Here is a 72,089-nt window from a genome sequence, read left to right as displayed (position 1 = left end):
GTAAGGCCTGATTCGCATCCATTCTACCGTGTCCGTCTAATCCATCAGCAGTCAGGGCAGACCTGCAAGGCAAGGCATTTTTGCCCGATCCCTTGCAACCTGGATCATCAGCTCTCTACGCTTCAGTGTGGCTTTGATGCTGCACAGATGCCATTGTTTCTGAAGAGCGTTGGAGGGCAAATTCTCTTCTGTGTGCGGGTGACTCTGCTTTTGTTAAAACTGTCCATCGGATAAAGAAAAAGAATGGAAGAAAGCAGCTTTGTGCGTCCGTAGATTCTGATCTGCCAAGGGCGAAAGGTCAGGAGCTGGTCAACGAACATGGCTAACGGAGGGGCTTTTTCAAACGGGTGGTCGCGTACGATTTAGCGGCTCGAAGATTGAGTTTCACCTGCTAACGAAAAGCTGCGGCATCTGAAACCAAGCCCAGCCTGTCTGTTGTGGAATTCAGGAAGTGTGCCGTCCCTCGTTTCCTGCCCTTACGCAGCCTGCCTGCCGAGGAGCGGCACTGTGTCTTGCACCAGTCCGAAAGGACACCGCTTGATTCCATTTTTTTGAGAAAACAAAAACTATAATTGGGGAAGAGGGTAAAGAAAAAGTGGTAGAAAAGCCACAGTGGGGAACCAATCTGCTGTCTGCAGGAGTTCACTCAGGTCCGTGGCGGTTGAGGCACTAAGGAGCTGAATCCCCCTTCCTCGTTTTGGCCGTTTTCCTGTCGGTCTCGATTTGCGGTGGTTGTACCATATTCATGCTTCCCGCAGAGTCCCGGATGGTTTTCGTGGGTCGGAAACATTGCAGGTGAAGTTATGGTGTAACTGTTCACGCGTTGTAACTCCAGAAGCATCCCCAGATACAGCCTTTATTCAGCCATTACGCTGGTATTGTACTGCTCATTTGTGTATCTTATAATATTTAATTAAAAAAAAAAATTGGTGTGGGTATTGGGATTTGTCTATCCTGTCTGTGTCTTATGCAAGTTGGGAGTGTGGTGGCCCAGTAGGTTTGACCGGGTCCTGCTTTCCGGTGGGTCTGGGGTTTAAGTCCTGCTTGGGGTGCCTTGTGATGGACTGGTGTCCTGTCCTGGGTGTGTCCCCTCCCCCTCCAGCCTTGCGCCCTATGCTGCCGGGTTAGGCTCCGGCTCCCCGCGACCCCTGCGTGGGGTAAGCGGTTTCAGATGGTGTGTGTGCCTCTGTGTGTCTTATGCACCTACTCGAACGATGAACCTCGGTGCAGCAAGTGATAGGTAACAAATTAGGTTTACTTGAGACTTTCATGTCTGCAGCTATGTCTCCTTCTCTTAATGCATAAATTGTACTTTTGCTGAGATGCACGTCGCTTTGGACAAAAGCATCTGCTAAACGAATAAATGTAAATGTAAATGTAAATGTGCTGGTGTTTGCACAGAGGCGAGAGCAAGGAAGCCAAGACAGTTATTCATGTGTGTGTAAGGTGACTCCGGTGCTGGCCTACTTACACCTGTGCCAATACCATCGACTGCTTTACACATGTAAGGTGTAACGAGTCACCACAGGGAATTGCTCATGAGTTCTGGCATTAAAAAATTTGTTACCATAAACATGTGTATTGTTTCACAGTGCCTGGGTGGTCCGAGAGGACGTGGGTTCGATCTCCGCTCAGTCTGCGTGGGTTTCCTCCGGGTGCTCTGGTTTCCTCCCACAGTCCAAAGACATGCTGTGCAAGTTCCCCATAGTGTGCGAGTGACAGAGAGTGTGTTCCACTGATGTGTGGATGCGTGACCCAGTGTAAGTAGTGTATCTAGCAGTGTAAATTATCATGGTAAATAAGGTGTGTGGGCTGATAACACTACATAGAGTTCATTGGAAGTTGCTTTGGACAAAAGTGTCTGATAAACAAATGTCAATGTCAAATGTCAGTGACATATACGTGTAAGTATTAGCAAACAATGGCCTGTAGCTGTTGTGTTTTCAGCGGCAGGATATTTTGTCCTCATAACTACCCCATAAGTTCTGTTGTGAGACACTTCCCGTGTCGAAATCATCTTAAAGCTGAACTTACAGTGTATGGTGTCATCTGCCACGTGTCCCACCCCGCTTTAGTGTCACATCCGCACAAGTTCAGAGTCAGGACACTCTGGTGCATAGCATGTGCTCTAACAGCATTTCACAGCAACACTTACTTCATCTGGCAATTTAATATTTCGACAGTGCCCTTTAGAGCAAATGGCCCCAAAGCACTTAAAGAATAATGCAAAAAAAAGCAAAGTTTCAGATGGAAACAAATGTGGATTCAAAACCAACCAGCTAGCAATACCTTTCTGGCCACGCTAATGTTACGTAATTTGGGAAAGTGAGTCGTCATCAATTTTCGCACTCTTTGGGTGGTCTTCTGGACTTGGATAGACATTACTAACAGCGAGGGCTCGAGGGGAGTTGGCAGAGATGAAACACAAATCTATAAAACTACTGTAAGTCTCACTTAGCAGAAACAAAGGAGAGAATGAGAATAAATAATGAGGGAGGGAATAAGTAGGAGGGAGAAAATATTCCACAGACTAATAAGAATCAGCTGTTCATGGACATAACAACGTGGGGAAAGAGACCGTTTTCGTTCCTGATTGTTTTGGCTCACAGTGATCTGTAGCACCTGCCGGATGGGAGAAGTTCAAAAAAGCTGAAGGCCCACTCCGTATGTGGGGTAAACACCCGCGAAACATGTCAAACATTAGCTGTTTACACACCTCACCACCCCAAATTCATTTTGCTCATAAATAAAAAAGCCGTTAATTTTCATTAAAAATATTATGTTTCTGTTTAGCCATTATTCTTAAAAAAGATTTGCTTTGCAGCCAAGTAAGTCTACATCCTTCCATCTGTCACATCCAAGCCCACAACTCAATCGACAGCACCTGACTCCGGTCCAGCACCTTACCAACTCCCTACCCTTTAAAAGACATTCCGCAGCTCCCATACCTTTGCGGAATCTCGTCAGGGACAACCGCCCTTTCTCGCGATGCTTCGTTCACAAGCATCGCTAACTCTCAGTTCACGTCCTCCGGTTTTTGACTCTTCGCTTCGTTTCCCGACCACGTCCACGGATCCTCGTTCCTGTCCCGTTCGCCGCTCGACCGACCCTTCGCTAAGTCCCCTGACCTCGTCCGTGGATCTTCGCCCTGACCCTGACCGCCGGTTGACCGACCCTTCATCTGTCCCCAACACCGAGAACTTGCCCCGTCCCTCGACTCCGGACGAACGACGCTGCACTTGGGTCCAGCCGTCCCGGCTCCCTATGTTTCGCGTGACACTATCGAGTTTCCATCTTCTAATCGTGCCTCCCGTTAATATGTTGCTGTGTCCTGTGGCACCACAGGCTCTACAGCCTAAATCCGGCTCTGAATTTTACAAACCGGTTAACAATGATTCCGGTTGAAGGACGGAGAGTCGACTTGCTTTGAACTCATCATATATGAAGGATCAGAATTACTGATGGTGCTTTTCACCTTGACCGGAGCTTCTATATTTTCTTCTCCATTGCTGTCAGACATGTTCCCTACCATACGTCTTGTTTTTTTCCCCTCTTGTGTCACTTTCAAGCGCTCCTGAAAAAGTAGCCGTCACCAGACTGACGATGGACTGCATCTCAGATAGTTCCTCTGATGTTTCCGAACAGTGAAATATGTCAGAAGGGTTTATTAGGCTCCCGGGTGACATTTATTGCAGGCCACGGTGCTTCTGCTTTCCGTGCAGGTGCTGCCTTTCGCCACGGCTACGGGGGACTAATGTCCCCGGCTGGTTTATTCGCGTTTCACGCTTTCCTGATTGGACTATTCATGAGCTTTGCATAATCCTGATGTGTATTTTTCTGCGTACTCAGAGGTTGCCCTGAATCTTTTTCCCCCACATGCGACCGGCTCCTGTCGTACCGTGCCATTTTACAGACATTGAATTTTAAATATCAGCGTTTTCGCACTGTTGTGCAAGTTTCCGTGAGAAACGGCAGTCACTTCAAGCACCCACAAAAATGACTCCTGCTGTGGGAATCCGTGATGGGCGACCTTTAACATTTCGCGACACAATGCAAACACAGCTCCGCTTATAAATCACTCCGGCCTACGCTGTTTTCACTGAAGAAAGCTGTTAAACACACACACATTTTACAGACTTTGCATGCAATACACTAACTGTAGCCGCTCTCCATAACTCTAAATTTTTCAACAGCGCAGACAACAAAATTTGGCCTGTTCCCGGCTGTTGAGGGACTTCAGAAAGAGGCACCTACCACCAGAATGAAACACTTCCAGAAAGTACATGCGGTGCAGATCATACGCAGTGTTTGATACAGCGCTGCTTTGTCGTGGATGCTCAGGGGAGGAATCTTTGGGGAAAGGAGGACAAAATGACACATTGGTTAGGAAGCAAAGAAATCCATCAATTGATGTTGCCGAGGAAAACCCTTCTCAATCCTTTTTACCTCGTTCTTGCTGAACATCGTCTTATATGGCGATGTCTCCAAGATGGCGTGCTTGGCATGGAGCTGTGCTTTCTCAGAAATGGTCCCATGGACACAATGACGGTCCAGCCACCGGTATCCCTGTGGCCCAAAGCGCGACCCGTCTCCGCGCGGTTGATCTCCTCAAAGGCTGATCTCGGTCACCCGTCGGCAAGGGCGCAGTGTGTCTGAGCCCTGAAGCTCCTCTGGGGAACTTGTACTGGTCTCAGAGGATTGTTTGTCTGGACCAAGCAGATTGTTTGCTGTTTTTATAAAAAAAAAAAGGAAGGAACTGTGTTGAAGAGCTGCGAAGGCAGTCAAAACCACGAGAGCCTTGTTGACGAAGTGTAAGTGGTAGAGCGCCGTATTCACCGGTTTGCTCATTTCTTAGTTGGAGCTGCTGCTTTAATTCAAGCCTCCGTTACAAATACGAAAAGAAAAGAAAGAAAAGAAAAGCAGAACCAGACTGAAGCATATCGACTGTGGCACGCAGACAAAACATGATACCTCAATAAATATAGCACACGTACAACGAACAAAGAGTCTCCGAACAGTTCAGCCCCCTATGCAGCGATGCCAAAAATGATGCAAGGCCATCTAAAGCAAAGCTGCATGAGCATGAGCTGCAGAGTGACTACACACCGATGACACAGCAGGGATTTCTGTTGATGTGAAAGGTCTAAAATAAAACGCAGCGATTCTTACTTCTCATTCAGATGCCTCCGGCCTCATGTTTCGCACAATGTTACCCATCCAAGGGATCTTTTACAACAGGCCTGCCCTCATGCTAAGAAAAACTTGCTCTTCACCTTTATTTTTCACCTCAGAGATGCTGGAAAGAAGGTACGAAGAATCGAGGAGCTGCAAACACAGCCTCCGAGGGCCCAGATGTTCTGAAAACGAACGGGCCTGAGATGAGATCATGTGCACAGCTACGCTCTCTAAGTCACTGCAGAGGAGGGGAGTCTATAAACACTTTCAAACATTTCCATCCACTCCTCCGTTAATGGCGGGAAAGACATTCCGCTCGTCACAAGACGTGCGACAGTTCAGGATTTACATTTATTTATTTAGCAGACGCTTTTCTCCAAAGCGACTTCCGATGAACTCTATGTAGTGTTATGAGCCCACACACCTTTTTCACCGCGGTGACTTACACTGCTAGATACACTACTTACACTGGGTCAGTCATCCATACTTCACTGGAACACACACTCTGTCACTCATACACTATGGGTGAACCTGAACAGCATGTCTTTGGAGTGTGAGAGGAAACCAGAGCACCCCAAGGAAACCCACACAGACACAGAGAGAACATGCAAACTCCACACAGACTGAGGGGGGATCAAACCCATGTCCTCTTGCACCACCCAGGCTCTATGAGACAGCAGGGCTACTAGCTGTGCCATTGTGCCGCCCCAGGATGCCACTCACGGTCCCATCTTCTTATCCCTGTCCTTCCTGACAGGCATCTGGCTGACAGTCGCTCTTGGAATCGAGGAGGGGTTTCTGGGTAACCGACACTTTGTCAACGTAACCTCTATGCCGACTTGCTTGTGCGATTCAAACCTTTGTCCTTCCCGCTCAACACCCCCTCTCGGCCGGGTGGGTTTCGGAATAAGCTGCTTCGCATTTGCTGGAAGTAGCGTTCGGCCGCCGGGGCCTCTGGGTAATGCACTCTAGTGCCAGATCCAATTTGTCGGCCTGGTTTTGTGTATAAATTTGGACAGTTCGTAGCTGCTATGGTGCTGCTGATGTTCCGTGGTCTATGCACTGTGAGCTCCAGAAATTGGTCCTTCGGGGACGACGCCTGGATATCTGTTTCACTTCTCCATAGCGCTTGACAGCCGTTGTTAGGGAGCGCTGTTATTTTCGCTCAGCTCCCTCCCGCCAACACCCACCCCCCCATCCCACGCCACCGCCACCCTCCTCCCGTTTTCAGCCAAAATTGTCTGTCAACGCCGTCAGCACGAAAAGCACTAAAGTCAGTGAGTTTGAGCTATTTGTTGCACAGTTTATTTGATGGAGTTTTTGGACCTTTAATAATGCCTCCAAGGGGGACACTTAGAACCCCCCAACCCCCCTCCCCTCACCAGAAACTCAGCATCCCTGGATGCTTTTGTAGCTTCCTCAGTGAGAATGGTTGTGCTAAGAGTCCTTTGGAGGCTGAGCATATGGCAGCCCATGCTCTGGCTATGATGCAACATTCCCACAATCCTAATGTCAGGTTGTTTCTCTCTTCACATCACAGACACAGCATCAGAACTGTAAATTATGTACAAATGATGCAGTATGGGCTGGGTTCAAATCCGATCCCCTGGAGTAACCAGCCAACTCAATCAGTGTCAACTTGTGGGAAAGCAGAAAGAACGGGGCTCCAGGCGTGCCCTTGTGAGATGTTGGGGACCTCAGTGATGTTTCCGCTCCGGTAAGGGGTCCCCACTGATGGAAATCCTCCGCTCCTCATCCCCCAACTCATCTAGCCCAGCCGTCATTCAGCAAACACACTGGTTCCACGGCAAGTTAACGGATGATTCACTGGGTCTGGAGTTTACCCCCGACAGGATTAAAGCCTGAAGGCTTCTTATTAACTTTTGGAGTCTGAGCTCTCTTATGGGAGGCAGAGCGTTGAAGCTTAAGAAAAATGATCCGCGCTGCCTCCGGATGACACCCGATCCAGTCAGAACAACACGGAATGGCGGGTTTGGGCTTCCGCTGGTAAACGAAGACTTCTAAGTAGGGATTTGCTTGCAAGGACTTGCGAAAGTGAGGATGTTGCTGTCTTTAGGCCAAAGGATGCAGATTTACAGCAAGTTGGACTGTTTTCAGCTCTGTGGATTTGACTCCCTCTCTGCTTGCCCTTGTGTCTTGCCTGTGAAGAAGCAAGGTGCTCAGTGTGTAATAATTGTGAGAGACTTTTTTTACTGTTGTGGTTTTTCAGAGTGCTTTTGGGTGCTTTAAATATAATTACTATCCAGCTGTGAAAATCTGTATTGTGTGTGTGTGTGTGTGTGTGTGTGTGTGTGTGTGTGTGTGTGTGTGTGTGTGTGTGTGTGTGTAGTGGGGAAACTGGTAGCATAGTGACTGCTTTCGGACCCAAAGCTCTCAGGTTCGAATCCCACCTCCAGCTGTAGTACCCTTGAGCAAGATACTCATCCTGAATTGCTCCAGCAAAATTACCCAGCTGTATAAACCGGTAAGGAATTGTAAGCAGCTTATAAGTCGCTTTGGAGAAAACCAATCAACCAACCAACCAACCAACGTCTACAACCGCTTGTCCCAAATGGGGTTGTGGCGAGCCGGAGCCGTACCCGGAAACACAGGGCGCAAGGCCAAGGGGGGAGGGGACACACCCAGGACAGGACGCCAGTCTGTCGCAAGGCATCCCAAGCGGGACTCGAACCCCGGACCCGCCGCTTTGGAGAAAAGCATCACATAAATGAATAAGTGTAAATGTGTGGCAGCTTGGAGGAAACCCCTGTACCATGGTGAGATGAAATTTGGAATTTGGGAATACGGTAGACTGTGTCCTTTTCGCAGAACCTGTACAAGCAACTCTGGATTGACGTCGCTTGCAGACGTCTCTCTGAATCCGCTGCCTCTCTGACTGTTGACATTTGACATTATTTCGCTGGGCTGTGGATGGAACGGTTGGTTCCACTCCCTTTCTTTCAGGCATACTGTTGGAAAATATACTCTTGGGGTTGGCGAGTGAATTTCTCATGGCGCTACAGTGTGCGCTTGCTACACGAGACTCTCCTGGGCTATTAGAGTATTAATACTTCTCTGAGCTTCTAACTGAGGAAAGGAAGGAAACCCCTTTTCATGTGAAGTGGGACATTAAAACCTTGCCTCCAAAAAAGGCCATGCTTTTATTTGGTGCATTAAGGTGCTGCGTTAGAGCTAAATCACTCTTCGATTTGAAGTATAAATCTTTCCCCAGTCTTGGAATATCTGTAAATGTCATTAACATCTCCTGCTTGTTGAGTGCTTTAGATGCGCCGCTCTGGGAAGTCACACAGGTGTTAATCAATCGGTGCCGGTGTTGGTAATGTCTGTAATGTAGGATTGCTCATAAAATTATGAGACCATTTCCCCTCAGCATAGAAGGATATATTCACATGCTGAGCCTTTGCAGCAATGCCTGACACTCTGCCTATGAAAGTGCCAAGATCATAGTAATTCATGCCACCGTCGCAAAGAGCAGGCTGGCGAGTTCAGCGGGAGCATGCTGATGCCGACATTACACCTGCTCTTTGTTTTCTTGAGAGGGGATGAAGACAATTACCATGTATGCTGCTTTGGCAAGGGGGATCACGCTTTGATAACTTAAGTATATTTAGGCCTTGGCGTGAAAGGGAGAAAGCCTTTTAAAATAAATAGGCATTTGAAAAAAAGCATGGATACAAGGGCCAAATACCTCGATGACACTGTAATTTAACACTCGGCGTGGGCGAAATCAGTACTCCGCTCAAAGTGCATTCAGCTGCATATCTGTTCGCATTCGGATGAAACATCAGAAACACGGCCGAGTGATTCCGGTTCCCATACGGCTGGAAAATCAAAGGCCACGCTCTTACTGCAAATTTCATACACAAGTAAATGTCTTCCTCTCCTCCCTTTGTTTCCCAGCCAGTCAGTGACCTGGGGTTACTCAACAACTTTTCACCTCTCCAGCCTGCTACAGTGACTTTCTTGTACGATTTTTCCTTATAACCATTTTGATCACAATTAGGGTCCTTTTCAAAGCCTCTCATGACTGCTTGCGTCCAAAGCAGTTCGTGTCGAGTTGGTGGAAGGCACTCAAGATGATAGGAAAGCCTCCAGGGTCTCCGTCCCAGGTGGTTCTGAGTGTGTGATCACTGTTGCCATGTCCAAGCTGGGAGAGAAGAGCAGTGATTCATATTCTGGTGAAAATAACCCTCAGACAGGCCTTTCTCACTCAAGTGAACAATGACATACAGACACCTTGACTTATGCAAATAGACCGTTCTTCAACTCCTTACTTAAGTCAAAAGTTACGTATGTCGGATTCCCCCTCCTCCCCCACCATTCAACATGATCATGTGTTCCTTCATACGCGCGGCATCCTTCGCGATCGTATTTATAGTCGATACAGCTTAACCCGGTTCCCCTGCTATAGATGATAATCTTTGTCCACCTTCATACTTCCTTATTATTTTCAATTTCATCTTCAAATCGACTGCTGTACGTTTGCGAGACGGTTCTCATTTTCCTTCAAGTGCTCGTTTACCACCAGGAATTGGGAATAATGAAAAGGGGAAAAATATGTGAAAAAAGCATGAGAGTAACGAGAGGAGATACGTTCACAAACCGGTGGGAACTGGGAAGATGCAGCTTCCTGCTTTGTTTGGCTGAGTTGACTTGCGCTTAACGTATTTCAGATGTTTTGTGTAAAATAAAAGCGCCATGCGTAAATAATGTGTATTCTGCAAATTTTTTACATAAATCCGGATTTCTGTAAGTCAAAGTTACATAAGTAGAGGGTTGTCTGTATTTAGATGGCAGACCGAACGCTACTTTACAGATGCATCCGTCAATATGTCTTGGAAAAACCATACTGATTTGGTGATATTTTAGCATAAAGTGGTGTCAACTTTGGGGCAAAGGAACACATAAAATGAAATTGGTGGTGATTACATCTTCACATTATGAGAATTGACCTCTCTAAGGATTTTTGAGGAATGCAGTACCTTTGCAAGGTGGGGGAAGACTCTAGCTACATTCATGCTTCACAGTGAACCTCTTTGGTGTGGTCGATGTTCACACTTACCTGGTTGGTTTTATGTACTGTGTTCTGCACATTAAGTGAGATTTTAATCACCCCTCGAAAGCAAGCCTCAGAACCAGTTTGCTCAAGCCAAATTTGTTGCTTGCATAGAGTGCAATGAAGAAAAAGAAATCATTCCAAATTACACTGCTGGGCAGTTGAGCATATAATTTTGCTCAAAGTCACTACTTCTTGGAATTGCTGACAATTCCCCCATTCCCCCGAAACAAGTGTAGTCGTCTACAGGGGCAATCAGACACATACGCCTTGCAATATTCTACCCAGAGAGATTGCTTCTGGAGAACTTTCAAATTATGCTGTTTTTATCTTCTTAATACAAACAGGTTATGTTTTTGCAGAAGAAGACATTTTCATATAGTGCTGGTGAAAAGAAACAATTTAATGCGATTTTGTCTTTCAAGCCGTCAAGATGACAGAATGTACTGAACATAAAAGTGTGCGTATGCTCATTAATAATTAGTAATTCCAAGGAATTGTGTAATATGGACAGGATAAAACAACAAAACCCTCCGAGGAAAACCAGAGAGATAGAAATTCATGAAACTGACAAAAAACCCTGAAGCAGATTTGCTGTCAGAGCAGACAGTGCTACCACTTCACAGCTCCACGACTGTGGCATTGAATTCTACTTCATATATTTCAGTTTCCTCCCACATTTCCAAGAGAAGCCGTGCCTCTGGATTGCCCTCATTGTGCATCTGGGGGAAAAAAAAAACAAGCTAAAGCTTTGTTTGTCTAGCTAAAGTTTTACTTTCACTGTGGCTGGGTTATGAATTTCGGGCATCATGGTGACACAGCGAGTAGCGCTGCTGTCTCACAGTGCCTGGGTGGTGTGAGAGGACGTGGGTTTGATCCCTGCTCAGTCTGTGTGGAGTTTGTGTGTTTTCCCTGTGTCTGTGTGGTTTCCTCTGGGTGCTCTGGTTTCCTCCCAGACTCCAAAGACATGCTGTTCAGGTTCACCCATAGTGTGTGAGTGACAGAGAGTGTGTGTGTTCCACTGATGTATGGATGACTGACCCAGTGTAACTAGTGTGTCTAGCAGTGTAAGTCACCCTGGTGAATAAGGTGTGTGGGCTGATAAATAAATAAATGTAATGTTACCCACTACATTCCCACACGGCCTTGGTAACGAATGTAACTTTCAGACACCTAAATCTAGGGATCTAGGGATCTCCAGAGCTGCAGTCAGGAGCATTATGCTCCTGGTAGGGTCTCCCAAGGCGAACAGGTCTGGAGTGAAGATCCAGACTAACACGATCCAAAAACCTCCATGAAAAATGGAAACAGAAGAATGTTTACCCTGCCCGAAATAGGGTCACCAGGACCTACCCCTGGAGCCAGGCCTGGGGGTAGTGCTCCTAGGCGAGCGCCTGTGGCTGGGCAGCCCACGTAGCCCGGCCAGACTCAGCATGAAAAGCAATGCGACTTAGGGTCGCAGAGAGGAAAACTTTGACTGTTGTGTGTGCTTATGCACCAAACAGCAGTTCAGAGTATTCGACCTTCTTGGAGAAGGTGGGAGGAGTTGTGGACAGGGCCCCATCCACAGACTCCATTGTCCTGCTGGAGGACTTCAACGCTCACGTTGGCAATGACTGGGAAATCTGGCGGAGGGTGATTAGGAAGAACGGCCTGCCGGTTCTGAACCCGAATGGGGAAATGTTATTGGACTTCTGTGCTAGTCATGGTTTGTCCATAACAAACACCATGTTCTAACACAAGGATGCTCATAAGTGTATTTGGAACCAGAGCTCCTTGGGCCAGAGGTCAATGATCGACTTTGTAGTCATTTCTTCTGACTTGAGGCCACATGTTTTGGACACTCGGGTGAAGAGAGGTGCTGAGCTGTCAACTGATCACCATCTGGTGGTGAGTTGGATCAGATGGCGGGGAAAACTGATGGACAGACCCGGTAGGCCCAGATGTTTAATGAGGGTCTGCTGGGAACGACTGCCAGAGGAGCTTGTCCGAAATGATTTTAACTCACACCTCCGGGAGAGCTTCTCCCATGTCCCAGAGGAGGTAGGGGACATGGAGTCTGAATGGACCCTGTTCAAAACCTCCATTGTGGAACCAGCTAGGCACAGTTGTGGCCAAAAGCTTGTTGGTGCCAGCCAGGGCGGCAACCCGAGAACCCGCTGGTGGACACCGGTGGTGAGGGAAGCCGTCAAGCTGAAGAAGGAGGCCTTTAGGGCCTGGTTGGCTCTGGGAACTCCTGACTCGGCAGACAGGCACCGGCAGGCGAAAAAGGCAGCAGCGGCTACGGTTGCAGAAGCAAAATCCCGGGTATAGGAGTAGTTTGGAGAGGCCATGGAAAACGACTATCGGTTGGCTTCAAAGAGGTTCTGGGGAAGCTCAGAAGGGGTCGGATGAGTTTCGCTCAGGCTGTGTTTAGCAGGAGTGGAGAAACTCTGATCTCTGATGAGGACATTGTCGGGAAGTGGAAGGAGCACTTTGAAGAACTCTTAAACCCGAGTGATATGCCTCCCTTACAGGAGTCAGGGCCAGAGGCTTTCGGGCTGTCAGAGTCCATTTCCCTGGTGGAAGTTGGTAAGCTCCACAGTGGCAAAGCACCGGGGGTGGATGATATCTGCCCGGAAATGCTTAAGGCCCTGGATGTTGCAGGGCTGTCATGGTTGACACGCCTCTGCAATGTTGCATGGAACTCGAGGACAGTGCCCTTGGATTGGCAAACTGGGGTGGTGGTCCCTATCTTTAAGAAAGGGGACTGGAGAGTGTGTGCTAACTATCGGGGCATCACACTTCTCAGCCTCCCTGGAAAAGTCTATACCGGGGTGCTGGAGAGGAGGCTCTAGCCGATAGTTGAACCTCAGATTGAAGAGGAACAATACGGATTCCGCCCTGGCCGTGGAACAGTGGACCAGCTTTTTACCGTCTCACAGATCATTGAAGGGGCATGGGAATTTGCTAATCCAGTCTACATGTGTCTTGTGGACTTGGAAAAGGCCTATGACCGTGTTCCCCGGGAAATTCTGTGGGAGGTGCTTCGGGAGTATGGGGTACCAGGGCCACTACTGTGGGCCATTCGGTCCTTGTACATACGGAGCGAAAGCTGTGTCCGCATACTCGGCATTAAGTCAGGCCTGTTCAGTGTGGGTGTTGGACTCCGCCAAGGTTGCGTCTTGTCTCCACTCCTGTTTGTGGTTTTCATGGACAGGATATCAAGGCGCAGTTGAGGTCAGGAGGGCATTCTGTGTGGGAGTCGGAAGGTGACGTCTCTGCTTTTTGCAGATGATGTTGTCCTTTTGGCACTGTCACATGGCTCCCTCCAGAACGCACTGGAACGGTTTGCAGCCGAGTGTGAAGAGGTGGGGATGAGGATCAGCACCTCAAAGTCTGAGTTCATGGTTCTGTCACGGAAAAGGATGGTATGCCCCCTCCAGGTAAGGGGAGAGTTTTTGCCGCAGGTGGAGGAGTTCAAGTATCTTGGTGTCTTATTCACGAGTGAGGGAAGAAGGGAGCGTGAGATCGGCCACAGATTGGGAGCAGTGGCAGCAGTAATGTGGTTGCTGTACCGGACTGTAGTGGTGAAGGGGGGGCTGAGCCATAAGGTGAAGCTCTCCATTTACCGGTCGATCTACATCCCTACCCTCACCTATGGTCATCAACTCTGAGTGATGACCGAAAGAATAAGATCGCGGATACAAGCGGCCGAAATGAGTTTTCTCCGCAGGGTGTTGGGACTCACTCTCCGTGACAGGGTGAGGAGTTCGGACATCCGGGAGGAGCTCAGAGTAGAGCCGCTACTCCTTCACATTGAGAGGAGCCAGTTGAGGTGGTTCAGGCATCTGATAAGGATGCCCCCTGGACGCCTCCCTCTGGAGGTATACCAGGAACTGCCAACTGGGACAAGGCCCTGAGGTCGGCCCAGGACTCGCTGGAGGGATTATATCTCACAGTTGGCCTGGGAACGGCTGAGGATAACCCAGGTTGAGCTGGAGGAAGTTGCGAGGGACAGGGGCGGCTGGGCCTCTCTGCTCTCCCTGCTGCCACCGCGACCCTTTAAGGATAAGCGGGACAGAAGATGGATGGATGGATGGTGTTCTAATAGATAATATTCTGTCATTCAGTGAAAAACTAGTTATTTGGTTCCTTTTATGTTTACATAGACAAATGTTTTTGCAATGGTAAGGTTAACCTTGTCTCCAATCATTCAGATAAAATTCATACGTCATTCACTGAAAACAACTAGAAATGCCTGTTTTCACTTTTTTATTACCAAATATACAAAAATTATGTACACTGAAATACACTTAGCACACCTGAAACCATAGAAATTTCAAGTAGATCCCACCCTTTAAAATACTCAGACTCATTTGACTCTTTCTTAAAAGACAGCTCTTGTTTTTCCAGAGTATTTGGCTTCCTTACATTGAAAGTTAACTACACATTTGGCACTTGAGCAGACGATCGGGGTAACAGTCTCATTCTGAAGGTGTAATCGGTTTCCACAGCCACACTGAAGGAGCTGGTGGACACAGGTTTGACTGGTGGAACGGTGACATGTGGTGGACTGATGTTTCTGAACTCAGGACAGAGAGGGCTACTAGATCACCGGGACGCTGCTCTTTTTTGCCAACAACTGCCCAGCTGTTGCCATGACAGCACAAGACAGCTAAGTCACATTTCCCAACCACGAACCCAAGCAAGAGCGATATATCTGCCATATGACCCAATTCAATGAAAGCAGGGTGACCGAACACTTTAAAACAACATGTCGCAAAGTCACAGAACCAGACTTCTACACATGGCAGCTTGCCTTTGTGTTCCGTCAATAAAGACAACTCACACAGTGAAATTCCTTGTGTTTTTCTCCGAGCTAACTAGCTCAAACGCATAAAAAAAGGATTTAGAAAATTCTATGGAATACATTAAACATATCAACCATAAAATCCACAAGGGATTACCAACTTGAACTCCCCAAATGTCCAAAAATATTAGAATGGCTGGGAATTTATTTAAATACACATAAAAATCGAATACCTATAGAACACCATTACAATAATCACATTACATCATTAGGTCTGAGTGCTGTTTTTCCCCACCTAAAGTTGTGGGTATGCGTCCAGTTTTTGACTTTGCCAATAATTTATATAAAACATAAATACCTCACAGGAATAAATAGATGTAACTGCCAGATGAGACATTTTTGGTCATTCTATTAATGGCAGTCTTCTACCAGCAGGAGACAGATGTTGTGTCACATACCCTTCTCGGGTATGTCCACTAATTCAGAAAGGATTCAGATTCCTCCTCTGTTCACACGTAACGGACAATGCAGACAGAAATTCCAACAAGGTCATTCTGACGGAGAAACAAATACTGATGAGTGAAAAGCCACCAGCGCTTGAGAAAGTGGAATAATTTTCACAGTGTCCTGGGTGGGTCAGACAGAAAGGAATCCCATTCTAGAGGCATTTGCTTGTGTTTCCATTCATGGGAGGCTGATGAAAATTGATGGTCATGGGGGTTGGGGATGAGATTGGACAACACAGAAGACTTCTGAACCCAAGAGGCTCCCTCTTCACTCATCGGCAAGTGTGTCGTAACAGTGCTCTGTTTCGATCTCTGTTTATTCCAAGTTCAAGCCCTGTCTTTTGAACCAAGTCTTCACCGGAGCGAGAGAGGCTCATAGTTGACCGACATCTGTATGTCCAAGAAGACACAGACTTAAGAGCTGGTCAGACGTTAGAAGGAGAAACTTTTCAAGGGGGATCGGACTGGGTTATCACATTGGGTTACGACTACCAGAGAGGGTTGCTGGTCTCCAGTACCCCATACATCTCAGCCAGTTTCCGGAAGCGGGGCCCCCAGTCGCTGAGGTAGTCATAGTCGTGGTCAGCATTGGAGGTGGCCGACTGCAATGAGCTGAGCGACTCTGCCACCGAGCCCTCTCCCTCATAGGCGTACGTCTGGAGGGAGTCGTAGGGTGGCGCGCCAGGGTCGTGGTCAGCCTCCAGCAGCTTGGCCAGAACATAACCATGGACACCACCGGTGCCGCCACCAATCCCTGCCCCAGCCACGGCAGCTTGTGGGACATGTCTCGACAGACTCTCAATCTCTGGTAACATGTCTTGGCGGAACCTTCCTAAGTGAGTTCCCCTGGGATTCCACATGGCAGCAATATCGAAAGCTTCCGTGTCCTCCTCACCACCGCCCTCGTCATCATAGCGCACAATGTTTTCATGGACGTTCTCCTCCTCATCGCACAGATAGGGCTTCTTCCGCTGGTTCCGGAGGGACAGCATCAGAAGGATCATAGCTGGGGTGGGGGATGAGGGAGTTAGGGACAAGTCACTCTGGGAATAACACACTGTTTTCTCACTTACTTCCTCACACTAACTTAGTCTGCTATTACATCACTCAAAAGATTATGGTAAAAAAAAAGTACAAGTGTAATTAATAGTTGAAGTCACCAGCAAGATGTGAAATGCACTGGCAACAACTTGCAGCACAGAAGGCCTTCAGACTTTCCAGATTACAATAAAACATACCAATGACACTAAATATTACATTAGATTTCATGCCATTAACACTATGAAGATAATAAAATATATAATAAAATATAAAATATTAAAACTAAAGTTAATTATACATAATAATGTAGAACAATTAAAAAAGGGGATTTAATGCTGCAGGCTCTGTCGGCGGGTGTTCTATAATTAGCAGCATGGAGAATATAAAAGGTCGGGGCGGCTCTCCCTCCGTGCCGGCTCTCACCGAGGAGGACAAAGATACAGGCCAGGATGGCGATGAGGGCGCCACGACTTAGAGCTGTGGGAAGCGTATAGGCCTCGGCGTCGCAGGACAGCACGCCGCCACTGCCGTCGCAGCTGCACACGCGCACCGTCAACGTTCCCGTGCTGGTCTGCACTGGCTGCTCGCCATCCGAGATGAAGATGGGCAGCCGGTAAATGCTCTGGTCCCGTTGCGAGAAGCCACCGCGCCGTGTCAGCACCCAGGCTGAGTTGTCTGGAAACAGGGAGCGGGAGGGGAATCGGTCAGCACTGCAGGGACACAGTATTGCTTAGCCTCCTAGTACCCAAATGTAGGAAGGTTTGTGGCGTTTGCCCCAATTATCATAAAACAAACAATTTTGTGCATTTCGGACTGAGACATCCAATGGGATTCCAGAGCCAGGCTGAGGTCCACAATCCAAAACCTGTCTTTACAAGTCCCAGGCAGCAAGAGTCAATCTGGGGAATGTGGACAGTACGAGTACAGGTATGGAAACACTGGCATATTCATCTGCACACAGATAGCTGTGGAGACAGCCGGAGATACCTACAACATCCTTTCACCAGTTTAGCTTGCCATGAAGGTCTCAAACTGCCATTATCTTTCTTGCAGTTTTATTTATTGTTGCAAAATGTCCATAGGTATAAAGACCAAAGCCTGAGGTTTCAAAGCACTGGAAAGGCTTAAGGAATTACAGAACACCTCTCCCTTTGATTGTTTGTCCCACTTTAGGCATTTCCAGTTCTGCATCAGACAGGGCTGCTTGAAGCACCTCCCACGCCTGCCTAGATGGCCCAAGGGGAGGCTATGTGCTTCCAGTACACTGCCTGCCAAGCCGACTGTTTCCGCTTGGCACTCGCTGGGATTGTAGGAGGCCCCCAATGCAGCAACCAGTCGAGATAACACAGCCCATATAAGCCCTCATTTTCGCAATGGATTGCAGTAATTACGTTCTCTCGCTGCCAAAGTTTCAGCCCTGATCTGCAGAGGACCTGTATGAGATTCCAATGCATGGGCTGATACACAGTTTGGACCGATACAAAGTCCATGCGAGAGCCTTGTGTTTGTCCAGACAAATCCATCGTGTTTAAATTTCAGGGAAAGTGGAATATCTTCCATCTTCTCTGTATGTGGCTGTTCTGTTCAACATTTTATGTAATTATGCAGCTGCATGTTTGCTGAACTCCTGGAGGACGAGTACGTCAAGGTTACAGAAGTTGTACCGGTCCAGCTAAACTACTTGCTTACTGATTTCCCCAGAGGACGTTAGGCAAATTGAATGCTCTAGTGCTAAATGTATGTGCTGGATGGTATCAGTAAGGTCTTATTTGGAAAATTAACTTTTGATACATCCATTGGACCCACAATGTGGCTGGACCTATGACTGCACTCAATTTGGGAATTTGGGTTGACTTGTCCCCACCCTGGTACCTTGGTTGTCCCGGAGGGTGAAGTTGGGATTGTTGGCTGCCTCGGGGGCCAGGCTGTAGTAGAAGTGTTGACCTCCAAGAGGGTCATCAGGATCTACAGCCGTTACTGTCTGGATCAGCTGATATAGAAGCAGAAGACACATAAACTTAAATGTCTCCCCAAACACCTGGTCTCAAAGTACCATGCATCTGTGTTTTAACAATCACGCAATTCAGTTCCAGCTTTTCAAATCACATATACCATATGTTTGCAACACTGAACAAGTCAGCGTGAAATATGTGTGCAATCTATTTGCGAAGGCCGAAGTTCTTCATTCCCAGTGATGGCACGATGTGCAACCCTTTCAGTATGTTGCATTATTCATTTTCTCAGCAGAGTATTCTGGAGTGCATAACTCATAAACTGCTTTCCATGGTTACTTACACAACTCAGTCTGAGTACTGTAGTGCACATTTTGTATTTTTCTCAGAGATGTATGTCGCTTTGGAGAAGAGCATCTGCTAAATGAATTAATGTAAATGCAAATGTAAGGTACTGTCCACAGCAGGTGAAGCAGTAGTATCTCCCTGAGATTTCAGTTAGCAGCCTCCTCGCTGTACATACAGATCACTGGCTGCTAATACCGTGTGCAATGCAGTTCGAACAAGAAATTTGACAGGCTTTCAATTGCGAGGCCCAGTCTGAAACCTGAGAAGAATTAGAATGTTCACAATCTTGCACTGCCTATGATGGGAAACCAGAGCAGTGTGAAGCCATGTATTTGCTAAGCAAACTAATACACCGTTGCTAGCATTGAGGTGGACCAAATTCCGACTGGTGAAATTTGGAAGTTGTGGACCATGGGCGTGTTGTCCACCTCCAGTGCCAACCTACTATGCACATCTCAGCAATTCAGATAGGATTAAGGTGAAGTCCCTGCAGATGAGAACGATGTGACAGCACCTGCCCAGCCTTTGCATTCTCACAGACGAACGCCTCATAGTACTGGGCCAGCTGAGGGGGATTGTCGTTGACGTCCAGGACCTTCACCGTGACGGACACGCTCCCAATTTGAGAAGGATTATCTGTGGAGTACGAACAGTGCTCAGTACAAATCTGATAGCGAAGACTAGGATGAATTGCTCATTATTCTCTCTGTTTAATCTTGCTGAGGCATGCGGGAGTTGCGTGTCGTGTGTACTACATTTTGGCTTGTACAACGCCACAGCAGTTCAAATGGATTATTCTTCAGTCCCATTATTCTTCTTAACCAGCCACAATGTGCATGCTTTAATCAGCTGTGTAATTTTCAAAAGAGTCACAATAAGTTGCAGCGCTCATCACAAGAATTCTCTATCAATCAATTCATTTGTCCATCAGTTGAATAACTCAGACTGAATAGGGGGAGGCTTTGCCTGCGCTCTCAAACACCTTTACGTTTGCCAATGTTTATCTTGTTCTTTGGGTTGAACAACTGGCAATTTTAAAGTAAGAAAAAGACACAGTAAGCAAAAAATATGACTCTAGTGATATAGTGATATAATGTGCGATAGTGATCCACATTAGCTATTCCCATTCCTATTATCTGTAATCAACCCAAACAGATAACATACTCTAGATGGCAGATTAGTGCAGCTGTTGTACTAATCCAGTACCCTAGAGTTCACTTTGTTTCAGCCTTGATTTAGGCATCATGACACATCCAGGCTACAAATGTCCAGCTGGCTTTAACCATAATTCAGCTCTCAGTTTCAGTGTCCTGTAGATATGCAGTATCATGCCAGCAGGTCCACTGAGGAGCTCGTGCTGCCCAAAGACTTACTCATCTCCATGGCCAGCACGGTAACATTGTGCCAGGGGACTTCCTCCCGATCCAGAGGCCTCACAGTCATCAGTGCCCCCGACGTGATGTCGATGTAGAAGTATTTCCCAGGATCACTGGTCCTCTCGATGGAATACCTGACCGCACAGTAAGGATGAAAAGAAAAGAGAAAAATAGTAACTGAGGTTTGCATCGTCCTTACTGATGTGTCTCGTTTTTTTTACTGCTTCAGATCAAGCTTCAAATGCATGGGGAGAGGACTTCTTTTGCAATTTTCCATGTGAACTACAGGTCACTGAGGGGCAGTGGCTGTCATCTTGGGTGAATAATGTACAGAGTGACCACCACAAAGTCCCTACGAACGAGTCTGTGTCCTTAGTCAATCATTTGTTTCTGTTTTATGTTCATTTCAGTGTAATTTATAGGAGAACATGGAAAAAAACTTACGTTTGTGTAGAGAACAGAGGGGCTCATATGGACAATTTATGATAAAGTTTAATTAGCATGCTTGGGGACTTTGTGGCCCCCATGGAGGCATCTATACACAGATACTGAATCATCCATGGGCTTCGTTTCACCTAAACCCATCTTGTTCCATCTCCCGGCGTGGCCTGTGCTGAGCTTATACATACAGGAGAGAGCCAAGAGATGATGTGTTTTCCAGAAGACAGCAAAAACAAATGCGTGCAACATATTTTCTGTCCATTTTCTGGTCCTGTGGTTCAGACAAAAATTGGACCACGGGCAAAAACTTTTCATTCAAAACCCTGCCCTCTCTCGAGGTTCTGTTTTCTCTCAGACTCTATTTTCCTTTTTTTGCTGTTGTGGTTCAGCAATCACGGGCTCATTGTTTGCTTCCCTGCCAGACAAGCCTTATACAGTGTGGGTGTTCTGTGTTCAAGAGCTACTCCCCTCCCTACCCACCAGGGGCCGGAACCGGTCAAAAGCACGGCTGGCATAAGCCACACCTGGAAAAATGCCCTGAAGGACGTACAGAAACATTGCAGCCCTGCCAGTGAATAAAACAGTGCATGGTGGCATGCCACTGAAACATGAAACAGTGTGTATGCACGAATGTGTGTGTGTGTGTAGAAAAAGCATTCAGGCTGCTAGAAGAAGAGGAGAGGAGGACTCTTAATGACAGGTCCCTCGCTGCCTGTCGCCTTTCTCTTGTCTGTTGTCGCTGCATCTGCTAGAGCCATTGGGTACAGAACACCACAATATCATCCAATATGCTTTTATGTTTCTTGCCAAATCGGTGCTCCGGAACCACTTGCAGCGTAACCATGCCAACAGCTGAGGACTACAGAGATACACTGAAGCATCTGAAGTTCATACGAATGATGGACATCATATGTCATCGTTTCGTTCTTAGCTTCTAAGCCTAAGGCTCAGCAGGAGTGCAACGGTTCATTGTTGAACTGGAATGAAATGAAATTTGATTTTCCTGAAAGCCACTTTATATACATATACATATGTTTCTCGACTAACGATGGGGTTACGTTCCAATAAACGCATCGTAAGTGGAAAAATCGTAAGTGGAAAAAGAATACAGTACCGCACCTACCGAACATCATAGCCCAGCCTAGCTTACCTTAACATTGCTCAGAACACTTACCATAGCCTACAGCTGGGCAAATTTAAGCAGGAGGCAAACATGGGCGTTCAGTAGACATGATGGGATGCGAAAACACAAACTAAAAAACACTTTCGACACACTATCGCTTGTTCACACTTGTTGGCTCCATCGCTACAGAGACTGCGAGCGTGGTTGAGTGGATGCTATGGCTTGCTACCATCGCCCAGCAGCGGGGAGAAAGTATCGCACCGTATATTGCCAGCGCGGCAACAGATTCAAATCCAGAATTTGAAGTATAGATTCTACCGACTGTGTATCGCTATTGTACCATGGTAACTTTGAAAAATCGTAAATCGAACCATCATAAGTAGAGGAGCATGCGTATATATATATATATACACACACACACACACATTTTCAGAACCGCTTGTCCCTTACGGGGTCACGGGGAACCGGAGCCTACCCGGCAACACAGGGCGTAAGGCCGGAGAGGGAAGGGGACACACCCAGGACGGGACGCCAGTCCGCCGCAAGGCACCCCAAGCGGGACTTGAACCCCAGACCCACCAGAGAGCAGGACTGCGGTCCAACCCACTGCGCCACCGCACTCCCCTACATATATATATATATATATATATATATATATATATATATATATATATATATATATATATATATATATATATATATATATATATATATATATATATATATATATATATATATATATATATATATATATATATATATATAAAATGACCCCTATAATGTACACACATCACCTGAAACCGTTTGTCCTATACGGGGTCACGGGGAGCCGGATCCTAACCCAGCAACACTGGGCAAAAGGCTAGAGGGGGAGGGGACACACCCAGGACGGGACGCCAGTCCGTCGCAAAGCACCCCAAGCGGGATTCGAACCCCAGACCCACTGGAGAGCAGGACTGTGGTTCAACCCACTGCGCCACCGCACCCCCCCCAGGGCAGTAATATTGAATTCAAAAAAGTCACACAAACCCCTAATTTTCTCATGGCAATGATATGACTTTTTGGTGGTGTCCAAGCAATGGCCGGGTAGTAGCTGGCGTTGAGACTTGACACGGCCATTTCTCCCACTCCCCATTCGTGTCTGACCCTTCCACAAAGATGATTTTCAACATGAGGAGCTCGTTGTGGTCAGCAGTGCAGATGGTAGCCGGGAGGGGAACAGCTGTCTGACAGATCAACCTTGCCTCTTGGGGACTCTCAGCAAACCCATTGACCCCCACTTTATGCCATCCCACCCTGGTGTCCATGGAGACCCCTGACTGACAAGCTGCAGCTAAGGGCATTGCTTCACAACTCCTGTCACCGGTCATCTCGGAGGGCATCATAGTGCACATTTCCATATTACACCTTCAATACAGCATGAGTGGGTAAACAAGCTTTGCTGAGGCCCACCATGGTGGAACCCAGATGGTTTGTGCTTCTTATCAGTTACTGAAGATCAGTTAAAGTTTGAGGCCTGGCTTTTGGTTAGAGAATTAAAATAAAATAAAATAAAAAAGTAACTGGTGTTTGAGAGAATCTCACAGCATCGGGGACTGATGCAAGGTGAGAGACTGAAGAAAAACCCTTACTGGCTCTTTACTGGAACAGGACCATATACATATTCCGAGCAAAAACAATCACACTCAATAGAGCCAAAGAAAGTCACTTTAATGTGATACTTTCTTTCAAAACAACTGACATCATTCACCTGTTTATACAGCTGGGTAATTTTACTAGAGCAATTTAGAGTAGGTACCTTGCTGAAGGGTACTGTATCTGGAAGTGGGATGTGAACCTGCGATCTTTGGAGGCCAAAGGCAGCAGCGCCAACCTCTACGCTACCCGCTGCCCGGCAACAGCACTGCTAATAATAATGATAATAATAAAAATAACAAATGAAATGCAATAACTCCAGATGTAACTCCAAGAGCTGTCTGTTCCCACCTGCATTCGTTGCAATGTTGTGTCCAGCAGGAGGATGGAATGTGTCTGTTGAGATGTGGTGTGAAGCTGTGAAGCGGAACGATTCCTTAATTAAAGCAGCAATGAAGTTCTGTCACAGAGCCCATGAGGTGCCCACGGTCATCATCAGCATCATCCCATAAGGTCTGGGCAGGCAGCAGAGATTATGGTCATCATCAGCATCATCGTCAAGGCCATGACACATTCGTTGAACTGATGGCTCAGGGAGGAAGATGCACACAGACTGCTGCTGCCCCCTACTGCCTGCGTGCGTGTTCATTTCACACACATGGTTTACGACATTCATTAATTCAGCTGACAACTTTCAATGTTCCATTACTTACAATTATTTACCCATTTATACAGCTGGGTGGGTGAGTGGGGGTCCCGCTCTCTGGCGGGTCTGGGGTTCGAGTCCCACTTGGGGTGCCCTGTGACGGACTGGTATCCTGTCCTGGGTGTGTCCCCTCCCCCTCCAGCCTTACGCCTTGAGTTGCCGGGTTAGACTCTGGTTCCCCGCGACCCCGTGTGGGACAAGCGGTTCAGAAAATGTGTGTGTGTGTGTGTGTGTGTGTGTGTGTATACCTTGTTCAAGGCTACTACAGCTGCTGGTTAGGATTCAGACTGGAGACCTTTGGGTCTGAAGGCAGCAGCTCTAACTACTACACTCCCAGTTTCCAAAGCAAAAATGTGCTTTGTCCTGCTGGTAAACATTTACTCATTTAGCTGATACTGTTTCCAAAGCAACTTATAATGTTAGTCTACCTACAATTATTTACCCATTTAAACAGCTGGGTAATTTTACCAGAATAGTTTTAGGGTAAATACTTTACTTAAGGGTACCACAGCTGAAGCTGGGAATTGAACCTGTGACCTTTGGGTATAAAGGCAGTAGCACCAACCACTACCCAACCCCGCTGCCCAAGTGAGGCACAGAAGAACATTTCAGTGCGAATTTCTAAAAAGTCCACATTTTTCCATAAAATTAATTCACAATGTTTCAGTGTATCCTCTCCCCGTTTTTTGAAATATATATTTTAATCTGCTTTTTAAAAAGTGACAGTTGGTAAGGTAATGATGAGCACTGTTGCCTTTGGACCCAGAGGTTGCAGGTTTGATCCCCCACCTCTGGCTGTAGTACCCTTGAGCAAGATACTTACCCTAAATTGCTCCAGTAAAATTACCCAGCTGTATAAATGTGTAAATAATTGTAGGCAGTTTAACATTGTAAGTTGCTTTGGAAAAAAGCGTCAGCTAAATGAATTAATGTAAAAACATATTGGATCTCAGCGCCTGGATGCCGAAATCTGCCAAAAACTCCTTTGACGTCACCATGCGTTCTCATGTCTCCTAACAGAGTGACGTTTCAGACCATCGACTGTAAGACCCCCTTGTTCTCACCTGATGGAGTTGTTGGCCACGTCAGGGTCCCGCGCGTAGGCGGTCTTGAGCACAGTGCCGACCTCGGCGTCCTCGGCCACCTCGACAAAGTAGGCAGGAGCGTCGAAGACGGGCGGCTCGTCCACATCCTCCACGCTGACGTGCACGATGGTGGTGTCGCTGAAAGGGCCGTGCTTTGCGAAACGCTTGTCCAGGTGAGTGTTGGAGCCCTCGATCTTCAGGGTGTAGCTGCGCTTGCTCTCGAAATCTAGCCGCTGGACAGCACATGGGCGGAGAAGAGAAGACCACGGTGAATTCTGAACATTGTTATCATCATGAGACACTAATAAGAAATAATATTAACACCCTCCCAGTGGGCAGCTGGTAGCGTAATGTGTAGAGCTGCTGCCTTTGTGCCTAAAGGTTGCAAGTTTGCATCCCACCTCATGCAGTAGTACCCTTGAGCAAAGTACTTACCCTAAATTGCTCCAGTAAAATTACCCAGCTGTATAAATAGGTAAATAGTTGTAAGTAGATTAATGTTGTAAGTAACTTTGGTGAAAACACACAAACACTTGTCCCAAGCAGGGTCATGGTGAACCAGAGCCTAACCTGGCAACAGAGGGCGCAAGGCTGAAGGGGGAGGGGACACAGCCCGGACGGGATGCCAGTCTGCCACAAGGCACCTCAGGCAGGACTCAAACCCCAAATCCACCACAGAGCAGGCCCCAGCCAAACCTGCTGCACCACCATGCCCCCCCACTTTGCAGAAAAGTGTCAGATAAATTACACTAGGGTTAGGGTTCAATCTCCACTTCTGGCTCTAGTACCCTAGTACTAAATTAACATTAGACAAAAGCAGATGCTTTTCTCTAAAACATAGTACTAGGGTACTAGAGCCAGAGGTGGAGATTGAACCCTAACCCTTCGTATCCAAAGGTGACAGATCTAACCCTCTATGCTACTAATAGTCCCTGTTACAGTTTTATTCAGCAGCGCTGTTTACTGTAGCTGGGCAACAGGTAGGCAATGATGTCACTGTTACAGTGCGGACAGGACAGCAGCAGGTGTTCGATAATGACACCATTTAGTGGAGGACAAGCTGACTTAGACCGCGATCGGGATGAGCCGGTGGGGGGGTGGGGTCGTGTTTGCTCCACCAATCAACTGCGAGCGGATCCTCGCCTACCTTTTTGATGGTGATGATGCCGAACTGATTGGTGGGGTCTGTGCTGATGTCGAAGGAGTCCCGGCCGTCCCCGTCGATGATGCTGTAGTTCATCTCAGCGTTGATCCCCGTGTCGCGGTCTTTGGCCCTGATCCGACCAACAGCGGAGCCCACTGGCGCAGATTCCGGAACGCTCATCTGGTACAGCCCTACAGATGGATGTGCGATGGGGGTAAATTCCTGGAAGCTCTGTTTGTGCCAGTAAAGCACAGTACATTCAGTATAATTTATTTTCTTTTCAATCTTGCTATTTTATTGGTCAATGCCATTTTTAAACCCAGCCCCCTTTCGCCCACTAGGTGGCGACTCTCTCCTTGTTCATCAGCAGGAAACTGCGGAATCAACCGTAATGATTTTACATTTATTTATTTAGCAGATTCATTTCTCCAGAGTGACTTCCGATGAACTCTATGTAGTGTTATGAGCCCACACACCTCATTCACCATGGTGACTTACACTGCTAGATACACTACTTACACTGGGTCAGTCATCCATACTTCAGTGGAACACACTCTCTCTCTCTGTCACTCACACACTATGGGGGAACCTGAACAGCATGTCTTTGGACTGTGGGAGGAAACCAGAGCACCCGGAGGAAACCCACACAGATATGGGGAGAACATGCAAACTCCACACAGACTGAGTGGGGCTCAAAGCCATGTCCTTTCATATCACCCAGGCGCTGGGAGAACTACTCGCTGTGCCACCGTGCCAAGTTCATGGATCCATATTTTCAACCGTTCCCTGTTCAATCAGTCCAGTACAGGACGCTGCTCATGTCTTCAACTGTCCATCTTTAACTGAACATTGAGGGACATAACCAGAGTGACAATAAGAATCGTTAACCACTTTAATGACCGTTTTCCCTTTCACGTGAACTGGCTCTTCGTGGCGTCAGCGTCAGTCCTAGTGGAGTTGACAGTCTCACTTGTGTGCAGGGCAACTCTAGTCGTGTTCTCGTCCCAGGGGCAAGGCCACCGGTTCGGGTGACGGTGATGAAGTGGAGCACTGGCAGGTTTTGAAAAGGGACATTTGTGCCGATAGGCCTGGTGCGGTCGGGTGGGGGAGGTGGGGGGTGTGTTGCAGGTTGTTACTCACTCTGGGCGAACTTGGGGGGATTGTCGTTGACATCGCTCAGGGTGATGTTGACGGTGGTGGTCCCAGCCAACCCCCCCAGCTGGCCCCCCATGTCCTTGGCCTGGATGACAACTGAATAGTTCTCCTTGACCTCACGGTCCATGTCTGCGAGAGAGACACGAATGATGCCTGTGGAGAGATTGGGGGGGGGCAAGTGGGTCAGCGGTAACATTCACACTTCACCTTATCTTCCGAGTCCAGGATGTCTGTCTGAAAACCATCTCTGACCCGGTGACCTTCCCACAGTTGAGCAAACTCCTGATTATGGGGTGAACAGAGCAATAAAACCACTCTTTACCGCAAGGAATATCGTAACTTTTCTGTCATAACAATATTTCTCTTAGAACTATGGCTGAATGCGAGCTCTACAGAACCGGATGACTGGTAGCGTCGTGCTTAGAGCTGCTGCCTTTAGATGTGAAGCTAACACGTCGTTGATCCTGACCTTGGCTTATAGAACCCTTGAGCAAGGTACTTACCCTAAATCGCTACAGTAAAATTACCCAGATGTATAAATAATTGCCAGCTTCCAATAATTCTAACCCTAATATTGTAATTTACTTTGGAGAAAAGTGTCAACTAAATGGTTAAATGTAAATATACCTCGAAGAATGGGAAACATCCTCATCCTGCAATGTGTAAAGTACAGCACAAGGGGGCGTGGTTGTCTATGTTTCAAATTAGTCTCCGGGACCCAGTTCAGCTCAGTGCTGCAACGGCAGCAGACTGACTTGTTGTCGGATGTTTCCTTCTGGAACTGAGCCATTGACTTCTGTAATTGAAATCCTTTAAATTTGTTCTCTTTGCCCCAACGGTGGAAGGGAAGGGGAGCAGAGGTGCTGTCTCCCCAACGGCCAGGGCCGATCGCACCGCGAACCACACGCGCTGTAATCCCAGCCGTCTCTCATCTGTTTTTTGGCTGGAGATCCTGGGGGGCACGGGTAGTACCGTGGTCTCGGATATGCAAATTAGCTCCCGTAACCGTGCAGCCGGAGGAGGAGGAGGAGAACGGCACCGACGCAAAAAGATGAATCCTTTACACTGATCTGCAGCGTGTTTCGCTTCCCTTTTACTTCCTTTCCCTCCTTTGACTATAACTGTCACACCTTTACACACACTGCATGTGTTTTTACTCTAAACTCCACTTGTTACCTCAATATACAATACAGTATATTTATAATACTACACATCCCCCCAAAATGATTAATTTATAATTATTGGACTCTTTCAGTGAAACGTATTTGATTAATGTATAGTGAACCCAATGTGTGAGCGGTGTACAGTGAACCCAGGGTGGAGTGTGTGAGCAATCCATGCTCTTGAAGCACTAAATAGTCCAAAGTTCTGAAGTCCAACCTGTCTGTGGCTCCACAGAGAAGTACGGTTGACCCTGCAGGATGCTGTAGACCACCCGTGCACTGTTCCCATAGGTGGGGTCGTCTGCATCCGTTGCTGTCAGCTGGATCACTGAGGTCCCTGCAGCAATGGGGGGGAGGGGGGCACTATCAGTGGCCTTTTAATAATAATAATAATAATAATAATAATAATAATAATAATAATAATAATTATGACATAGCTGCTTGGTGGTTTGCTGAACATAAACATAATCTCATTCTGATTGTTCTCACAAAGCGTCCATTTACCGACCTCCGATGTGGAGTTATTATTATTATTAATAATAATAATAATAATAATAATAATAATAATAATAATAATACTTTACTCTATAACGTGTCACTTTTCATACAAAGTTATCTCAGGTTGTTATCGAAAACTTTTACTCAAGGAAACATTAAGCTCAGAATTAATTTAAAGAATACACACACACACACACACACACACACACACACACACATTTTCTGAACCGCTTGTCCCATACGGGGTCGCGGGGAACCGGAGCCTACCCGGCGACACAGGGCGTAAGGCCGGAGGGGGAGGGGACACACCCGGGATGGGACGCCAGTCCGTCGCAAGGCACCCCAAGCGGGACTCGAACCCCAGACCCACTGGAGAGCAGGACTGTGGTCCAACCCACTGCACCACCGCACCCCCTAATTTAAAGAATAATAAATAATAAATAAGAAATCCTTTTCACAAGCACTCAAGAAGACTCTCCTGATGACACACACATGCTTACATGTTCTGTGTGAAAAGTTACCTATTTCAGACATCTCAGGTATGGTGGCGTGATACGGGCCGTCTAGGAACTTGGGCTCGTTGTCGTTGATGTCCTGGATCTTGACGATGAACTCGGACTCGGGTTCAAGGGGGCGTCCTGTCTGCCGGTGCAGCGCCTGGGCACGCAGCACGTACTGCGCCTTCACTTCGCGGTCCAACCGCTGGATGGCGTGAATGTCTCCCGTGACGTCGTCGATGGTGAACATGATCCCCGCACCCTCGCCCGACAGGATGTACTTGATGGAGCCGTCGCCCCTGTCCATGTCCGAGTGGAGCTGGCCGAGGAAGGACGGGCGGACGGTTCGGTTAGTGCCGGCGCCTCAAACACGGTCAAAAATCCACTATCAGCCTGAGGTTCCAGCATTCACGTTTCCCGCTGGAACGCCTTGATCACAACTGCAGATGTTTCATGACATCTGTACACAGTATGTGCAAAACCATCATTAGTGGGCGTTACGGTCATTTCCACTTTTAATGAGTGTGTTTCTTTACATGTTCAATTAATATTTAATAACTCTGTTTGTTTACATATTTACAGACAGCTGTTCCCAAGTCAGTGCTCGACCGTAGCTCGGACTTGTCTCCCTGGGGTTGCCGCGGTCTCCTCTCCACCATCCCGAGTGCACGGCAGGAGAAAGTTCAAAGGTCAAATGAAGAGCCTATTGGTGTCAGTGCAAAGGGTCAAATTGTATTATAGCCTGGCCACGACGTTCGGAACGTGTGCTGACCGATTAACCGTTCATTATCGAAATGCACGTTAAATGTGAACACACACACACGCACACACGCACACACACACACGCAGACTAAAACTCCTTGTCCTGTGCGGGGTCGCGGCAAACTGAAGCCTAACCTGGCAGAACAGGGCGCAAGGCTGGTGGGGAGGGGACACACCCCGGCTGGGACGCCAGTCCGCCATAAGGCACCCCAAACAGGACTCAAACCCCAGACCCACCGGAGAGCAGGACCCAGCCAAGCCGGTCACGCCACCACATCCCCCTTCTAAATCTGAACACTGGGGGTCGAAACAAAGGTGTTGCGTAATGGCTTTCTGATTCACTTGAAGGGGAATTTCTGGGTGATGGGCGATGGGCGATGAACGCCATGCTGTCCCCAGTACAAACAAGTGAACAAATGGGACAAATAAATGGTCTTCAAGCGGCCACAGGAATATCAAGAATCACCAAGTGGCCTTTCGTCTGTGCCACAGAGCACAGAGCACCATGTTTCGTCTCATGTTGCGTGAGACGATGATTTTCCTCCTGGACCGGTAGACCTGGGCGACGCAAGGCCCCGTCCCGCCGCCTGGCCCCTCCGTCATTGTTTTTACTCCCGCAGGTGTCTCCGATCCGAGTCACTCGCTTTGCCGCTTGCGGCCTTTCCCTCGTCACCACTGGGCGTCCGGTGGCTCGATCAAGCTTTCCCGCCGCACCCCGCCATGCGGATTAGCTTTCCACGGCTCGCTGTCGTAAATATACCCCCCACACCCCGCCGCCACCGCCGCCACCGCCGCCACCGTGGCGAGACTAGGCTGCATTGAGAGGGATGACAGCCGAGCTATCAATTACTCGCCTCCTTTCAACTCGTGCCGAGGTTCTCCGATGCCTGGAATACTAAGTTTGTGTATGCCTGCCGTGGGACGCTAGCGGGGCCGTGGTGCGGAGGGGGGCGCCGACATTTCACCGACGGCGGAGAATGTCTTTCGAGGGTAACTGCGCTGCTGCTTCGGTCGGTGACCATTTGGACTAGAGGACTAAAGAAAGAGACAGTTTTCGGACGCTTGATGTGCTTCAGCTGAGAGCTACACGCCTGTGATATTAAACCCTCCCAATGACTAACAGTGAATTCATCCCACTTCATCCATCAGTTAAACTCCTCCTCATCCTCACTGTGGCCTTTTTTGGCTCGAAATGAGAAACCTTCACTGGACTCAACCGCCACTTAATAGTTTGGTGCTACAGCAGCTGCAGGTCCAACATTGTGGGCCAAGAACCGAAGCCTGGAGTCTGAAGTGATGGATGATGAGAAACTGACAAGCTGATTGGTGTCAAAATACCACAGTAATATATATTTTTCCTTATTATGAATAGCAGACAGCCAGTTCATTATTTCATAAAACAAAAATGAACAGGTACAGCAGAAAGCTCCAGTCGGAGCTTTTTAGCCACTTTACCGCTAACCCCACATCCTAGATCCAGTTCTAGAGCTTTGTGATCGAGCACAAAAAATATATCTGCACTCCTCGACTTAACGATGTGCCGCTCCAGGCAAACCGATGGGCTATTTTGGAGGAAGCCGTGATCTTATGTGCTTCTTAGGAGACGTGCTGCATGTGGTGAGATCATTTAGCAAGCTGCGGTTCGCTAAGGATGAGGGACTGAAGCTCCGCGAATTTCCGTGGGAGGGATCCACCGTGGCGGCACCGCGTTCGCTGAGGTTCTCGCGCCTCTCCCGGCTACGCTCGCCTCGCTGCCTAAAAAATCTCCGCTCGCCAGCGGCCGACTGTGGTGAAGGAGCGTTAGCCACGGTCGTTCTCGGTGGGAGTTTTTAGGCTCGCGCCTGTGTCCTAAGAGACCTCTGCAGCTTAGCGCTCAACCTATTTATCTAGCTGGAAGTTGTGTGAGTACCTCGCTTGGAGTTGGCAACATCAAGAGGCTGGCTGTGACCTTCGAGCTGAAACATTCTGCTCGAAAATCACGGTGGTTACGCATGCTATCTGCTCCGCACTGCCGTAGCACATGATTTTTAGATCATACCTTTCCGATGTAGAGAGGCTCCAGGCCTGTGTATTCTTCAAGGACGAAGAACTGGTTCCACACCCAACCCCTCTTCACGCGGGTGAGTGCCTCGCCCCTGCTGTCCTTGACGGTCCTACTTTCCCTGGGTTCCAGAGCTTGGGACGTCAACGGTGGGATGGACAGGAGCAGGATGACCGTGCCGATGATGCTGCCAATGCAGACTTTACTTCTCACAGGGGGTTGATCAGGTTTGGCCATGATGCTGACCGTGTAACCAGTAGATGCGACTGAGTCCAAAAGTCTTGCGTATGTAGTTCTAAAATCCACAAAGGTCAGCTGTCTTCCACTCCTCTGGGATTGGCCTGAAATTTAAAAAAAGAAAAAAAATCAGTCAATAAGAATCACTGATCTTTCACTTCTGTTTTTTCTGTAGTTTATCCATTTTCAGTAAGCACTTTTCGAAAGGCCAGAACGCTTTGGAGCCAAAGGGAAGCACGGTGCACAAAGTGACGTACGGTACACTCTGAAGGGGATTCCAGGCCATCGTAGGGCCGTCATGCACAGTCACACACAGATCAGGTTGCGCCGGTTGACAAGAAACATTGTCTTTGGACTGTGGAAGGAAGCAGAACCTCTGAAGGAAACACATGCAGACACGGGGAGAACATGCAAACTCCATGCAGACTGAGCTGGATTCAAACCCGTTTAAACCCTTTGCCACCCACCTAGCCTTTTTGCTTAGTAACAGACAGTAAAGGTGTGATTGCATGTACCTGTGAATATACACGTGTTCTTGTCAGTGATGATCAGATCCGTGTTCTCGTCTGAAGAGACGGGTTTGGCGTCAGACTGTGCCGACCGCATCTACCCAACTCTTCACGCTCACCAACTGACATGTTTCCATCCCCACAAGTAGCCCATTGCATGTGATAATGGTTTGGTGGGGTGATGTTTAGGGTGACATCCCCAGATCGCACACACACACAACCTGATGTAATCCAGCACAACTTTTACATATTTCCCACTCACTTCTCGTTCAACGTCCCTTCACTGAGGGTTTCCGCCCGAAAGGCCTTGCGATACTTTCTTTGCGGTATCTTTAACTCACACACTAAAATCTTAATTTCTGATTTTTTTCTTCCTTTATGGCTTGACGTGATTAATTCAAGAATTCAGTGTGAAAATGTTGCATTATCACCATCTTTTTTGCAAAGTCTGGCACTTGTATTGATTCAAACAATATACTGTGTATTGATTGTATCGATCGTAATATATCACTTATATTGATGTTTTGTATTCATTTTAAGGAATATACTAACATTATATAAACTCACAGGGCAAACATGGAGATCAGTGACAAATCAGAGCTCATCTACAGCTCACGACCAGTTCTTCTAAATTGGCAAACTTTTTCCTCCTGGTAGAGTTCTCCCTTTTACTGTGAGCACATGGCCACATCTGGCTGTCCCAGTGCTGTTGTTTTTCTCCGCATTTAACATTTACATTTATTCATTTAACTGATGCTTTTCTACAAAGCAACTTACAGTGTTAAAGTTACAATTATTTACCCATGTATACAGCTGGGTAATTTTTACTGGGGCAGGTTAGGGCAAGTACCTTGCTCAAGTGTACTAGAGCTGGAGGTGGGGATCAAACCTACAACCTTTGGAGCCAAAGGCAGTAACTCCAACCACTACACTATCAGCTTTTAACAACCCACAAAAAACGGCCACATTTATTGACAGCAGGTGAACGTCAGGGAAGAGAGCAAAAGATGGGTGGGGAAATAAAGACGCTGTTTTATATATATGTATATTTTTTTGTGAGGAGCCACTCATTGTGCTGGGAGCTTCTTTCTTTGGGTCCTTCAGCTCAGTTAATTGTGGCTGAAAAGAGACAAAGCCTGGAGATTGTGGGCGGGGGCCGGTGGGCGGGGGTGGCTTTGTCACTCGGCCCCGGGACAGGGCGGGACTATTCTGCTCCTCGGGCTCTGTGCCCGGGGAAGGGGGGGGCTGACAAAGTGGAGGAACGCTGACCTCGGCTGCCTGCTCTTACTGCCCATTCAAATGGCCCTTTGTCATTATGAAGTCAAATTAGCTCCTGACTGGATCAACCCCCCCCGAGTCCACGCTGGGGTCGCGTCCACCCCCCCCCCCCACCCCTCCTTCACTCCGATTTTGTCGTGTCTAATGAGGTGACGCTAAATAACTGCAGCGGCCAAACATTCCACACGCCTTTCTTTCCATAATCGTATGGCTTTTCACTTGTTGAGAGGGGCAGCTGTCTCCTCTCCGTGTGTGTCACACGCTGGCTGATCGGGCGAAAGGGAAAGCGGCCGTCGGAGAAAACCGGCAGCTCCAAAAGAGGGTGAATTGTTTTGCTCAATGTGCTGTTTCTTCTCCAGTCCCAATGGATGATGCTGTTGTTCGGTTGTTTAGAAAAGGGCTCCTGGTTGTTTACCAGCCCTGTTTTCTTTCCTTTCAGTGATTCTATTGTATGAGCAACAATGTATGCTTCACACATGACAGTTGTGTTCACTTAGGGTAAGTATACCACACTTAGAGGGGCCAGAGCAGGAGGATTACATGCCTTCGCAACTTATTGTCTAAATACACAGTTTTGCTCCCAAGGCATAATTAAAACTAAACAGAGAATAAATAGAAATTACCTCCCATTAGTCTCTTTGGCTTATAATGATTCACTTTCTTGTTTTGCCATTTTCCCATTTCTCCCTGCAATTATTCTAATACGCAACACAAACTGCTCAAATAGAAAAAGTAATACTGAACTAATTATATATCTTTAAATAGTAAAAAAAAAAAAAAAAAAACAACATTTAAATTAATTACCAGTGGGCATTAGCTTCTCTGATCTGCAGTTATAAAATGTTTAATGAGAAATTTGAAAACGAGTCCAGGATTATTGGATTTTCAGAAAGCTTTTTTGCAAAGAGCTGCTGTCTCCTGTGATCAAGGGAGCCAGAAGAGAGTTTATTACACTTTAATTTGGTTTGTTTAATTCTCTGTCCACCTGAATCTCCAGATACTAAGTTTATTGGCCAAAGAACTCACAAGTCTAATCTCAAACCGCTATATTTTAGCCTTGTTTGTCCAAAGCTCTTACTTATTCAGTTTTGGTCTGTAACTAAGGGTAGATAAACAAAACTGAAAGAATAATATATGACTTATTCAGCCCACAAAATCAGTTCCACTGAAAACCACATTTTACTGCCAGCACTGTAGGAGAAACACAGTTACTAGCACTAATACTGACTTATGCGTAACCCTTAGCCCATTTACCAGCCTGCGTGAAAACCCCTGTCGACTATATTAGAAATGTAATATTTTAACCGTGTGAGACCTGGCAAGGGGGGGGAAGCCCAGGCTGCCATGTAGAAGAACTCACAGGACCACGTCACGGCCAATTTGTTAACCACAATTGATTTGGCACGCTAAGGAATAGTGCTGCCACGCTAGTGGTCCATGTCTTTGACCCCGAGGAGTGCCAGGCATGGCCTATTCTTGCTCGATGTTCCACCGCGGCGGTAGGCCCTACTCCCACCTCCACATTCTCATAGCCCATGGTTTTTCAAGCCAGCAAGCACCAAAAGCCCATTTTTCTAACTTCCCCCAACACGGAAGCAGCTGAAAAAAGACCCCCCAACGTTTTACAAGTACTGTTTGGTCAGCATCGCCTGTGCAGAGGATGGTCAACTCTCAATGGGCTTTCCGCAGACAGATCTCAGTGGCCTGGAAAGTTTTGGTAAGAGTCGTTCTCCACAGTGAAAGTCAACAGTGTGGTAGCGTCCTGACACAAAGAAGAGTTAGCCAACAGTGATCTCACCCTCTGAGTGGCAACGCAGAAATTCAATACATCCTTGTTCTCAAACTGCATTGTCTTTTTCGCCTTCCTTGTCTTTGTGGATGCACAATCTCCTCTTTCTATTGGGCCACACAGGGGCCTTGTACTCTTTGCTGGTGCCTTGGGTTGTCCTGGACCAAACAGTGCACTGAGCACAGCCATAACCCCCAGCTTTAATCACAATTTATGGGGGAGAAAGAAAAAGTTTCATGCATGTGCTGCCCCATCATTTATGACATATTCAGTCATTATGTGGTGAATTGCATCTAAAGAACGCTATCTTTTTTGGAGGATTAAGTTCAGACGAAGTGGCATTCATCCAGAACTCTGTTGCACGGGCAACGTGTCATGCTGATGGTCATGGAGCATGACACACTGCCCATGCACCCTAAATGGGGTATGTGATTGGGAGTGGACTGTTGGAGCACTTGGACTTTTTTGCAACTTATTCTAACTAAATTATTTTAAAAAAAGGCCCCCCTGGTGGGCCGGAGAAATCGAGCGACTAAATTTTATTGAGCAGAACAAATTTTTACACGCTCATTACCACTGAGTGCTGTAAATGACGTCAAATCAAAAATCAGGTTGGAGAGCAGACCAAGATGGGGCTCATTTGAGTTGTAGATATGCGCCTCCAGGTGCGAACATAGGTCCTGCTCAGCAATAGCGTACTGAGAAACTCAGGAGAAACTCAGCGGTGCCTGTTGTTATTTTGAGGTAAGGAAAGGCAAGGCGAATGGGGCCGCCCCACTTTCAGAATCGCTAATCATCGCCTATGACATAGATAATGGCCAAGATGTCTTTGTGCCCTTTGCTGGCAAGCTTGTCAATCTCCTTGCCTATTTTCCACTCCAATTTAAAAGATAGGAGACAGCTTAATGGGTTGGAGTGGAGGGGGGAAAAAGTCGTCTTCTTGAAAAATTAAACCCTTCACTGTGACTGGAGAATGAGGTCTGAATGTTAAACAAAATCCCTAATAGCAGAGTAACACTTTAGTATCAGCGCGCTTTAACACTAGACAGACCCGATGTGCGCAGCATAAATTACTCTGGTAAGCCTTGCTACACAGTAATCCGTTTTCCCTTGCCAAAAACAAAAGTGATAATGCTAGGACAATCCCGCAATATAACGGGCTTCGAAAGACTGCAAACAACCAACCAAATACTTAATTTAAGCATTAAGTATAAATAATTAAGAAACTGAGAGCAAGCAGTAAAAACAACAAATTCGATCTCGAGTGCATGTAGCATTCAGGAGCACCGGTATGACTCCCCCCCATGGTTGTCACATTATAGTTCGCAAAAGATTAACCGCAAGGAAAACCAAATAGCAACAGAATGCAGTTTTCTTTATGGAAAACCTATTTGACTCTGAACTGCTTTTTGCATCTCATACAAATGCACTGCGCTTCAAAAATAGAAAAAAAAAAACTACAGGGCATCATGAGTCAAGCCTCTGTAAGCCTTTAAAATTCCATGCCTTACCTGCTTCTTTTATTCCTTTCTCATTGTCTTTTTGCGCGAGACTCCTTTTTACTCTTCCTCCACGCTCACTAAATTTTCCCCCGTGCAAAACTTCCGAGGAGGGTTGCTCCCCCCCGCCTCAACTCAGAGCTCTAGTTCTGTAAAGTCACCTTGAGGATTCTCGCATGTATTCAACTCCAGTGTCCTAGCAAAGTTTCATCTTCTTTCCACATCGCTGAGGAACTGAGCAATACTCCCAGCCAGTGAACCAATCGGCAATAGAGAGAGAGAGAGAAAGTGAGAGCGAGAGAGAGAGAGGAACCGCACATTCCTGTTATAATCCTGCTAGCGGGTGTCTACAGTGTGGACAGTGAGGATTGTATTGGTTTGAGTGGACACTGTGGGTTGTTGGAGTTAGTGTGGACACTGGTTGGTTGTTGTAGACAATTTTCATTGTGTTGATTTGAGTGGACGCTGGATTTTTTTTGTGTGGACACCATGGATTTGGTTTGTGTGGACACGAGGTTGTGTTGATTTAAGATACACTAGATTTGGTTGCTTGGTGTGGACATTGTTGGTTGAGTTAATTGGTATGGACATTGTGGGATAAGTTGGTCGGTGTGGACATTGTGCGATGAGTTGGTGGGTGTGGACATTGTGGGTTGAGTTGGTCAGTGTGAACATTGTGGGTTGAGTTGGTGGGTGTGGACATTGTGGGTTGAGTTAGTGGGTGTGGACATTGTCAGATGAGTTGGTCGGTCTGAACATTTTGGGTTGAGTTGGAGGGTGTGGACATTGAGGGTTGAGTTGGTCGGTGTGAACATTGTTGGTTGAGTTAACTGGTGTGGGCATTGTGCGATGAGTTGGTTCGTGTGGACATTGTAGGTTGAGTTGGTCAGTGTGGACATTGTGGGTTGAGTTGGTTCGTACAGACATAGGTTGAGTTGGTTCGTGTGGACATTGTGGGTTGAGTTGGTCGGTGTGGACTCGGTTTTGTCTCTTCATGTGGACAGAGAGCTGTGCGAATCCAGTTTCGTGTGAGAAGCCACAACGTTGTGAGTTCTGGACACCCAGCTCAAGTACAACCGGAGATCAAAGGGCTTGATTATAAATACAGTAACAACATGCCTTCCTGTAATAAACTAAATTAAATCAGAGTCCTTACTGCTGTCAAGCTGTCTAATGAATAAATAAGTGTACAATGATGCCAGGATCAATAACCACATTGACAAAAAGAGCCGCCGCAAAACAAAGCCTCCGCTGGTTTTGAGAGCCAGCGCAGGGTACGAGTGATCATCCTACACTTTACATCGTCTCTCCTTGTCACAGTGGCCGTGCGTGCAGCTCTGAACTGTACCGCGGGCTAAAGGAATCGAATGTAAAACAGGACCTAAGACTGGTGCTGCCTCCAGGCTTAGGAAAAATCAAAAGGCGCAACATCTGAGAAATAAGAAAAAGATTCATCATTATTTAGTGTCTGAAAGCACCATGACTGTTAAGATACTAAAAGCTCCACCAGCTCAGACCTCATTAAAATACCACTTTATAAAATTAAAATTACTTTTAAACTGTTCAATACCGGACTCAGATCTACAAGCGCAGCCGTTATCCTGGCCTAAAAGGGAAATAAATATGTAAATAAGCAAGCAAATAAGACTAATAATGTGAAAATTTATGTTTTGTACCAACAGCGGCTCCTCGTAGACTCACTTGAAGGGCTATCTCGGAGCCGGTTTGATGTGAAAATAATTGGTTTAAGTTTTTTCCTTTTTTTTGCCCGAGTGCAGTACTCAAAAGAAACTCCATCCCGCTTCCTTTGTGCCTTGTCACGTCATATACCTCAAGTTTTTCTTCAACTAAATCTTTCCTCTGCGAACATTTTGCTCTTTTCCCTACCCTTTGAAGCTACTTAATCTTCCTGACAGAGTAATTTAGTCTGTTGTATGGCACCGAAAATACAGAGGAAGGCTGCGGTCGTCTGCGCAGCCAGATGGTCAAAAGGTTCCTCTGTTGATCAATTCAGTGCATTTCCCCCCTTCTTTTCAATAGCACCCCCTTTTCCCATTTGCCAGCCCTTTCTTCTCTCCCTCCCCCTTGACCTCTTTGTTTCAATAAGGATCTGACTGGTTAGCGCCCTGGCCAATCTGTCACAGCATGCTTGACTGGGTCCCTAGAAAGGCCGCTGTCCCTTTTGTTGGGATGTGACGGGTGCTGGGGTAGGGGGTGGGTAGCATTCCGCGCCGGTGCTCGCATCCCTTCCCTCCCTGCCCCTGCCGTGCTGGAGAAACAGCCTGTAATTGCCCGAACGAATTGAACGGGCTTGTGGGCGGGGCTTATCGAGGGCCGGCCTTTTCATCCGAAGTCGTGAAAACAAGACCGTGCGGAGCAGGACACAATGGCAGCGTAAGAAATAGATTGGATACAGTTGGGCGCTGGACACGGCTTGTGAAATATGCCACATGTAATAAGGACGTGTTATTCTGTCAGTAAGTTCCGCCCATGTGAACAGGTTCCTGGTCACGGCTGTCCAGCTTCACGGGCGCGAGGTCATCGCTTGTGGGGATCCCCTGTTCGGCACATTCCCGCATATCGCGTTTTACTTTCACTGGGAATTATTTATTTACCAGTACAAGCTCAGAAAAAAAAAAAAAAAAACATAAAAACTTCTTGGAAAGATATCACAAATTTCTAAATAAACAAATCATCTCCAGAATAAAATAAGAAAAAGTGCTGGCTGGAAACCATCAGAAACACACCTATTTAAAAGTGATCAAGGCGCTGCTTTCCTTACAGATTTCTTAACATTTACTGGTTTATATTTACTTCAAAAATAAATCATCTCCGAGCCTCAAAGATATTGATGCCAAAAAGTTAATATTAATGTGTAGCGGTGATTAGACAGTGTCGTTACATCAGATTACCCATGAATCTCAGCAGTTAAAAATAGTCGCGTAAACGGTGTTTTGGCCATGCTGGCGCAGCCTGGCTTGCGGCTCCGGTGGTTCTCCCTGGCTTCGGAGCACCACGCTTCCGGCGTGTTCAGCTCACCCCTCAATGCCACCGGGGACAACATGAAAGAGGGAGAGATTTCAGGAGAGGAGAGTAACAAATCCTCAATGTCGCCCCAGATGAGAGGAGCGAAGCCTCTGTCTGCCCGAGATTTAACGTGGCACGGCCAAAATCTGACTACAAAGTGATCTCGCATCTCTGTGGGGGCACAGAAGCAAGCCGTTTCATCTCCCCTCTCGTGGCGGGAGGAAACAAAGACAAATTAGGCAAGGAAAAAGTTCATTTACATCAGCGCACATTTTCATTTACTCGCGCTTCTGTATGCGTGTGTGTGTGTTTGCCTCCGCGTCTGCATGAGTGTTTCCAGGCTTGTGACATCGTCGGCTGGCCTGCGGTCACACACTTGTGTCGTTAAAACTGCCAAACGTACGTGGTGTGTAAAAAATGCACAGAAATATCACAGCCCCCAAGGTTAACGATAAAAGTCATTTATTTACATCTAAATAGCATGCAGGTGGCATGCTGGTGGTTCGAGCTGCTGCCTCTGGAGTGAAAGATCACAGTTCGAAACCCATCTCCTAGTGTACTACTCTCGAGCAAGGTGCTTACCCTCAATGGTTCCAGGAGAAATTACCCAGCTGTAAAAATGGGTAAATCAGCGTAAGTGCCTTCGCACGGTAAGTTGCTTCGGAGAAAAGTGTCGGCGAAGTGAATAAATACACAGATGCACATGACAGGTGTTCAAACAGGTTGTAACATTCGAATCTGAATCCTCCAATTGAGACAAATTATTTACATTTTTCTCCGTACGCTTCCCAAGACTCCACCTGCATTAAAATTGCATTGCTTTGAAGGTCAGATTCTGGCTTTTTGTCTTATTTGCTGAAGTTTTGTCAGTACTGCTGTAAGAGCTGTTTTTTTTCTCTATTCTGTAAGGGCTGCTCATGCAAAGCTGTTCTGTGTGGGATGAAAGATCTCCCCGAGCCTTTTGATGCCAGGTACCTCTGGGGCTTGGCTCGGAGGAAGTCCACATCCCGACAGGATCCGGAGAGGCACAAGTCTCTCAATGGCAGGGAGACAGAATCCTCCAGAAACCGAGCGTTGCAACGCGCACCCTATGGCCCCCGTGTTCTGGCTCTCTTTCGACTAGCCAGATCAACTTCAGCTTCAGCGTGGCCATGGTCCATGGTGCAGCTATGAGTATAACAGCACACTCTGGGCTGTACTTGAAAGTTGAAGACTGCAAAAGCCTGCAGTTTTGTGTACAAGGTAAAATTAGAATAAATTATGCATGTATGCATTCAGACTGTCTCGAAGTGTTAACAAGTATGATTGTTTGCAGAAAATCAACAGCAAGAAAATTACAGAAGAAAAAAAACTGTAAGGTCACTGCTGAAAACCTGCAGGTAAAAGAAATGCCAGGAATCCTGACGCAAAAATTATAGACATCTTGCGACATGGAAGAACCCTATCCTTATTGCTGCCCTTTTCTGACCATGTACCATAAGAGCAGTGGGGTAGGCTCAACAGGGTCAGCCTTCACCCAAACCCCGGCAGTCAATGGAATAACAATTCTGAATCAATATTCTCTGGCGCATCAGTGCAACCTGCAGAATAAGATTCGAGTTTAGTGTGAAACACACACAGGTCGGGCATGAGTGTCCCTTGCCGCAGATCAGTTTTATGCCGTGTGGACCACTAAGGATGATCACTACACCACTGAGGGTGGTGCTACAGTGGGGTTTTTAAAGAAGCCATCTGTGTTTTTATGAGACTTGACCACATCACCTTACGTCTACAGGAAAGAAAACAAAAAACACAGTATGTTTATTCCTTTTAGCTGTTTCTTTTCCCTTCCGACGTAAAAACCTGCTCAACTTTTTAAAGTGCTGTATGCAAGGAGAGTCCCGGGGGCCCTCGAATATGACAGAGAGGGAGTCTTCTCTATGGATGACGCCCTTTGTTTTATGCCCCAACCGGGAGTTGAATACAACAGCTTTCAAGTGGTAAAACCCAAGGAAATCACCTGCTTTCAGCTTGTGGCTCTAGAAATTAGTTTTCTTTTTCCCCCTGTAAAGTGTAATTAGGTAGAGCCGCTCCGGTGGTCTAATTAACTTGCTCGAAGAGTGGAGGATAACTAGACAGCCCGACTTGAAAGGGCCCGGGTGGCTGAGACAAGGGTGGCACAGGAGCGTAGAATTTCAGACCAAAAGATTTCAGTGAAGCCAGAGACACAACAGGTCTAGGATTCATATCACAGGATCCAAGGACTCGCATTTTGGGCAGCTGTGTTTCCTTATGACAAGTTGAAAAAAGACACCTATCAATGAAGAGCCCTGGGTCTGTCAAGGAATCAATTATGGAACATCCCGCAGTCATTTCACTGACTGGTGTAACGCTTGCCTCCTCCAAGCACACTGTTTTGCCTCAACGGTTATGCAAGTGCATAATTTGAAGTCTGGGAACGTCGGCCACACACTTTGATTCATTATTTCACAAAGGGATCTTCTGACAGCCGAACAGAAATCCTGCAAAAAAAAAAAAAATCCGGGAACTCCACCATAGAAGTGGTGAGTCGCGTCTACAATACACATTTCAAAAAGAAACAAGCAATCATCCGTTCATATGTGTGACCAAACCGTCTTCAGAGACCTTTTCTCGCCACGTTTAAGTCCTTGCAGAAATGAAGTACAGAATAATGCTCAGGATTTTTTTTTTTTTGGTTTTTACAGAAGTGAATCTCCAAGCATTTTCTGGTCATGTGGGAGTCTAGCAGCCTCTTAGGTGTTGTAAGCAGACCTGGCAGATTTCTGGTATCTATGTCTGCTGTAGGCATTCTGGGTCGCACAGGCATCACTTGACCCTGGGAACACCTAACCAGGTGGCTAAGGATAGGCCTTCAACCACTCTGCTGCTCAGAGACGAAAAAAGCAATAGGGTCTGGGCGGGGTTGACAGGCCCAGAACAAGGCTGAATGCTAAAAAGCTCTGGGGAAAAAAGCTTGAGTCAACACCTCCCAAACCAACATTGCCATCCTTGCTCCTGTGGATAAAAGAACATTTCAGAAGAGAAATGGAGCAGAGAGTCTTGGAAACCCCCTTGATGTGAATTTCTTGCCCTACTGGCCTTGGTCATTGTGGTGGGCCAGGTACAGAGAGGCAAGATCAACCCTTAAGAAGGCCCAGGTGGAGGTAGGGGAGAAATGCAGATCAGCAACAAGCAGCAGTTCTAGCACCTTGCAGCACTGCTCCATTACTTCCTGGTACCTTGAAGTGCTCCTGGTCTCTCCACCAGTACGCGACTGAGAAACACACACAGCTCCTGATTTGGGCTGATGGACAGTGGACATGCGCAAGCCTCAGAAACAAGTGCTCTCCTACTGCTTGAACTGTAACCCTTGGAAAGCTGTAAAAACCAAGAGCTATAACACATATATTACATAAAATTTAACTGACTCAAACTGACCATTAAAGATTTACCACATAGAATGGAAAGGGAACAAATAGAATTATATGTCAAAGTTCTTTTTTTGCTTTGCAATATTTGTAGCATCTATGAAGGTTCTCATGTGTGAATATAGATTAAAATTCTAATGTTCTGCTGGAGGTGCTATATTGCATGCTATGTCTAACAACAACGAAAACCCTGATCCAGGTCATCAGGTTTAACTGCACAATTCTTAATCAAAGAATTACAGAATTACAGAATGGCAAAAATGTTTAAATTTTGCACATTGTGTGCTTTATGCAGTTAAAAGTCAAAACAGGTTGTCTGCCTGTAATTATTTACAGAGGTATTACGAGTGAAAGCCCAGTGCTTTCACGGGACACATTTCCACCATGTTTCTGTAGAAAGGAAAGCACACTAGGCTGATCCAGCCAAGATAATATAATTTGAACAGCAGTCAAGGCTCAAACAACAGTCTACATGGGCTTTTGTTGCATCTTTAATTACTGACTCTGTCATTGTGAGATGTTGCAGGCTGGGGCACCTTGGGGAAAAGCTGCTTTGGCAACTCTCTTTCTTCAGTCTCGACATTCAGAAGAGCCACTTGAACTGCATTCCTCAAGTCTCCCATGTACTGCTAAGGTTCTCAGAATCATGGATGAGGCTATGTGTGCGTGTGTCCTGAGACAACTCACAGCTCGCTGACCACGTCCCTCAGGTCCACATTCCACTCCTGCTTCTGGCAAGATCGTCAGCTGTGTCAGAGGAAATGATCTGAAGCAAATATGCCACCGTCCGGGTGCATTACTGCCAGCTTGTGGACATAGGAGCGCCGCAGAGGCCGAAATGCACACCGACAGACTTTCACGTGCCATTTGCTCACACGGCTGCACCTGCAAGGACTGTTCAAATTTGCATCGAAGGGAGATTCGTAGTTATAGTGCCATGTAAAGGCACTCCTGCCTAATTGATAGAGAAAGCTGTATGGTCTTTCAAGACAATGTCAGACACGCCGTTACGTGAAACTAACCTGGTTTGAATTAAGACACACTTCCAAGGCTATGTGGCACGGGAAACTGTATGAACACACTGACTATTTATAGTGCCTGTCCTTTGACTCAAGGTGTCTTTGTGTATTCCTTGAACGTCTTCTCTGTGGGAGACTTCTGATGGATTGTGGTACCCACAGTCATGGCATGAAGAAGAACGGAGAATCTTTCAGCTGAAGCTAAATTTTTGTGGCATTTGAAAATGAACTACAGTTCCATTACTGCCAGGGTTTGACAGTTGGAATTGTTTGCTTGGTGTTTTAATTTTCAAACATATCATGCATTAATTTATTCATTCAGAGTTAGATATGCAGTAAATTTTCATTAGCTTACATTTATCTGTTTGATGAGAAAACCGAGAGACTGGAATAGCTTATACAGTGTATAATGCAATGCAAGTACAGTTTTAATGAGGTTTTATCAATTTTGGCCCAGTTTTTCTTATATAACCCCATGATCTCGGTGGACAGTTTGGGGAAAAATCATTTTGATAGCTACCTCGTCTCTGCTTTTGTTTCCTTCTAATTTATTACCCCGATTATAATTTAAAGTCAGCACCAAGAGGAATACGCAATTACACCATGTTTATCCCCTCTTCTCCGGAAGGAGTAATCTGCTCTGAACACTCCAAGTGAAAAATAACTAAATTAATTATGCGTATTAACAGCAGAGGACTGTATGCAAAGGTAGGAATTTAATTATCTGTGCAGAAGCGGACCACTTCGCACTGGGCTGGGTGTCCAACGAAATTGTTTCTATTCAACACTAATAACTAATCTCTTCCCATTCCCTGCTGTCACAGCCCTTGCCATTTACCAGTGCACCAGGTTCCATCACTTGCATGTTCTCTATTGCTACCTCTCTGACGGTGGTTGAAGGGATCTTGTCTAAAAGAAAAAAGTGAACAAATACATAAAATAAAATAAAACAAAATAAAATGAAAGACACAAGGGCTGGGAAAAGTGACAGTAGTCTTAAAAATGTGGAAAACAGGTGCCCGATGGCTTCTGGCTGCATTTTGGCAGTTGGGTGCCGCCACGTCTGTTTAAGGGGAACAGCAATAATTGGTTCCTGAGGCTTTTTTCACAAGAGCAATGCCAGACAGAGACAGAGCATTGTTTGAGGTAAAACCATGTAGCTCCTTGTTCAAGTCCAAGGAATGGGCTCTGCCCTTGTAAGCTTTAATTACATTTCACTCTCATCTGGAAGAAAAAGCTCCTGCTTCTGCTCTCTGGCCTATTTTTTTAATGTAGTTTCTCAGCAAACACCGCTATCCGAATGCTTACAGATATACTTTTGTGTATTTTGAAATACGCTCATTTAATCGTAGTCCCTCAAAAGAAATCACATACCTTTTCTCTTGTCCTGCAATTATGTAGTACCACTGATTTCCATGTCTCCACCCAGAGTGCCTTGCTCCCCTCCACTCACCTTCTGGATAACCTTATTTTATCCTTTTTGAGTAAACGACTAATTTAACCAGCTCCTAAATCGAACTGTTTTAGTGGGGAGTTTAGACTAACTTATTTCCACTTACCACTTGCCATCCCCCCTTTGCCTGCATCATAAAGCTGATCATTGTAATAATCGCAGGGTACTTGACCCTGACGGATGGGAAGGCTGTCTCAGCCTTGCGGTGCTAACGGCCCGCTGAGGGTATGGTCATTTTCCATCATTAATGGGCTCCCCTCAGGTCCACTCAAGAACACACACAAGTTCCACTGGTTAGCTATGTATCATTTAGACCAGTCATCGACTGCCAGCTTGCTTGGTCTGATGATAACAGGCAGTGGAGCGAAGAGCCAAAAGTCAGCACCCTTGGGTCATGTGATCAGGCAACTGTAAAACTGGCCTCGGATTACAGCGAAAAATAGGAGGCCAGATAGGAACGATACAGCACGAGAAGCTTGTTAGATTTCTTTTTTTCAAAAAAAAAAATCCCGGACAACATTTTAGGCATTTACAATATAAGGGCATCGTAAATGTTTTTTTTTTTCGCACTGTTCTGAAAAATTCCTCATATTTTTGGTGAATGCTCAGTAATTGTATTATTTGGTTCGCGGTATCTGATACAATGTTACTAAAATCCAAAAGGGATGTTTTGAGAGCCTATTTGACAAATGCATTTGGCGATAGTCGAGTGGAACATACAAGGTTTCATTATGCTATAAAATGAACAGCCCTTTCACGAACATGTGTAAATATGGTTTGCTGAGTGGTGCTCAATTGGCCAGTCCCATCAGTCGTGCTGATTGATGCAGGAACATGCTGCTGGATGAGCGGTCCGGCCACTCGTTTGGGGGACAAGAGGTGGGAGGGCTGCTTAATGAATTACCTTTTATCACCTTTTAGCCGACTGGAACCCACTGAGCCTCTGGGAGACAGGTTTGTGCCACCTCAGATGCCAATCAAATTCCTTAATATGGTCCTGTTAGTGTTTGGACCCAAGGCCTGAGCGGTGAGCCAGGCCTGTTTTTCAAATTTTTCTTCCCGTTACCAGAATGCACCGTTCCTTGTGCCACGGCAAATGGAAAGCTTCTCGTCTCCCCTCCACCCCCCCCTTCCCTTTTTTGCAGTCAGCGCTTGTATCTACTCGCTGCAGGAGTTTGATAAACACTGTCTCGAGACACAAAATCGTTCGGCCATCTATCAGGCTGATCGAGCGGCGATTATGCGGTGTTGATGAATTGCGAGGCACTTGCAATTGCCATCAATTAGTTAAACAGGCAGGATATGGATGTTTCGGCGGGAAGGGGCGCAAACAGAAAATCCTCAACTGGGGCTTAGCGTAATGGGATCGAGACAGTGAAAAATAGACAGGCGGGAGGAAGAAGGGCTGTCGCCTGCTGATCTGGCCGACAAGTACTGATCCATGCTGATGCTTCGACGCCCTTAACCGTGAACAAAAAGTTGGTCCGATAGCTCAGTATCAGAAAACTAGGTTTACCTTATCTGCAAAGCCACGTTGCAGTTATTGAGCTTACAGATATTCTTATACAAAGAATCGTGCACAGCTCTACTGGCCAAATTACAGTTGGTTAGACAGCAATGGACAAAAGACAAGGGCTAAGCTATGGTGTGCAGGTAGTCGTGGTTTCTCCCCAGCTTGACAAAAGTCGTAGTGTAGAGGAATCACGTGCATGATCCATAGGATGCTGAAAATACCGCAAAGAGCCACATTCGAAGCTTGCGGAAGAAAAACATGTAACAGCACAAGAGTTGCACCCTACTGGCTCCATCCTCCTCGGCCGTCCTGACGGTGCCGTGCCGCTTTTCCTGGCGGTGCATAACGAACGGGCGGAGATTTGTTTGCACAATTTGTTTGTCAGTGTGAAGGCCCTGTCTGGGTGGTGCGCGTGAACGTTGATATGATGTGATAACGCAGCACGTAGCTCATCAGACTGACGGGAGGGGCTTGCCGTTCCAGGAGAGCAGATGGCTTGCGAGTGGGGTGAGGCGAACCGTCGTCTTCTCTCGGCCCCGGAATTTGCCAAGGCTGTTTGATTTTCGTGTCGGAGGGAAGGACCAGGAAGTTAAGTACGAGCCTGCAGTTCATTTTCCCTCGGAATGCAAGGGATTACGTTTGTGCCAGTATTTTTGGAGCAATTAGGTTGGCGCTGATCCAGGGGGCTTAGACAGGTCTGGCACTCGGTGGTATGCAATGACCCTGACTTATAGCAAGGTTTATAGTAATAACAATCATAGCATTTCCTCCACTTTTGCTGTTAATAAATGAAAGATTATATTTTTTCCTTTCATAACTGGTACTTTTCGCCAACTCAAGTGGCTTACAATTTTATAAATTTGTACTGGAAGACATTAAAGTTTCTCTCCTGGGATTTGAAACTGCTAGTATTTGGAAACAACTCCATTTGGGAAACGACTGGACTTTTTACTACCAAGTAGAAGCTCTGTGAAAATATCAAGGAACAATATTGCTGAAGTTAGACTGAATTACGCTGTAGAGGGAAGGGTCTCAGAGACACTGCTCATCCATGTTACATTTAAGAAATATATGTATTTTTGGCTGTTTTCAGCATGTTTATTTTTAGACCTGGAATGAAGTCATTTGTTCCACTTTTTATGTAGTAGGTTCAAAGCATGTTGGTTAACAAATCCAGATGTAGACATAATCTCAGAGCTTATTTCATATGGAGAATTTTACCTGCTTCACTTCTCAATTATATACTTAAAAGGTCGATATTAGTATGCGCTGCGTTCTACAGTTCAGACAAATCGAAAATGGGAAACCGAAAATCCCAAAGCTTGCGCAGAACCTCTGAGGGAGGAAAACAAAAGGCCTGCCATCAAAAGGAAATGAATGTCACAGAGAAAACAAAAAGCTTTTGTCACTTGAAAACTCTTCCCATGAAATATTGATTCTCTGTGATTGAGCAAGTGAGTGAAACCAAGGAAACGCCAGTTGCCACAAGACTCCTTCCATGTAAGGAAACTTCTACTGTACCCTTGAGGAAGGTGCTTAACTTGAATTGTACCAATATGCTGCGTGTAAGTCAGCTTTGGTAGTAATAATAATAATTTCTTTAGGATCAAGAGAGCCAGAAATTTTTCTATAAAACAAAACAAATGTCTTAGTAAAATATGTTTAATTAAAAAAAAAAAATCTGATGTTTTGTTTTAAGACCGTAGTCGGGGTGCGGTGGTGCAGTGGGTTGGGCCAGATCCTGCTTTCCGGTGGGTCTGTGGTTCGAGTCCTGATTGGGGTGCCTTGTGATGGACTGGCGTCCCGTCCTGGGTGTGTCCCCTCCCCCTCCAGCCTTTCTCCCTGTGTTGCCGGGTTAGGCTCCGGCTCCCCGCGACCCCATGTGGGGCAAGCGGTTCAGACAGTGTGCGTGTGTTTGAAGACCGTCATGAGCCATTGTTTTTTTTTTTTTTCTCATCATTTAATAATATGCCGTAAACACAAAACGCAAATCATTCAGGTGAGTGGGAACCGTTACGGCATTTTCTAGCGCTGCCTCCCGTGCATTTTCGAAAAGTATTCATTGCAGCCTTGCTTTCCACAGTGGTCCCGACCGCAGCTTTGTTCGCAATTTCCCAGCTCTAGTCGTAGCAGTCCTGACCGTGGCTTCATTCACTCATTGTCCCAACTGCAGCTTTATTCTTTACTTCCGAGCACGGCTTTGTTCGACCGGGTCCCGCAGACCGCCGAGGAACCCACGTGAATACCTGCGTTGTCTACGACTGCGCTTGCATTTGTGCACCCCTAACGTGAAATAGATGTGACAGCGCTTCTAAGTGAGAGGTAGTAGCCATTTGCCTGTCCCCCTCTCCTGTCCTGTGCCATGTTTCGTCACTTTTGTCAACCCAACCCATGAGATAGAGAGACTGATAGAGCCTCCATGTGACAGAGCCGCCCACTTGTACCACCCTCAAGGTGTGCCTTTGACTAAAAAAGACCCCCTCCGGGCAACCTGTAGACACCTCCTGCTCACCAAGCTTTACCGCCACGATGCGGCAAGCACTGTGATTTAAGGCACTCTCGGAGAGCCGACCCACCCCGCTCGATTAATGGGGCTGTCAGCATTACGAAAGAAAGAATCGCGTCTGTTGCAGTTTGTATATCAAGGCAGGATTTACAGTTTTATGATGCAGGACCCCCTTCTAGATGCACACTAGGTATACATATTTCATCAGAGATCTGCTATCATCCGTCCGCCTTGGGGGGGGTGGTGGGGATGATGGGACTGAAAGGAGAGCAGAGCAGAAAGCGGTCAAAGCCAAGGCTTTGTGAACTTGAAGATGCAAAAAAAATGCTTTTTCAAATCCAGCACAGGAGAAGGATTTGACTGAAATTAACATAATTTACAATGAGCCGAACCCTCTGCCGCAAATCTTGACATCAAAGTGTGTTCGCTCACTTGGCACCGGATTTAAATCATGTCTCAAACTATGCTTTGAAAACACAGTTATAATAATAATTTATGTTTCTTATTGAATGGCTCTATTTTCCCCTATAAAAATCGCAGGGAGTATCATTATCTTCATACCTCTGGATTCTGACCAGCACTCAGTGATATAGTAAAAAATATTATAGCAATAATATGGGATGAATAGATTTTATTAGGACCATTTGTAATTTTATACTGTAATGCTGGGGATTTCATTTAGAGAAGAAAGAATGAATGCTCATTTTAAACTTTTAAACATGTTGTCCTGATTATCTGCGTCGTGTCTTTTTATATACATCAAAATCCTCATTAACTAAGTTTACAAGGCCCTTAATGGAAATTTGTTCGGCGCCAGCCACCATTCAGCGGTGAACCCATATTTACACTTACACCATCCCTGACAGTGTCAAGCAGAAAGTCACGATCCCGCATGTTTTTCATCATCTGTTTACTTCGAGCTTGTTTATGATAATATTATTTATTCATATGAAGCTGACATTCATGAACACAGCGTTCGCATCCAAGCTTGGTGCTGCTAGTCACGGTGCAGAACACAATTTGCCAGATTCGCTCTTCACACCCCTATGTGAAAGCCATTTACCGTTAGCACCATGTTTTTCGCTATCGCTCTAGAGTTTGCGTACATCATAGAAAATCGGCCTTTTCCCATGTCGCTCCTGCTCATCAGGTTAAGGCAAGTTTACTTGCAGCGACTCTAGTTTTCAAACTGGTTATTGTCATCACGCACAGAGACAGGGGATGTGTAGCTTTCACATTCAGTACAATCATATTCGCTGCTCCTCCGGAGCGTTTAGCATCTGATTATTCGAAACTGTTTCCTTCTGCGTACAAGAAAAGATTTTGATCGACGTCTAACAACAGGGGGACCAGACGTTCTCACAAGGCGCTCAGGGAAACGAGGACGACGCTGAAGAGAACGGCTTTCGATGTGTGCGCTGTGACTCCTGCAGGTCATTGCATCGTCCAGAGGGTGAGATCGGATGGAAAAAGTGACGCACGAGCGATCGATCTCAACGTGCCCTCTGGCATCACACTTGCACAGGTGTCCATGAAGGTATCTTTAAGTTGTCTCGAAGAAATGTGGAAGGCCTCCCAGGCAACATGATAGCCTAGAGATAAACCTGGCCAGAAGGGAAAAAACAACAAAGGGTGAAAGAACTAGCGGTGGGATCAGCGCTCAACCTTCCGCCAAGGAAGGAGCCTTCTGTGGCTGGGGTTCCTTTCCATTTTAGCCACATTTGAAAGTTTCCTGCACTACATTTCCAGCTCTGGGACATCTCATTTGCTGCCGTGGATATTTACAGGTGTTGTCACAAAGACATCATCATCATTAAGCATTTTTTTCCATGACTCCTACAATAGTAATTTAATTCTTTGTGGGTAAATTACATTTTAAAGGTGTTAAGTACAAGGCAAGAAATTCCAGGAGATATAGTGGAAATGAGAGGGAAAACACAATCTGGCAGACTGAAAAAAATTCACGTACAGATCTGGGTGACTGTAAACATTGCAGGACAGTTACTGTACATTGTTAATATGTGTCTCATAACACCTTTCTTGTTTTCACAGAAGTGTGAGAGAAGACCCACAACTGGTCCAAAATATTTGCGGTTCAGGGTATTTGATGATGAGGAGAAGTGACAGAACTTTTTTTTGTATGAACAGTAAAAACATCAACAATTTCATAAAAATTGCAATAATAATTATTATTTCTATCTTGCCATCTATTGTCGTACTTCCGTTCATCCATTTATTATCAATAACTGCTTGTCCACTGCTGGCAAACGGTTGATCAGAGTCTATCTTGCGAGCACAAGGTGCGAGACACGGTGCACGGTTCGCTGGACTGAGACACGTTGAGAATTTGAGTGATGGATGTTTGCATTATGAGGGGGGTGCGGTGGCGCAGTGGGTTGGTCTGGGTCCTGCTCTCCGGTGGGTCTGGGGTTCAAGTCCTGCTTGGGGTGCCTTGCGATGGACTGGCGTCCCGTCCTGGGTGTGTCCCCTCCCCCTCCGGCCTTACGCCCTGTTTTGCCGGGTTAGGCTCTGGCTGCCCGTGACCCCATATGGGACAAGCGGTTTTGGACAGTGTGTGCGTGTGTGTGTGTTTTTGTGTTATCAAGAAAAAAGTTTTCAAGAACACCATCCATGTCACTTTGCAAAGCTCGTGGGCACTTTGGCGCTAGAAGGGTTGTGTAGAGTTACCGACACGTATCTGACAAACGATCATCTTCATCTGCTTGTGAGCTCAACACTTTACTTGTTTCTAATATATTCACAGTATTTATTTAGCAGACGCTTTTTTCCAAAGCGACTCCCAATGAACTCTATCCTCTGTTGGCACTCCGACAGATGCCCCCAGGGGATCACACATCGAAAAAGCTGGAGGCCATTGATTTTCCCAAGTGGGCTGTGAATCTCATGTTGTTTGTCCCAGCAGTGTGTGTTTCTGTTTAACTTTACATACTTAGCTCACATGTGTGTGTGTGTGTGAATTGTTCAAAGTAAGGATATCTGGTACAGCATTGCTATATTGGTGGGACAAACCGAGTCCTCATTAGTCTGCTTTATTACTTACTTATTACTTACTGGGTACTGGAAGGATACAGTTAAACACTCATCAAGACATGTACATTTATTTACTTAGAAGATACTTTTCTCCAAAGCAACTTCCAATGAACTCTGTGTAGTGTTATGAGCCCCCACACCTTATTCACTGCGGTGACTTACACTGCTAGATACACAACTTACACTGGGTCACTCATCCATACATCAGTGGAACACACACACTCTCTCTGTCACTCACACACACGCTGCGTTTCATTTAAGCCAGGAAGAAGGGATAAATGTACTGCAGCGTAGTAGAAACTGCTAAACCATGTTACAGCGATGACAACAGATGTAACAAAGGGAGCAGTTACTCCATCCTGAGCTAAATCCCTTTGATATTAAATCTTACATGGGAATAACTATAAATAAAATAGACAAATTAAGATCAAATACTGAAATGTCTGCACCATTTTTTAACTGTGATTTCCTTTTCCTATGTTACAGATGAGATCATGTGCACAGCTATGCTCTCTAAGTCACTGCACAGGAGGGGAGTCTATAAACACTTTCAAACATTTCCATCCACTACTCCGTTAATGGCGGGAAAGACATTCCGCTCGTCACAAGACATGCGACAGTTCAGGATTTACATTTATTCATTTAGCAGATGCTTTTCTCCAAAGCAACTTCCAATGAACTCTATGTAGTGTTATGAGCTCACCCACTTTACTCACCGCGGTGACTTACACTGCTAGATACACTACTTACAATGGGTCACTCATCCATACATCAGTGGAACACACACACACACACACACACACACACACACACACACACGCACACACACACTCTCTGTCACTCACACACTATGGGGGAACCTGAACAGCATGTCTATGGGATATAAAATTAACATTAATCGATATTTGTGATTGGTTGAGACAGGTTATAGGACACTATTCTCCTTTGTTTCCTTACACTAATAATTAAGTTTTTGTAAATCATTAAATGCATGAATTGTATTCTGCAACTTTCTTAAATGTCCCCACAAGTATTTATTTTACATCTACTATGTTGCCACGGTAGTGAATGACTGCTCTGAACTGAGCAAAAATAGAAGAATGCAAGATAAAATGGAATATGATAGAAGACATAATGAGTAATATAATGAAAAATAACACATGCACACACACAGTGACTGAAGCTGCTTATTCTGCACGGGGTCGCAGCGAGCCGGAGCTTAACCTGGCAATGCAGGGCGCAAGGCTGGAGGGGAAGGGGACACACCCGGGAGGGGACACACCCAGGATGGGACACCAGTCCATCACAAGGCACCCCAAGCAGGACTCGAACCCCACACCCACCAAAGAGCAAGCACAGGCCAAACCCGCTGCACCACTGCACCCCCCTAGTACAATGAAAAATATGTAATAGGTAAATACAGTAAGTGTAGATACTAAAGAGTAAATGACAATAATAAAGTAAAATAATAGAAAGTAATTACATTTCAGCAACACTTATGGTAAAGAGGGCAGTCTGAACTTCTCAAGGGGCTCACCAAAGTGTCTATTTTGACAGCCCATTATTGAATAAGTTGTTTGCTGAATTGATGTGAGACACAAAAAAATGAGTAAAATTAAGTAATGGACTGTTCATTTTGGACTGTGACCTCAGTAAAATATTTCAACAGCTTTTACTGCACTTTTAAATGCCGCTTTTTGCTTTTCTAGTCCAGGGCCACCTTTGTTTGATTCATTTTCAAGTGGGAGCCTCTTTGCATTTCAGCAATTTATCTCTTTACTGTTCCCGAAAAACATCTGTGCTTATTTGTTGTGACTTCTGGAGCTTGGAAGGCAATACGCAGTGCTAACAGAAAGTGAATATTCCGGAAATCATGTTGTTCTAAGAACTCACGCTGTCGCTGTAGATTAATTATTCAAGACATACAATTACATGGTACCTTAATAAGTCTTTTTGCATTTATGTCCTCCATCCTTCCCTGAGACATTTAAAGGCCTCAAATGCAAATTGTGATATTTGATTTCTTTTGCAGGAAAAGGCGAATATAACCCTGTTGTTAAGATGTAATCAGCTTCTTTGACCTGGAGAATGCAAATGTCTGCAAATTGCAGCCCAGAAAACAGAAACTGTATTCCCTGGACATCAATGAATTTGTCATTAGGAAGATGCAGTGCAGACAAGGAAAAGATAAACTATGACAATGGAGGGCAAAACATTTATTTTCAATATTTATTAGATTTATCAATTTATTTTTCAAAATCCAATTATCTCCTCTTGAGAATTTTGAATAGGTTGCGTATGGAAGATGATAGCAAATGACTTGGGACCGCATCCTAGTTAAATTTCATCAGATCAAGTGGTTCCTGGAAGATGACTTTAAAGGCAATGTCCCAGTAATCATTGCAGTGTCTGGGCTGGCTTTATAAGTAGATTATGTTTGGACCTATGAGTGATGCACTGGACACACTAGAAAATTTGGAGCCCAGGCATAAATTACTGGCCAGACCAAAACTCCCCAACTGCATGCAGCCATGACACACTTCACATTTCTTCATTTAGCTGATGCTTTTCTCCAAAGCAACTTACAAGGTTAAGTCACTTACAGTTATTTAGCCATTTTTAGAGCAATTTAGGTAAAGTACCTTGCTCAAGGGTTCTACAGCTGGAGATGGGATTAAAACCTGCAACCTTTAGGTACAAAGGCAGCAGTTTTAACCACTGTGCTCCCAGCTGTCCTACTTTATGCATTACATCTATTACACTGCAATGTCAATGCGTACCCACAATTCACTGGGAGGATGGCGCTGCATGATGTGCACCCACACATGATGCATTCGATCATCTAATTTTGGGATCATTTACCTAACATATAGACTGCCAAGATCATGGAAATAACAGCTTTTGCTTTGGGGGCCGCACAGCGGCACAGCAAGTAGCACTGCTGTCTCACACACCTGGGTGGTGTGAGAAAATGTGGGTTCGGTCCCTGCTCAGTCTGTGTGGGTTTCTTCTGGGTGCTCTGGTTTCCTCTCACAGTCCAAAAACATGCTGTTCAGGTTCATGCATAGGGTGTGAGTGACAGAGAGAGAGAGAGAGAGAGAAAGAGAGAGAGAATGTGTTCCACTGATGTATGGATGAGTGACCCAGTGTAAGTAGTGTATCTAGCAGTGTAAGTCACAACGGTGAATAAGGTGTGTGGGCTGATAACACTACATAGAGTTCATTGGAAGTCGCTTTGGAGAAAAGTGTCTGTTGAATAAATGAATGTAATATTCAACGAATATGACGTGATGAAAAATCCCAAAAGCAAGCTGAAGTTGCACCCAACCTTCTATGAATGGTTAATCTTCAACCATAGACATCTGTGTGATGATCCACTCTTCTATAATAACATCTCCAAGTGAAAAGGTATCGTGTTAATCCCCAGTATTTAACCTACAACGTTCCACATTCTTCTGTCTTGTTACCACACTTAATCCCCAACACCATAGCCTATTTCCCAACTGTACCAGCTTCTGTGATATTTTTAAACTTTTACCGGACTTGAGGCTTTCTGCTTCCCCACTGCCTGGAACGGACCGGTGGCAATGTTGAGGAAAGCAGGAGCGCAGATGCCAGGAATGCAATTAAACACAGCATGGAAGTGCTTGCTTTCTGCCGAAAGCTCAGAGACCTCTTTTGCAATGGCTCCCATCGAAGAAAGATGATCCTGTGACATTGCAATCCGGGACCGGCCATCAGACAGAATACCCTCATACTAGTGCTAATCTATTGTGGCCCCACCCCCTGCCTGTCATGTGAAAGATAGTTTGCAAGGTGCTTTGACCACACTCCCCGGGATTCTTGTTTGGATGTTTCCGAGCCGTGACCTGTGTCAAAGTGATGGTTTCTTCCAGGTATCTGTCTTTGCGGTGTCTCGTTTCTGAAGGAAGACATGGCTCATTGCACCAACTGAATTCTGTTCCTTTTCAGCATGGATAACATGAGCCAGAGTCAATTATAAGCTTGAATACTGAGACCTCACGGAGCACTGCTACTTCTGCTAATTACCCAGACCTCCTTTCTTAGCTTTTTAAATTGTTTTTTTTTTAGATTATCATAATTGCCTTGGTAATGTGGTTTGCCACCCTGTGCTTAAAAAAGGGAGGTTGAACAAAATGATCTTGCTTTTTGAGATGATTAGAGTAGTCAAGATACTGGGTAATTGCTGGTATCATTGTGTGAGGGATATACAGAACAATTGTGATATCCATCATCAACAATCGCTTGTTGCGATCCTCATCCAACAACATAGGGTGCAGGTGGAGAGGACACACCCAGGATGGGACATTTGTCCATCACAGGGCACCCCAAGCAGGGTTTGAACCCCAGACCTGACACAGAGGGGGTACCAGCTATACCCACTACGCCACACCACCACATCCCCCTAAATGTGATATATTCCTACTCATATTCCCCTGGAGGATATGACACACAAGTGAGATGGTTAAACTTATACCAAAATTCTTTCTATGTAGACAGCAAAAGTAACTAAAGTCAAAATGGACTTCATATAGTGAGCACTGATTATGCGGCGACACTCGTATAAAGTCTGATGATATAACTCACGTTTTTTCCTTCCTTCACAACAGTGGCTCGATGAATTTCAATCGGTGTCTGAAATGTCTAAAGATAAATATTAAATCTGGCTACCTGAGCAGGTCACGTTTTTAGAAAAAAAAGGAAAAAAACACCGAGTGGTTACCAATCGATCGGCAACAGTGCCAGTTAAACGGGGACATATGGAAATGGTAACGAGCAGATTATTTTCTTAAGCAAATGAAATTGCGCTCAGTCCAAAACCGTGGGAGGACAGTCTGACACTAAAACAACCTGCCTGTGCAAAGACAGCGATGGTGAAACGACATACTCTTCCCTGAGAATCCCAGATCGCAGCCGGTCACATTACCCAGGCTGGTGGGTGGGGTGGTGGATGGGGTGCCGGGAGGTTGTTTATTCAGGAACATCCAAATGCTGAGCCCCCTGTTAAACAAACAGGGGGTTTCAGCTCAGTCCAGACAGTTGGCATCAATGATGTTAATTGCAGATTCCTGCCCTTCCCCCTCCTCCAGTCCCCCAACCCACCTGTCTCCTGAACGCATGGAGGTCTTACAGATAGAGGGTGGCGAATAGAATAACTGCAATACAATAATCGATACAATTACAATGATATAATCAATGGCATCAATGACATTGATACAATAATTTCAACTGTTTCCTCCGTGTGAATCTTAACCAGGAGATAACTGGTCAATCAGGTCAGGAAAATTAGTGAATTAGTTACTGACATGTTACAAAGTTGCATCCCCAGGACAGGTTTAAGCAGCTTCTGGATATGCACGGTAAAAGTGAAGTAGCCCTTTTCAATATTATGCTTAAATCGATAATTCTTAAAATCATCAACTATGTATTGCAGGTGACCCTGCGTAAAAGTACTTCTCAAATGAATCAATAATTTTTTAGCTCATCTGATTTTGGTTCTTACTTTCAACAAAAATATGTTTCGGATATTCTCAGTCTGCTTGCCTCATTACTTGACCCTCCAAAAAAAACCAGAAAATCTGTACGGCAAAGTCAGAGTACGATTTTCTGCAGCTTATCATAACAGACAGGGCATGGCTTGTATATAAAAGACATTTTGGAAATGACTTCCGAGTGATCCCCAAGAACGCGCATAGTTAAGTGAAATGGATAAAAGCACTAGAGTATAATACATGGCAATGGTAAATGAAGCCCGCGTGGGCCACGGAATACAAAAAAAAGATGATAACCCAATTTGTGACTGAGGATCGTGTGAATCCATAAAGCTTTGTGGTGTTTGGTTAAAACCTACTTTTCCCTCCCTCTTTTGGCCCCCTAACAAGGAAAAGACAATGTTTTGGAGGTGTACATTTTTTATGTATTCCCAGAGTTACGTGAATAATGCATCTGCTTTTCTCGACGCTCCGTTCATTCGTCAAATATTCAAAATGCAAAACTTGTGATGTTTTAACTCTTGGTTCGAGAGGTGGGCTCCCAAGTACAGCCTAAACAAGGTGTCCCCCATGTAATGGATCTTGAAGCCTAATTGCTCTTCCTTTCTGTCATGGCCCATTACCTTCTCAAGGAGTGGCTCTCCCCTGCAGGTGAAACAACAGACGGCTAAGTGAGTTACTGATGTGACTTGTGTGTATCTCTGAGACATGCGTATGTCTCTCTTTCACACCCAGGCTGGAACACACGGTTACAGACATGGGGAGTATCTGGGTGATCATGTGGGGAAGGCTGTGAGTCCGAATGCCAGTCGGGCTTCGATCAGCTTCTTGCTTAGTTACACCCTTGTTACCCCGAGACCCCATCTCTGCTGATTTTCCTGCATCCGGGACACGAGGACCAACCCATCTCTCTCGCACGGGTCCCCCAAGCCTCCCCATACCCCAGCACAGCACGTGCTTGTGCCCCACCTCCTGTCCAAAGCAAACACAGCCCAGAGCTCTGAATGCTCCCCCTCTGATTCCATCAAACCCGCCGGTTTGGTCCTCTGGAAGAAGCAGGGTGGGTTTGAACCTCTCGAGGAGCTGGGAGAGGAGAGAGAATCTCGTCAAAAAAACTAGCTGGAAGAACTTCAAACGGCAGCTCCCGACCACTTCCAGACCTCCCCATCAAACGGGTCGGTTCACGCAGGGACCCTTTTCAAAACAAATTTCAGTGCGGCGTTGAGAAGAAACAGAGCCCTGGCTTCGTGTGCACTTTTTCCCCTCCTATTTTCCCCTTGTCTTGTCAATCACTGCTAATGAAACTATCTCCTCCAGCATTGTCTGCTGGTTTTTCCGATATCGATTCGCAGAACATAATTTGGAGAAGAAAGGTTTCAGAGGAAGGTAGAGGCGCTCGGTGCTTCTTCCCCACTCCCGAGAGCAGAGGGGGAAAACATACGGTTCTTCATCTGCAACTTTCTGCGTATATATTGAATTTGGCATGTAGAGAGGTATCCCAAGGAGCTGAGAATAGAGGGCCCAGGTAATTTTGTAAACTCAAAGCCTACCCCTCCCCGAATCCCCCCTGCTCCTGCCTCTCGGCTGCACACCCAATAGTGCCATGTCGAAGAAAGCATCACATGCTGGCAATTGATCCACGGCTTCAGAAGACATCCTGGCTTTTGTCTGCTGTTGTCAGTAATATGTGGAAAGTCAGGCATCACACTACAAAATGTCCTATGCACCTGTTGTAGAGTGTTCAGGGACCAGACAAAGTAAAATACTTTCCTTCATACAGTGCCAGGATTCACGAACAAGTGAGGGGCATCAATCCCTCGTCGGAAACCTGGATCCCTCCCCGAATGAGCGGAGAAACAGGAGCGGCGTGGAAACTCCCATGACAGATCTGCATCGGTTCATCCACCCGTCTCCCTGGTGAACGCCTACTCGACTGTGCCTCCCCCGAGAATATAATCCATTAGCCATGGCATGAGTTTAATTTGCTGTGTGGGCACTGCTATATTTTTGAATTTTTTTTGTGATAAAATTTGATGCGGAACAGGCTTAAAGTGTTACACGTCCAGAGCGATGCTGCTCACAATTTGGCCAAAGCCAAAAACACATTTTTTTTACTACCGCTTACAGATACTTGATGTGCAGAGGACTGGGTTCTGCTCTTTCTGTTGGGGGGCAAACGGGGTCTTTTGCTCTGGGTGCCTTTGATTTCACTCATCGGGGCTGTATCTAGACATGACACAACTGTTTACGCGTGAGAGGGGCGAAGAAGGGCTCCTTCGGGGTAAGAACGCATGAGTACGAGATGTGAGTCTCAACGAAATGATTTGGCAAGGGAATTAACTCAAAATGCAGGACTTGTGCTCACTTTAACATCATTAGCATTGTTGTTACGTGACAACTCCTGAGCTCCTGGAGAAAAGGTAATGCAGTGTGGGGAGGAGGGGGAAGGATGGAGACAACAATCCAGAAGAGCTCATCCAAGGCTCTCACCCAACCTACTCTTCAACCAACCCCCAGCCCCTCGCTTTCATCCGTTTTGAAGGGCTACAAAAAAAAATCCGACTCGAGGAGACAGCACATCTTTTTAATCAGGTTTATTTTGAAAATTGATTTCTGCATGTGGCCTGGCATGTCTGAGTTTTCCTTCGCAAAGCACGTCTGGAGGAATCAATTTAAATTAATTTCAGTCTAAGGTGTTCGGTATATTTCTTTAAGCAACTGTCATTTTTAATAGATTCATTACCTGAAAGGTTGTGTGAAAAGAAGACGAAGAAGGAAAAAAAAAAACATTAATTGCTTTCAAAGTCTATTTCACAGAAAGTTCTGCAAGATCTGGCCCCGACATTACTTCCAACATCAGGGTTGAACCTGCGGCCTCTTCTACTTCAATTCATATCCTTCAACCTCAGCTGGAACATCCAGACTTAAAAATGCACTATATGCACTATAATTTTAAGATGATGCCCAGATAAACCTTCACGCAACTACTCCTGCAATGTAACGTAAATATTTCTATATATCTCCAAAAAAAAAAAAAAATTACTAGGAAGGTGATCAGGAATCGTCAATATTCGGATAAAGTTTTATGCATCTACTTGCGTGATGAACATTGTTTCATGTGATGGAAAGAAGCAAACTAACTGCACTTAAGAATCGCACGTCTGCATCTAAATGTCTCTTTCTGCTAATGTAAAAAAAACACGTTGTATTCTACGTTGTATTCTTGTATAGTTCTATGAGATTTACGTTGATTTGGAAAGAAGTGTCTGCTAAATGAATACATGTAAATGTAAATGTAGAAACAAAACCTTCAGCTTTTGAAAAAAGCAATCTTGATTGAATTTTTAACACTAATTACAACCTTCAGCTTGGGACAACATCAGACTCTTGGAATACTGGTGTAAAGCAGCGAAGGAAGAGCCGATACCTGAAATGTAGTTTTGCTGAAGTTGAGAAGGCTTAAGAGCATCGCCGTCACTTAATCTTCCTTAATACTTCTCCTCGCGTACAGTGTTTTAATTCACGTTAATTTACGTTAATGCCAGTAAAGAGTCTCAGTTCTCGCATTTACATAACGATCACCGTTTAAGCTGGCATCACGAGGACACAGAGCCCTTTCGAAGGTGAATCTACAGTGTACAAACAAAGTGATTCTGACAGAATTAGCAGCATATTTACAAAACACAGCAATGAGACCTGATAAGGCACCACGTCTAATTATCACATAAAAGATAAGGTGCTATGATCCAGCCTCTCTTACCTCAAGAAAAATGGAGGAAGGACAAAAAGAATAAATTATGTATATATATATATATATATATATATATATGCATATGTGTGTGTGTATATATATATATATAACTACATCTGTTACATCTGTAATACATATGTTAACATATATGTATATACAGTACACATATATGTTACATCTGTAAAATGAAATATTAGTGTGTGGCTGAAAAGAATAAAATGAAATGAAATAAAATAGATGGATTAAAAAAATAAATAATAACGAATAATAAACTGATAATTCAGATTTTTCTGTCATCCAGGTACTTCATCACAAGGTTAATAACAACATCAGGGCAGGTTGACTGTAGCATCATTGACATTAGCGCTTATTGAACATCCTGCATACACAATACGGGAAAAGGACAGTCACCCTTGTAGAACTCAGACAACCAGTTCCTTCTAGAACAGCCAGCAGCAGTGAAATACTCCTGTGGGTCCTTTACCATGTTTGCCCAAATGCCAGTCTGAAGTCGCACACTTTTGCAGTTAAACTATTGCAAGTTAGGTAGATAAAGGCATACATATAAAATATATGTGTGTGTGTGTGTGTGTTTGATGCTATGAGGCTGGATTTGCTCCACGTGACCCATAAATATCTTTCTCTAGGGTACAACAGCAAGCCTCTTTCTTAACACTTGTCCTTACAACCTTTTACTCCTTACACAAATTAAGTACTACCTACATCCCCTGCAGTTTATACTCACAAAGTATTTAAGAGTTGTGATTTTTTTCCTGCAAAACGTTTAATCACCGAATAAAAGGAGCACTATGTTTATTTTACTTTAATGAGTTTCCGCCTTCGGCTTCCGCAAACTCATTACTCAAGTGTTCGTGCGGTACGCTTATGTTACACTCATGTCTTCCCGCATGCATCTTCTGTTTTTAATACCAGCCCCGACCCTCAAAGATGAATAAATACGTACGTAAAAAAATGATGAAACTAAAATGTTGAAAGAGCTCAAAGACCTCCAAAGGCTCATCTCCAGTGGCCTTCCTGGGAAGGTGCACGCAAACTCGCGCGGATACTTAATGTATCCGGTCACAGCGGCCCACAATGAAATCTTTATACGCCATGAGGAAACGGGGCTTGGCAGAGAGCGCCTGTGTTTCAGTGGGTGAAAAATAGCGATCCCAGTGTCCCTCGCTGGCTCTCCTTCATGTCAGCTGCCTTGGTTACTGTGTTGGCTGCCAGCAGCGCAGCTCCCCCTCCATCAGCGCCTGGCTGAGGGACCCATTCTCTTCTCCAAGTCGATGGCATCTCATCAGCGTGCCCACACTGGCGCGCACACACACACACACACACACACACACACACACACTGGGATACACTCGCACCCACATGCTCATGCACACTGACGCACACACACACACACACACACACACACACAGGGATACACTCGCACCCACATGCTCATGCACACTGACGCACACACACACACACACACACACGCACTGTCATACATGCAATAACTCCCGTCAATCTTTTTCCAGCTGCAGCCACAAAGAAGCAGAAGAAAAGCTTCAAATAACCGTCAATCCATCCATCAAACAAGACAAAAAGTAAAGACTAATAATAGATGGAAAAGAGGGAAAACAAACTTTTTCTTCAGCGCATCACTTCCTTTCGCCCCCAGTTGAGACGGTAACGGATAAAACCCGGCAGTGAAATACCAAGGAAAAGATTGCCCAGCAACTTCAACAGGGTAATACTAAGGTAATTCACCGCACCTCGACCTGCGCGACGGACTGCGCTGCAACTCTTTTTTTTTTCCCCGAACACCCAGCACTCCTACCCTCCACTTTATCATGTGTGTTATCGCTGCTTCACTGAGCACATCAAGGTTGGGAAAAAAAAAAAAAAAAATCAGCCTTTTCCCACAGCATCACCTCTGAGCCACACGAGTGAAAAAGAACAAGTGAATAAAAATATGACTTGTTTATTTTAAGCCATGCGGTAGGACTTTGGAGGGAAATAAACCTCGTTTTCCTCACCTGGATCCAGGGCTCTTCTCTCCAGCTGGTGAGTTTGAAGCGCTCACAAGTTTCCCTTCCTCCTCCTCCTCCTCCTCCTCCTCCTCCTCCTCTCTGTCTCCGTCTCTCGCTGCCTCCCGCTCCGAGGGTCTCTCTCCCTCCTCGCCTCCTGCTCCGAGCGGCCGAGCGCACGGCGCCGTCGCCGGGCGACACACTTTGTGCGGGAAAGGGAACGCAAGTGGGAGAGGAGAAGTGCGAAGAGGAGGAGACGTGAGAAGAGACGCCTCGCACCTCCTGACCGCGTCTGATACCTTCCCTCCCCGAACGGCCCTCCAGGAGCGAGTGACACACAAACTAATCTGCGGGTGAAAGGAAAGGACTCCCTTTATTGTGCTCTCTGCCTCTCCATCTCCCTCTCCATCTGCCTCTTCATCTCCCTCTGTGTCTGAGCTCCGTCGGAGTTGAAGTCCTGCGCGTGCCCCTGTCGCTCTCCTTCCTTCCCTCCCTCCCTCCCTTTCTTCCTCTCTCCCTCCCTCCCTCTCTCCCTCCCTCTCTTTGTGTTTCTCTCGCACCCTATGCCTATCTGCGTGCTTTGGCTCCCTTGCTCGCCCCTTTCCCTGCTCACGGCGATGCTCCCCAGCTCATGAATATTCCGGCACGCCGAGCGCAGCTGAAGGCAGCTGAATCAGCCCCCCTGTGCCAGGATTCGCACTGTCCCTGCCTGGAGGTGGCTTGTCAAGCCAGGGGACCCTCCTTTGGCGGGGGCACGGGGGTGAGGGGGTGGGGGGGAGGGGGGTTGTTGCCTGTAACACCTAACAGATGGTCATGGGGTCCGCACCCCGTCACACTCATTAATACAGTACTGTGCAAAAGTCTTAGGCACTTAGATGTTTCACAAAAATATTTATTTTAGGTGGTTATTTACTGTATTCTGCATTAGTGTCAATGGGAAAGAGCATATTTTAGATTTCCAAGCATTCCTTTTGCAGAAAGTTACGGTATTACAGTAGGGGTTTTGTATGTCGTTAAAGAAAGAAAGTAAAATAGTAATAAACAACTTTCCAAATAGAGAACTTGAGGTCTTTGTATGTTACACCAATTAAGTGAAGCAGAAACAGCTGTATAGAGGCAATAAAACTGGGTGAGGGACAACCATACTGAACATGTGAGCTTTTGTCACATGTGACAGTTTGACTCTCAGACCTTACACCATGGCAAGAGTAAGTACAGCAAGACAACAAAAGGTGTTCACGCTCACGACAAGCGCTTTGTTGACGATGGATGGTTACCGAGCTTAGTAGGAAGTTTATTAATTAAGAGCATTGTTTTTGGACTCATTCTCACTTTACAGCTTTTTTGCCCAAGTGCCTAAAACTTTTGCACAGTACCATATGTGTTTAAGGCTCTAATTTCAACTCCTCAGAAGCAGAGACTCGTTGCAAAGCCGCACGTTCCGTTTGTCTGTTTTCCTGTTCGCTGTTTCCAAGAAAAAAAGGCAGCAAAGAAGTTATTCCAGGCCTAAGGCTTCTCCCAAGCAGAGTGCTGACCCTCGAAAAGCCTGCATTCTGCACTTCTTATTTCTAAAACAACTTTTCGGGACCCAATTAAATACAAAAGGGAAGCAGCACATAAAATAATAATGGATGAATAAACAATATATATAAAGCAGTAGTTTAACTGAATAGAAACAAGCATCTTGTGTGATTAATGATTAATGGAACATGTTATATTAATGGAATTAAATACTGTATCAGGAAGGCTCCAGAACAGACAGCCGAACCAAATAACCAGCCCTGGAATGACTTCACCGCACGGTGCAGTTTAACAGCAGCCGTCTCCTGCCGCAGAAACCTTGAATGTCCAGGAAATGAGACAGTGTCTTGTCTTTTAGTAGCAAACATCTGTGGTGGGGTATGGCTGCCAAAGTAGAGGGGAAAAATGAATGAAAATTAAAGAAATAAAAAAAATCCATCACAAGACCCAAAGAGATCAATGTGCGTTTATGTCTCGTTGTTCGATAAACTCAAATCAGCAGGGAAGCCCACCCCTCCTGCATTCCCTCAACGCCACTCCAGCTCTGAGCGATATCCACGCTAGTCTGAGCCATGATCGATTCTTTTTTGACTTTGCCCATGGGCAAGAAATTTTGCCACGTCTTGCTTCCGGACTGCCATGGACCGCATGGCCTGTTCCCCAAGCAAGGCTGGAATCCTACCCCCTGCCACGAGCCACTGAGCCTCCTAATGGGCTGGGTGGTCTGGGGTAGACCATAATTTTACCCCCTGCCTGCAACTGTCCCGTTCCTTTCTTCTACTTGGGAGAAGATGAAACAGAAAGGCTGATCAGCAGTGAAGACAAGTCACTTGGAATTTCTTTTTGCTGTTTTTTTTTTTTTTAACTATATTTTACATTGACATTTATTCATTTATTTAATGCTTTTCTCCAAAGCGACTTACAATGTTAAGCTACTTACAATTATTTTACCCATTTATACAGGTGGGTAATTTTACTGGAGCAATTTAGAGTCAGTACCTTGGTCAAGGGTACTACAGCTGGAGGTTGGGATCAAACCTGTGACCTTTAGATTCGTTTTAGTTTTAGGAGTTCATGTACGTGGTCATTTTTCTAGGAAAACCCATAGTATATATAGCATGAGTAATAACTTTATTTACGACAGCAAAGCAAAGTATAAACACAATTCCAGTCATTGCTGAAAAAGTCTTTATTTACACATCCTGTGTGTTTATTTTTAAATCAGTGCATTGATGAGGAGTTTGATCATCAACGAGAAATGAATACCCCCTTTTCAAGTCGAACCACTCTGAAAATAACCATCACTTTCGTGTTTCGAGAGAGCAACTATTGTTGGCTACGTCAGATTTCCATTTGGTTGTGGCTTTCAGGTCCAGTGTTGGCAAGTGGCTGCTGCGTTGCTCAATAGCTCACAGCACGCCGTACAATTTCCATTTTTCATTTTTCGCTCTGCTAAAGGGGGAAAGACAAAGGATCAACAATCAAGGCAAGCCAGAGTGAATGGGTGCCTGTCGCGCGCACCACGTGTTCTCGCTCCCTCATTCGACATGCACGTGAGTCACCTCCTGGAACCAGCAGGAGGCAGTGATGAGGGACAAGGCCACAGATTTAATCGCATGCATGAGTGCCTGCTAAATGCAATATCGACGATCATCCTCGCCTTGGATGTCAGTCCGGTAGTGTTGTCTCCCCCTTTGGTCGCCCAGGTACCTCATGGCTTTCATAAAACAGATGTAACTTACAGATGTAATCCAGGTTAATTAAATACCGCAATTTCAGGGCCTCCCTTCGGATCTGACGATCTCTTGGGAACCTGCAAATTTGTGTTCGAAATATGGGTTCTTTGCTACTCCACCACCTTATTCTGGGTTAGGGTTGTGTTTTCCTGGTATCACCAGTTCCAGCTGTCTTCAGAGTTGAAAGAAATTATGTTAATGCTGGTCCCTGTCAAATACGGAAGTGTAGAAAGAGAAGGAAAATTCATTGATGATATCGTATGTTTCCCTCTGAGGGTTATGTTGTGTTGGAGAGCTGATGTCTTTGCCCAAGGCAACGTATAATGCTAGATATAGTACTAAGCTACTTACAATTTCTTTAGCCATTCATACAGCCGGGTATTAAACCGCCAGCTGTGTCAATTCAGGGTAAGTACCTTGATACTGGTCACAATAGCAGGTGCAAGGATTTGGACCCAAGTCCTTGGACTGAAAGGCAATGGCTCTAACCACTACTCTACCTGCTGCCCCCATCCATTGTGCCAGTATCCGTGGTCATTAAAGGGTTCACAGTTTCCAGTTGTTCCACCACTACTGCATCCCGTCTATACCATTTTGCACTGATAGGGGATGAGAAATCGAACTGCTGAACAACCACAGCAGCAAAGAGCTACTAAGCTAATATGATATTTATGTGGCGACACTGCATCAATGGGAATTATTTAAATTGTGAATTAATAAGAGGAAATGCACAAATAAGTGGCAGACAGAGGTTGCGCAAGTTGGAGTTTACAAGGGAGAGAATGCAAGTGAAATACCGATGATTTAAGAGTTCTTTGCCCTCCGGTGGGTAAAAGTAGGCCTCCCAGCTGGCTCTTTGTATTGACTTTCTTCCCACTCATAAATAATTTGAAGGAACCACTGACTCGTTGAAGCCATGTGCCGCAAGGCTGCACAGTGACAACGTCTCTCCCCGCCTGATGGCTTTCTACAGAGGGGTCAGCCATCACAATCGCCGGGAGGAATCGAAAACCCCCAAGAAAGTTGGCTGGGAGCTCAAGCTGCGGACTTTACCATGGGGACAGGAGTAACAAACACCATTCTCGGAGAGCAAAACTAGAATGCACAGGCTATTGTGCCTCTAAATGTATATATTTGGACCCAATAGCTATACGTATTGGGAGATCACTATATATTTAATCTTTATATGTAATCTGTTTTACATCTATTTTTTTTACAAAGTTCTGTATTTCACAGACTTTTTTAAGCTCTTGCAGCTTCCTAAATTGTATAGGTAACTGATAACTAAATTAGTTGAGGGATGGAATTAAGAAAAGCAGACATGAATCTCCACATGATCTGAGTCTGAGTCTAAAACCGCTGGTCTAGGATGTGATGTCAGAAACTGAGTGTATTCAGGGCCAAACCTGATAGCACATTCAAAACCAGACCTGATCATCCATTCTGAACCAGAGTGGCACATTCAGAGCCCATAGCAAGATGTGTATATCTCTGTCTTAATAGAACTCGATAGTCCACTGGTTACCTTAAATTAATCTACTTAGAAGGAGATACACGAGGCTGTGTGGAGAGCTTGAGTTAGCTCGGCGTCAGGTGCAAGTGGAGTACCCTACAAGGTCTACAACATCTGTTGCATAGGTTCTGAAGAATCCCGAAGGTCGTCTGGAGAAGGGACGGACGCAGTTGCACAACAGCGAACGTAGGCCGAAAGGGTGTGTATCCTCAAGGAGGGGAATTTGGCAAAGGATCGGCCAGTTCAGAGTTTTCTTTTCTCAGTGTAGAGAACTGCGGCACAGAGAGTTGGGCTGGTGGCTGGCTGCAGTGGATAACTCAGGAATTCCAGGTAGGGTTAGAACATAGGGTTGCTGGAGCATGCATCAAGGTGAGTACAGGAAGTGGAGTTCAGCGCGCTGGCCGCAGTGGGGCAGACAGACTTAGGAATTCAGCACAGGGTAGTGGTGGACACCATTTGTATTAGAAGAGCAGGTTTGGGCAGTGTTTCGTCACGGCAATGTGACAAGGCCTAGGGGAAGGAAAGGTGTGAACACAGGAGGAGATGAATGCAGAAATGAATGAAGAACAAAAGCCTAGGATGGTTGGGATGCAGCAGCAGGGGGCATGGACTAGGTGGGAACAAGTGCTTGAACATAAGGTCTTGAAGACTGAGCTCTGGACAGCAAAGCCCCGCTGTATAAAGTTCTTGAACCAAGCAGTTGACAATGTGCTGCCTAGCCTGTGCAATGGGTATAGCTGGGAAAAAGTTGATTCTCCATCACTGAAACATGTTCTCAGCACCTGCCCAGGAGTGGTAAATGAAGACTGCTTTTGCTGGTACAATGTCCAAGTGCTCAAGGCAGTGAGAGAGTCTATCAGAGTGGTGATACTGTACAGTAGGACCTGCCAGCCAGCAAACCATTTCATAGCATCTTTTTCTCAAAGAAGATGAAAGAGTAGAAGCAGCAAGCAGTGCCAGTTCAGCGCTTCTGGCGACAGCACAAGACTGGCACCGACGGTTGACTTAAGGAGGCAGCTAAGGTTTCCAGCCACCATCACATCTCAGAGACATTTTTGAGGCCAGATGTTGTGCTGCTGTCAAAAGCCTCTAAGCAAGTCATCTTGTTGGAGCTTACGGTTCTTTGGGAGGAATGGATGAAAGACGCTAATTAAAGAAAGATGAGGTCGAATGAGGACCTGAAGGAGCAACACTGCTCGGAAGGCTAGAGGGTAAGGTGTGTGTCCATCAAAAGAGGCTGCATGGCCCTATGGGCTTTGCTGGAGGATCTTTGTACAGTGCCTATTGTATATTGGCTATCACAGGCACCCCGGGGAGGAAGGCTATGAAAGTTGTTACTGAGCTTGCAGACAGGACATCTAGATGAATGTGGATCAGAAGAGGTGAGCAGAAAGTTCAAGGTAGCGCTACCTAGATGCAGGTCAGTGCTTGATTAACCCTGGTTAGGTCGCCTGGGCAACGGTGTCTGATGTTGAAAGACCCAAAACATGTCGTGACCCCATGTCACATGAGGTCTACACCATCTCCAGGGGGCATGGTGTGTCCAGGTGCCTCACAAGATGTGTGAGATAAATGTTTCAGTGTACGGTAATGAATGGTTGACCGTGGGTGTGCGTGCGTGTAGTTGCGCTTATGTGGAGATACATTTCGGAATGTGTATTTCCAGAATGATGTTAGGAATCGTGTGTGTGTGTGTGTGTGTATTTTGACTCAGTCTGCCAGCCAGGACACCGTTACAGAATGAAAGTGCTTGTGTTCAATGGCCATCTGAGAATGTTCAATCAGCTCTGCTGGGAGTTAAACTAATATTATACCGGCAGCTTCACTGTTCCCTGTTGTAGCTCTGGATGTCTGTGAGAAGCCCACCACAGAGATACTGTATGTGCTATCAAATCAAAACCAATTTAAACCTCATTCCTGATTATGATCATGAACTTGTGACTTTTGCCCGAAATGGTTTACTGCGGAGCGAAAGCCGAATAAGGAGAACATTTCAGCGCATTTTCACTGCGAACGTATTTTGCTGTCCTTGCAGGCATAAATCACCCTTTCGGGGTTCGGCCAGCGCTTCGTCATTTTGGCTGCTTCCCTTTCTCCAAAGCGCTACGAATTACTGAAGAGTGTGTCTCTTAATGATGGGCTACCTTTTCTGCTGAAATTAAACAGCATCGCGGCAACTAAGTCACACTCCTCTGCTTCTCTCAA

The 72,089-nt window shown here is 45.9% G+C and overlaps 1 protein-coding gene across 2 annotated transcripts; it reads right to left on the bottom strand.

Annotated features, from left to right (window-relative positions):
• Window positions 1–15,205: 15,205 nt before the first annotated feature.
• LOC108927557 (cadherin-20-like) lies at window positions 15,206–65,206 on the bottom strand. Of its 2 annotated transcripts, none has more exons than XM_018740956.2 (12): window positions 65,124–65,206; window positions 32,515–32,858; window positions 29,739–30,033; window positions 28,937–29,056; window positions 27,542–27,709; window positions 26,405–26,592; window positions 25,237–25,490; window positions 20,265–20,401; window positions 19,406–19,527; window positions 18,464–18,581; window positions 17,015–17,266; window positions 15,206–16,556 (listed from the first exon to the last, which is right to left on the bottom strand). In XM_018740956.2, exons 2-12 carry the CDS (start codon window positions 32,752–32,754, stop codon window positions 16,039–16,041), a joined length of 2,412 nt encoding a protein of 803 aa, XP_018596472.1. In that variant the 5' UTR covers window positions 32,755–32,858; window positions 65,124–65,206; the 3' UTR covers window positions 15,206–16,038. The 2 variants fall into 2 exon arrangements, with proteins under 2 accessions (XP_018596472.1, XP_018596471.1); XM_018740955.1 differs by lacking the exon at window positions 65,124–65,206 and adding an exon at window positions 37,842–37,926.
• Window positions 65,207–72,089: the final 6,883 nt, after the last annotated feature.

The sequence above is a fragment of the Scleropages formosus genome, chromosome 19 (genome assembly GCF_900964775.1).
Source record: "Scleropages formosus chromosome 19, fSclFor1.1, whole genome shotgun sequence".
Taxonomy (NCBI): domain Eukaryota; kingdom Metazoa; phylum Chordata; class Actinopteri; order Osteoglossiformes; family Osteoglossidae; genus Scleropages; species Scleropages formosus.
This window is presented reverse-complemented; position numbering and strand designations above follow the sequence as displayed.

What these genes read in the sequence shown, in the direction of transcription:
- LOC108927557 (XM_018740956.2), bottom strand. Translation starts at nt 32,754, where the DNA reads ATGGCCAAACCTGATCAACCCCCTGTGAGAAGTAAAGTCTGCATTGGC. An exon ending in CTCTGTGGAGCCACAGACAG is followed by an intron (nt 27,710 to 28,936) that starts GTTGGACTTCAG and finishes ATCTCTCCACAG; the next exon opens with GCATCATTCGTGTCTCTCTC. An exon ending in CACCCTCCGGGACAACCAAG is followed by an intron (nt 17,267 to 18,463) that starts GTACCAGGGTGG and finishes CCCTGTTTCCAG; the next exon opens with ACAACTCAGCCTGGGTGCTG.